General features: G+C 38.8%; 2 protein-coding genes and 1 long non-coding RNA gene across 3 annotated transcripts; 2 read left to right on the top strand and 1 right to left on the bottom strand.

Annotated features, from left to right (window-relative positions):
* Positions 1 to 15,181: 15,181 nt before the first annotated feature.
* tmem81 (transmembrane protein 81) lies at positions 15,182 to 28,851 on the bottom strand. Its single transcript, XM_086067800.1, has 6 exons — positions 28,830 to 28,851; positions 24,313 to 24,388; positions 23,141 to 23,542; positions 21,773 to 21,888; positions 21,502 to 21,692; positions 15,182 to 15,553 (listed from the first exon to the last, which is right to left on the bottom strand). The coding sequence occupies exons 2-6, from the start codon at positions 24,330 to 24,332 to the stop codon at positions 15,428 to 15,430; spliced, it is 855 nt and encodes a 284-aa protein (XP_085923926.1). The 5' UTR covers positions 24,333 to 24,388; positions 28,830 to 28,851; the 3' UTR covers positions 15,182 to 15,427.
* An 84-nt stretch (positions 28,852 to 28,935) lies between these two features.
* On the top strand, positions 28,936 to 58,118 carry LOC147178952 (cryptochrome-1-like). Its single transcript, XM_086067797.1, has 15 exons — positions 28,936 to 29,111; positions 30,737 to 30,900; positions 38,291 to 38,399; positions 38,647 to 38,789; positions 39,350 to 39,534; positions 41,841 to 41,929; positions 42,784 to 42,924; positions 43,690 to 44,001; positions 47,363 to 47,514; positions 48,441 to 48,643; positions 49,548 to 49,751; positions 52,093 to 52,209; positions 53,652 to 53,732; positions 53,959 to 54,080; positions 55,824 to 58,118. The coding sequence occupies exons 2-15, from the start codon at positions 30,743 to 30,745 to the stop codon at positions 55,830 to 55,832; spliced, it is 2,025 nt and encodes a 674-aa protein (XP_085923923.1). The 5' UTR covers positions 28,936 to 29,111; positions 30,737 to 30,742; the 3' UTR covers positions 55,833 to 58,118.
* Positions 58,119 to 61,542: 3,424 nt separating this feature from the next.
* On the top strand, positions 61,543 to 65,406 carry LOC147178951 (uncharacterized). The gene is made up of 3 exons (XR_015094179.1): positions 61,543 to 61,829; positions 63,855 to 64,003; positions 64,557 to 65,406. It is a non-coding gene; the product is annotated as an uncharacterized LOC147178951 (long non-coding RNA).
* Positions 65,407 to 70,408: the final 5,002 nt, after the last annotated feature.

Genomic DNA, 70,408 nt, shown 5'->3' with positions numbered 1-70,408 from the left:
CCATTGTTAGTCAACTATTAATCTTGCATTTTAGTCTTTATTTTGGTCCAAGAAAACGTAATTTTATTTGTCTAGTTTTACCCAACAAAAACTGTCAACATTGTTTTAGTTTTAGTCAGGACAATCAGTTCCCCCCTGTACGTATATATATATATATATATATATATATATTGTCCGCAGATAATGTACATTTTGGATCTAAAACTATGGCATAGATTTGACACACAATTACAGTATATCAACAAGTGGCTGCAATGGCTCCATGAGGTAGTAAGTTAGCCAGCATTAGTTAGCAATCGGATTAACATTATTGTTGGAACGATTAATGTTACGTGACAACGATAATTTACGTTTAGTTTTTTTAACCTTTCACCGTGAATCCACCTCCTGTCTGTCCCATGCGTTTGTGCATCTTGCACTCGCTAGCTGCAGATTTGGAAGGTGGTGTGTCACTGTGTGTCACATGACAGTGTTAGTGACAGATTAGCAGAGACAAGATTTTACAAAATTAAGTAATTGTCATCTCGTTTTTGTTCATGAACTAAAATTTCCATAAATTTTAGTCCAGTTTTATTAAGTGAAGTACATCTTCTTTAGTCGATGAAAATGCGTACTGATTTAGTCCCAGTTATTGTTTATTAATGAGGGTTTTAGTGTAGTTAAGTTTTAGTGCGGTGAAAAATGTGTGTTGACGAAATTATTTTTGTTTAGTTTTTGTTGACGAAATTGGCAATACATAGATATCCAGCTTTGGCATGGATGAAAGTTTTTGCTTTTCAAATTAGGACAGCCTTTGCAACATTTGAAATACTAAGCCTTCAAATGCAGTCTAAAGGTAGCAGCCTCTCCATAATTAATTATTTTGTATAGCATGTAAAAGTTAGCAGCTGAGCTAACTTTTTTCTATACTGACTTTGGAGTTTTCAAAGTGTCACAACTGTTTTAGCCTTATTGTAAAAATATTTTGAGGCGGCAGTAGCTTTGAAGTCGGATGTCTTCCAATACAAACATAGATTGGAGTGGGAATTTAAATTTCCCCTTGAGGGAGGTTTCCTCCATCCATCCATCCATTTTCTTAATTGCATAGTCCTCACAAGGGTCGCGGGGGTGGGGGGAGGGGGGCGCTGGCGCTTATCACCGCTGGCTTCGGGCAGTAGGCGGGGTACACCCTGAACTGGTTGCCAGCCAATCCAGGAGGTTTCAGTATAATTAATTTTAAAAATGCAGGCACTCTAACATAGATAAACACACACTTTAAAAAAAAAAAAAGTGAAACACATTTCAAAAGATGCAATAGCCTAACTGACATTTGCGACTTCGAGAACTGTTTTGTTAGTTGTAGATGAATTGAATGTGTGAGCCTGCATCACTTTGCCTTGAGATGACAGAACAAGACATGCTTCTTCATGTCAAACTGTCTGTAATTTTTCCTTCATTAATTTGGATGACTACAAAAGCACAAGTCATTTCCAGTCACTTCACCTGAGCTGAGTTCCAACAAGTTTTCAAAACAACGGGTTAATGAGTGCCCAGAGAAGATGTCATCATAAGAGTCATCTGATTTGATCAGAATATCTCTATTAATAAAATCCTAAAATAACATTTTATATATATGTCAATGCCAGAACTGGAAACTGTACAAATGTATTGGTTAGTCTGAGCCACACAAAAAAAATACACAAAGCATGGGCTACAGGGTTCATCGACTGCATATGCAATACAAATGGCAGGTCTGCAAGTTACACGAGGTATTGTCAGCTTGTTCATAATGCTGTTGGAATAAGAAAATAGCAGTGCTGCATAGAAGACACAATGTGTCACTCATCAAGGTTCAGCTTGTGACTGACAAGCCTACACTGCTCAAAAATTCAGTTTGAATTGCACACACGGCTAATAAGAATACAAGTTTTGATTAATTTTTGAAATGAACACATTTGTGTGACAGGCCAACAAACTCATGCATCTCTGCTAATGAAGCCAGTATTGATTCTCAGGTGATTTATGTCACGCTGCCATGAGTGTGGCTGAAGACTTGCCATGAAACTAACTAGACTGGGAATGAGAGCCGCTGGTTTCTCCATTGCTTTACAACCACACCCTATTTAACCAATGAATTTACACAAACTGGTGACTTTAGTATGAACCTTTAAGATTAAAGTGTCTTCAATTCGGACACAAGAAAATCAAACCATGTTGCCACCACCAAAGTCTGGAGAATTGTACCTCCGCATCCTCAGTGACTTACCCTGCTAAACACATGCTGATAATCAGGCCAATTTTCAGCATTTCAACTGCTTTGAAAGGATGGCTCTCAGGAGGGGTGCACACATACCAACCATTGGCCAAATGTGAGCATTTCTTTCACCCTTTCCGATCAAAGTCAGCAATGGTCCAATTCTCGGATGTCTCTGAAAGATTACCATGGCATCCTGTGGTGTGGGACATGCAGAGAGTGATTTTTTTCCCCTCCCCGCTGTGAAGTGGGTACTTCCACCTGATATTATGTATTATTGTGTGATCCCTTACCCCATAGCTGTGCCAAATTATAAATGAAATACGATGACATCCACAACAAATATCTGCAGAGTTCAGAGTCTTTCTGTTTTGCTCTTAAGGTTCATTTTGTGTTTCAGTTGAAATATTTTCTCTTTTTTTTTTTGTTTCCTTGGTGACCGGTGGTGGGCTACTTCCTCATTTGGCTAGTACCCATATTTGTGCCATCTAGTACATACTCCTTTCTGCATCGGCTCTGTCCACTTGCATGTCCTTAGTTTGTATTTGCTCTGGTATTTTACCTTTGTTTCCTGATTGCCATTTGTTTTGCTACTTTGTCGAATTAGGTCCGTGGATTGTTCAATGCAGTTTTTGTTTCATTAAAGACCTTTTTTTGTTTTGTTTTGCTTTTGTATGGAATTTATTGTCTCCTCAGGGATCATTTACTCACACTCACACCTGATACTTATTGCCTGCGCCTCGATCAAATTGACCAAAACTGTGTTACACTCCCTAAACCAAAAGTTACATGGTTCCAGCAGGCGTGAGGAAATTGCATACGTATTGGGACAGTGCGATCAGCTAATTGATTTAGCACAGTTCTCTAGGACAGTGATCCGGTGCCTGATCTTTTCTGCATCATGGATTGCTATCACGTTTTTTGAGAGACCGTCGAAGCTGCAGCACAGTGAGATGACTGTTTTGTTGGTGGCTTCCCCACATTCATCTGCCACCCTGCGAGCATAATCCTTTGCGGTGAGTCGGTCAAGTCAAGCTAGCCGACACAAGAGTTGTTCATAGGCTACTATGCAATGCGCCACGAGGGTCAACTTCAAAATAAAATTATAACAGTTAATACTGTACATGGATGTCAATAAATTATTATTATTATTCAGCTTTTATTTTAAAGATGGCTCTTGACTGGAGGCTGGCCTGAACGCAGTCACACTGACTGAGCTGCAATATGCTTAGCAGTGTTGGGAATAACGGCGTTTAAACTAACAGCATTAGGTAACTCCGTTTTTTTTCCATCTAATCTAACTCATTATTCTCCCCGTAGTTGAAACGCCGTTATCGTTATTGTATATGAAATGCGCTGCGTTACAATTCATTTATTAGTTTCAAGGCTTGAAGTAAGCTGCAAGACTTTGTGCAGTCGTGTGTTGCTCTGAAATGTCATTTGCGCACAGTTAGAGGCACTGTTGTTGTCGGACCTCGTCACAATAAAAGTGTCTTGACAGCTGAAATGTATAGACTTTTATTTTGAAAGGTGCCGTGGGAAGCTTGTCACGGCGTGACAGACGTGTCTTCCTTTTGGACTTCTGGAAGTCATTCGTGAGTGACATTAATCAAAATAACAGTAGAGATTTGCCGAAAAACGGCCGCCATGAGGAGCGATTTGTTGACAATTATGTTCCAAAAAGAACCATTAAGTTATGGCGACACGCTCGCCTAGTGTAATTAATAGCGCCAACAATTGTATTTATTTTATTTCATAAATTGTTAAACACATGAAAACGTTGCGCAGTTGTGAATGATGCAAGCCTAGAGTTGGGCAGTTTTCTGATGTAAATCAATCAATTAACATGTCTAAACTGAAGATAATCACCATAATCTCTTAATTTAATGTGTGAAAAAAAATTCTGAGAGATCGTGTGGAAGCTGATGATTTGAGGAAATTGAGATATGGCAATGATTTTGGCCATTATAGCATTAAGCACTGTATATTTCATAGCATTGGTGGTTTCTTTTATATATTATTGATTATTTTAGCTCGCAACAATCATAAAAAAATGCCCGTTAAATCCTGGCAGGAGTGGCTAGGACTATTTACAAATTACTTATAGATGACATATGTGCCACAAATCACCATATATCCAGTATTTATTTAACTTTTATTATTATTATAATTGCTTTAGTAATTGGCAGTGATAGAACATACATCACCTCTCCAAATGTAATGAATTATTATTATTATTATTATTATTATTATTATATGTCATTATGAGTGAGGCATTTGTGTGAAATAAATAAACACCCTATAGGCTGTACATAATTTAAATTCCTTGTATAATAATATAATAATAATAATAATAATAATGTAAAAATTAAAATTATTTGAGATAAAACGTTTTTTTTAAATAGTGAAAATAGTTACTTTGCCTGGTAACGAGTTACTTTTATTATGAAGTAATTCAATTACTAACTCAGTTACTTTTGAAGCAAGTAATGAGTAACTATAACTACTACTTTTTAAAAGTAACGTTCCCAACACTGATGGTTAGTACACAAACGTGCAGTGACCAACCAGTCTGATGCACATATGAATATTTTCAGTACTTATGCCTACCTGCGTACCGCTTATATGCACCCCTGGAAATAATGTTCATATCACAGAAATGAATAAAAATTAACTTCAGTAGTTTATCCAAGACCATTGCCAGAACTATTAAGGGTGGGGCTTATCATGCAGTAGTCCAGTTTTAACAATTCAGCTCCAGGAGTTAGGACCAGTTTAATCATGCACACCCAAGAGCAAGAGCACCTAACCACTGAGTCGCACAGAGAGTTTAAGCTTTTAAAAAATATATATATTTTGTTTCTTATTATTGCATTGGATTTCTTAAAAGATTGGAAAATAAGTCTCAAGTCTCAACTAGTGTTGTGTCATTTACCGGCTGAAATCTCTTCATGAACTGATTCAAACCGCATTGCAAAATGCAACCCACGAGGCACCGACGGTGGTTCAGTGTTTAGCGGAACAGACCAAAATTGTTATCTGTATCCTATACTGGATAAATGAACCCTTGATTTAAATCAAAAGAACAACTAATGTAGTTTACACTTACAGTTGTTAGATTTGTTCACGTTAAACGAGCAAATTCAGCTACTGATTGTTTGAATGAAATTGATGATTTTATTTTTATTTTTTTATTTCTGGTCGTCTAAGTGGGGGAAAAAAACGTTTTTTCTAAGCATATTCCAAACAGAATTTAATTATTTTAAAAATGAGCTCTTCAAATTGTTCAGTCCTTTTATATAGGGGGCAACATAAACGTAGGTATTTTCCGTTGTTTTAATCCCAAATCTTGTTACACTGGTCAAAAACAATTCATAGCGAAAAGAAGAAAAAAAAGAACATAGTGTTATGCTCGAAAGAGGACAGTGTTTATTGGCTTTCCCGCCACATCAATTGCAGAGGTCCCCTTGATGGTTTCCCTTTCCTGCCACCCGCTATTTCACAACAAAGGAGAGACAGATTACAGCAGCAATAAGGGAAGGTGTGTGTGCCACCATTACTGACAACACTCTCCGGTTGGTTTTCATGTCGTGTTTGCAGTGAATTCACAGGCAAACTCTTAATATCTCGGAATGCATACCTTAGCAGCTATCAGCTATTGGGGTAGCCCTCCACATTCAAGAAAACAGACTTTAAACATTTTTGGGGGAATTGTTTATAAATTATGGGAAGCATTTCAATCTTGTTATTTGGATCCCTGTTAGCGTCCACCATTGCAATGTCTATGTTTGTGGGGTCCAAAATATCCCATTTTACAGTTTTATAAAAGCAAATTGTATAAAAACCTCAGTAACTTCTGTAATATTCTGTAGCATGTTACTTAAATTCAATAGTGTTCTGGCCTTTATATAGAACAATGAAAGTTCATTAATTCCAAGTCTCAAGAACCGAAGTTGGAAAGAAAAAAGCAGATAGCCCAGGTTCCAATGGTCGTCTATGTGTATGCCCCCATGCGTAGTGCATCCACAGAAGGGTGAACCCCAAGTTCAACAGAAGGGAAATTAATGGCATAGTGTCCTAGTCATTGGCACATCTACTTCAAATAAGTCCTGGATTTGAATCTCAGTGCCAACGGCGAACAGATTTAAAATGTTTAAGTATCAAGGCTTATTATCTATGCGTTACTAAAGAAAACATCATATAAAAGAGGAACTCAGTAGTTTTATCGTAACATCCGTCTATGAGCTCAAGGGTAGATGGCCGGACAATCTTTCCAAAGCAAATTAGCCTCTAAAGATTTTATGTCAATCAAAAGTGACAACCATCTGTCCAGGGTGGAAGATCATCTACCCTCACGAAAGAATGATTAACACCTAAAGCGGACACATCCTTTGATCAATATAGACGTTTCCTCCCATGGGTGATCTGGCTCAGCACCACCGAAACGTGATAGCATGAATATTAAAAAGAACGTTCTCCATGCATCTCCACCCCTTCTCAGCTTTCAGTGCTGCTGTCTATCGCGTTGTAGGCGAACGAACGCAGTCTCCAATGTAACACATGGGCCAAATAATTCAGCGCTGAGCAAAGGATTAATTATAGCTGTCATCGGTGATTCAGTTTCATTGGAAGTTAGAGATGCCCCAACAGGATGATATGACTCACAGGAGGAGCTGCGCCGTTTTCATTCATTTGAACCTGTACTTCACTTGAACACAATAATGAGCGTAAAAAATGCAACCGACATTAATCTGGGTTCGTTTTTGATAGATGAAATACTTAGGTATGTGATTGTTGTTATATAATGAAATTTTAATGGATGGATGGTCAACAAATCAAACTTTGAAAGTAAACAAACACTTTAATCTCACGATTAGGGGTGTGCCAAAAAATCTATTCTCATAAGAATCGCGATTCTCATTTTGTACCATTCAGAATCCATTTTAAATGTCCCCAAATCGATTTTATTTAAATTATTTTATACTGTCTTACCTTTGTTTGTGTGTGCCTTTATTAAGAGCGCTGTTTATGTTATACCTGATTTGGCCACTTAGGGGCAGTGTGGTTCCACGCGGTCTGGTACACTGTTAAGTTGTAGCCAAATTAGAGAGTCGAAGGAAAAAATCACGATCAAGTTATTCCGATAAAAGTTAGGGGTTTTTTTCAGCGTGGAGCCGTTCCTTTGAGTGATAAAAGTGCCGCGAGTAGAGCACTAATTAGTATTAGCGAATCAGACTGGAGTAGATCAGTACGATTCCTTGAATATTTATAAATTGAAGCAAAAATTGGAAGATCTTTGACTGTCCAAGTCAATCACCAGACTTTAACCCAATAGAGCATGCATTTTACCTCCTGAAGGGAGAAACCCCCAGAAACAATTTAAAAAATAAAAATAAAAAAATAACTGAAAGAGGCTTCAGTACTGACCAACTCAGTGACCTAGTAATAGTACCTGCCCTGAGACTGGCAGGCCGCATAATGCCACTCGTAATCAAAAGCTTGCTCTTTTGCGGTCATTGTGCGTCACAGCCACTGAGAGAAGCACTGAAGAGTGAGAAGCTCTACAGTGCAAACAGTCTCAGCGATCAGGAGAGCCTCTTGAGAGACCCCTACAGGCGTTTCAAATACGCACACTTGATCTCCAAGCGACACACAACAGCAGAGAGGGGCAACTCTGGTCCTTAAGGGCCACTATCCTGCATGTTTTAGAAGTTTCCTCCTCCAACACACCTGCTTCCGTAGAAGCCTGATAACGATCCTGATCAATTAGCATTTGTTGGTGGTTAGCGTGTCTGGCTTACAATTAGTGGACCTAAATTGGAATTTTGCCTCAACATCAAAATTAGCTTTGATGTTTTTAAAAACCCATACATTTAATTGTTACTGAACTGTCATTTTGTATTTTGGGAAGGCTTTGGCTCAAAAAACAAGAAGTTGTAATGGGTTTCAGGGTGGCAAATGGTAGAAAATATCAAATGTGCCATATAATTGAACAACTGAACATTATATGTTTACTAATAGGTACTTAAATTTACTGCCGCACCAGCAAACTGACTAACGTGGTTTCTTGTGAGGGTCATACAAGTCAGGATCACATCGTTGTGTTACAAGTCACGTCTCAATTTTGCCCGCTGTTTTCGATAATGGCCATTATTATGCAGATGTGCCTCATTCCGGGTAAACAAGACCCTCTACCGATGAACCACTCCACTCTGTCATCTCACATTGTGTAGTGGAGGTTAAAATCATACTCTTCCAAGAAAATCTCCACGCTGTTAAAGCAACAATGTAGATTTGCCTCAAAATATCATCTTGAGAATCATTAGGATGCTGCTTTTGGCTTGTTTTCAAGAGGATCCTTTCAATATCGCCATGGTGATGAATCAACTAATGGAGCAGTCTGTAATATAGCTGGCTTATAGCAAAACAAATGAGATGGACCAAGCTGAGAAGCAAAATTTGCAGCAATCATTTAAATAATTCTGACTTGGAAGACAAAGTATTTTGGTCGGAGTTTGAGAGGAAAGAAATTTGCTGACTTTTTAACAACAGTCCACGGAACCAGGGCTGTAGATCTCATCACTGTCGTGTTCTGTGGCAGCGGCCTTGTAGTCGCTAATGTAGCCAAAGTTAGCGGGGCGAACGTTAGCTTCTTTCCAGCCAGGGCCGACAACACACTTGAGCGTTTTTAGGCACGAACGGCCTTTTTAAAGTAAGAGCACAGCATTTCAATTTGGGGGGGGGGGGGGGGGGGTAATACATTGACATGCTTGGTGAAGTGCACTTTAGCTTGAGGTCACCAACTGATGGTCAATAATTCTTCCTCTGGACTTTTGGATTAAAGAGCTGAGAGCAGAATTAATGGTTCTATCAAACACAGCAGGTCTTGTATTAGCAAAGCAGCCACCATGACTGTTAGTGTGATGCTCTTTTCCTGAAATGTTGTGTTACATATGTTTTTGTTTGTTTGTTTGTTTTTGCAAATGTAATATGAGCTTTTAAGTTGTTTCTGGTCAGCAGCAGTTTTCACCTTGGAACTTCCTTTCCTTATTGTTGAGTCATGAACACTGACCTTAACTAAGGCAAGGGAGGCCTGCATTTCTTTAGATGTTCCTTATTGACCTCTTGTATGAGTTGTCACTGTGCTCTTGAGGGTCATTTTTGTAGGCCGCCTGTTCACCACTGTTCCATGTTTGTGAATTATGGTTGTTTTGTTGGAGTCCTTTAGGAATGGTGTTCTATTCCTTTCTCAACAGATAGATGTCAATTACTTTACTTGTCATCTGTTGAAATTTGTTGGATCGTGATATTTTGTTGCAGCTTTACTAGATCTTTTGTTCAATTTCATCCCCCCCAGACAATTCAAGTGGTTTCTTGTTTGAACAGGACTAGAAAGCCAGGGTGTGGTCAGTGAAAATGAACTTGGGTTTTCAAATGTGTGTGTGTTTTTTTATTTATCTTTCTGCATATTTGATAAAGTTCTTTAAAAAAAAAAGTATGAAAACGTTTGACCTAGCTTGGATCTCAACACTCTTTGATGGCTGTGTACGTGATGTGGCCCAAATTGGAGCAATGGACAATGGTAATGTATTTTGGTCATGTGGCAAGTACATGCATCTGAAGCGCTCATCCGGATATGATTAAAAGAACAAAGGACACAGGCTTTTAAAATAAATTATGCTAATATACCAAAGGGGCTCTTTGCCCTTGCCTACACACAGGTCATAATTAAAATACGACAGATGAAAAAACAGGGTAGAAACAATTTTGTCCTGTTAATAAAAGAAGTGTGATGAAAGGACACCCTGATGTCTAAAAGCTGAATGTGAGGTTGTTGTTGTTGTTTTTTAACCAATATGCTATTTGGCGACTAAATAAGATTGCCGGTAGGATTGCGCAAAAACTGCATCGTCAATTTTGCTAAAAAAAAACACTACAAGGGGGCCAAAGAGGTACGTAATTCAAATTTTACTGAGATCAAATCATTTATAGTCATGTTTGGTTGTTATCTGCTTTAATTAAGGCCAAGTGGGTCAAGTGACCTCGAAGAACCAGCAGATGAAATAAAAGCTTGTTGTTGTTATAGAGGGCATTATTGATTGCTGTTGTAAAATTTGATTTGAAATTTCAAGGCAGAAATATTGTGCATTTTAGTCAGTAGCATCACAGCACCTATTTTGCTTGAATATATGATTTTCTTCTTGGGGGGTGCTATGCTAGTTTTCTCTCTCTATTCAGTTGAAAGAGAGATGCCATATGAAATGAACCGATTTGGAGACTCACCGCCGACCGTCAGCTACATTTAAACAGATAACTTAAAAATATATTTTGAAAATGATTATACAGTATATTAAGGAGCTGCCATTTTGCAGATAACTCATTCACTGCCATTGACGGCTTTAGACGTCAAACATTCATTTGAACTATTTCTGTTAGTTTAAAAAAAATTCCACTTTAAACAAGAGTATGAAAACCTAGAAAAAAATTGTTATTGTACATTTAAAACAGATATAAAATTTGTGATTAATCGTGAGTTAACTATTGAAGTCATGTGATTAATTACAATTAAAATTGTAATTGCCTGACAACCTAATTTATAATAATCTTTTCTTTTCTTTTTTTAAATAATATTTTTTTCAAAAACCTAATTTTTAATAATCTTTTCTTTTTTTTAATAATCTTTATTAAAAAAAGAAAGAAAAGATTATTAAAATTAGGGCGTCAGGCGATTATTTTTTATTTTTTTTAATTAATCGCATGACTTCAATAGTTAACTCATGATTCATCGCAAATTTTATATCTGGTCTAAATGTACAACACATTTTTCATACTCTTGTTAACAAAAGTGGGGGGGGGGGAGTTAAACTAATAGAAATAGTTTAAATGAATTTTTGACGTCTATAGCCGTCAATGGCAGTGAATGAGTTAGATATTCCTAGTGTTCTATAATAAAGAATAAACGATGAGGAGGGTGGCACAATAGAACAGAGACATGGTGTGGCATGTGGAGAAAGAAGATGTTGATAAACAAACCTAAGAGAAAAAAAAAACTTGTTGTATCACAGTGAAGGCCACGCTGTGAAACAATAGTTACCTGTCGGTAGCTTTCACGTCACACAACGCGTACCCGGCCATGCATGCACTCTCACCTGTCACTGACACACCAAAATGTCACACTTCAAATATAACTCATTTAATGTGTTCTGTCACCACTGCCGGACCCTTGCACGCATGTATACAGACTCCCCCCTGTGAACGTGTCCAATTATGGAGCAGCACTTTCGGGAAAAGGTCATTCATCTTGCAGTGTGTTTGTGCATACAGTGCAACACCAGCATGTTGTCCTCTGGCTTCTATCGTGGTTTTTATTTTATTTTATTTTTTTAACATAATTGCTGCACAATCAACAGTTTGTAGAGCATCTTTGGGTGTCATGAAAAGCTCTACACAAGTATTTATTATGTGTGTGAAAGTAATGGGACTCTGTTTATACACAGTATTGCTACTACATACTGTACATACACAAATCTGTTAAATTATTAATGAAGTGTAATAGGAATATGATTTCAAGCTTCATTTTGAGCCAACGATATTCACAAGGCTTTAACTCATAAATACAAGTTGGATCCATGCATCCATCATCTACCGCTTATCCGGGGTCGGGTCGCGGGGGCAGCAGCTTTAGCAGGGAAGCCCAGTCTCTCCAGCGTTTCCTGGGTCGTCCCCGGGGCCTTCTGCCGGTGGGACATGCCCGGAACACCTCTCCAGGGAGGCGTCCAGGAGGCAGATGCCCGAGCCACCTCAACTGGTTCCTCTCAACGCGGAGGAGTAGCGGCTCGACACGGAGTCACTCCCGAACGACCGAGCTTCTCACCCAATCTCTAAAGGATACCCTGCGGAGGAAACACATTTTGGCCGCTTGTATCCGTGATCTTGTTCTTTCAGCTCGTGACCATAGGTGAGGTCGACCGGTAAATCGAGAGCTTTGCCTTTCGGCTCAGCTCCAGCATCACTGCAGACTCAGCACCGATCCGCCTGTCGATCTCCCGCTCCATCCTACCCTCACTCGTGAACAAGACCCCAAGATACTTGAACTCCTCCACTTGGGGCAGGATCTCATCCCAAGCAAAGATCCTCATCAAGCTAAGATCAAGCACTTAATTCAGATGTTAGGCTCCAGATTGTAGTCAGGATCACAGAGGAACAGTGTCTGCTAGTGTTGTAGTTCTCAAGCTTGGTCTTGGTCACGAGACCGGTCTCAAGACCACTTTTTAATCTCCTTTTTAAGGGCCTCGGTCTCGTCTTGGAATTGAAGGCATTTTTACTTGGTCTTGTCTCGGTCTCAGTTAAGGCGGACTCGTGATTTATTTTCTGCGGAGACGGAGTAAAAATCCAACATCCAGCCGAAGAAAAACAGTAGTAAATGACTTATGTTTGTTGTTGCAGGAAATACTAGAAGAGTGAAGAGTGACGTTGCTCACGTCGACGACGTCACGCAAATAGATGAATTTGATTGGCCGGCCTGGAGCCGAATCGCTGTCTATGGAAAAGAAAGTGGGTGCGGCTTGTTAGGCTAGCCATTCTGTCCAAGACTTTTATTTATTTTTTTGCACTCACTCACTCACACATACACACACACATACAAACATGGTCTTCCAGGTGGGGAAGCAAACCCATGCCAACCTGCATCGTAGGCAAGTGACGGTACCACTCCGCCACCTGAAGCCCCTTCTGACCAAGATAATTCCGGTTAAAATAAAAATAAAAAGTGAAACAAGGTAAGGCAAGGTTAAAACAGTTTTGGATTTTAAGTTATAGTTTTTACAGTGCCTATATAAAATGATCATACCCTGTGAAAACTTTACCTTTTGTCACCTTGCACCCTGAAAATTACATTAAGTTAAAGTTGAATAATACATTTGTTTAAATAAGTTTGATGTATTATTATACTGTATTGTTGTACTACTGTATTGTACTGTTTGTTTTTTTTCAAAGTTTTTTTTTTTCAAAAATGCTTTGTTTTAATTTACTATTTGTGTATTAGTTTAGGCATATTTGTGAAGTAGTATTGCATAATAAAGTAGACCATCTTTCTCCTATACGGTCGTCCCCATTTAGGTGGGTGTGACAATCAGTGGTACTTTACTTTAAGTAATACTGAAAGACATTTACAATAAACACATTTTGTCTGTTATAGTTTTAGTCATATAAGCATAAAATGTAGGTTGTTATTTAAAAAATAAAATCATAAGCAAAAAATGTGTTTTCAATATATTATTATTTTTTATTTTCAATTATGTTAATTCTCGTTAACTATAATAACCTGTGTGGAGAAGTCTTGTGGGTATTGTGTGGATAGTAACAGTGTGTGCATGAAACAGATGCGGCGACTTGATGTGATTGCTCTTCCATTGTACTCATGCAGTATGGTTCTGGCCTCAAGTGTTGATTTGGGTAAGACAAAGAGAAGGACTTTGGCCAGTGATTTGTGTCATCTCACCAGAGAATCAAGAGCCAGAAGCGCCATACCGAAGCAGCTGCTACCCACACTGATGTGAGGACTTTTTCGTCCTGCCATTTGTCGTGGACATTTTGCCGTTTTGTTGTAAAGCAGATGAATTAAACTACCTGCATATGGTACGTCTGCCATTACATATTGACACGTGACATTACAACAAACAAAAAAATTATTTGTAAAAAGAGTATTTATTGGTGCTTTTGAACAAACAAAAAACATATTTCTCTAAAAATCAACTTCGTGACTTGATTTGTGTCACATTTGATACATCCGGTCACAGTGCTTTAAATTCATACATTTTATCGCTGTCAAAATAATAAATAGATATATCAAACATACTAGTATTTACAAAAATCAGAAAGAACATTTCCCACTATTAATAAGTCTAGGTATCTCTCCTTTCTCAATTGGGGCGATTTTGCAAGGTCGCTGGAAAAGCCATCAGCCGGGTGATACTGTCCTCTAATGGATTATCCGTGCAATGCGTGTGTCAGATCATTTATGCTTTCAATGGGGAATGAATATTATATTCATGAAATAGAGGGCTCAAAATGTCTTGTATTTAATATACGTTTGGCGTTTGGTGATTAACTCATTAACAATGGGCCAAGAAAAACGCTGATATGACAGGCATGTCATATCCTCGCCAAAACTAGAAAATATGCAGGTATTTTGATTTTGATCTGTCTGTGTTTGTGCATCTAAAGGTGACAACCCAAACATTTAAGTGATGCCCCATCGCAGAGTCAGTACTGTCAACATGAATGTGGACCGACACCCTTTTAAAATTCTGTCCCCTATCATTTGGTCCCGCTATGCTCGTACTTACGTTTGCTGTTTATCTTTTATTTTGGCAGACTATCACTGTATTGAGATGATCAATGACCGTTGCTTTCATAGGTGACAACGTCACGGGTCTGGCCTGTATGAAATCCCACGTGTGCCGCCATACAATTACATCATTACATGTGACAGGGTAAACATGGCTGTTTCTTGTCAAACTCACAAATAGAATTGACAGTCTTGTTCCACGTTACGACAGGAAATGAGTGAATTAGAGACATGTCGTAATAATTGCACTGATCTTGTTTACCTGGAGTCTTGGCATGCTCTATTACATCTGGCCCTTAATATTCATCACATGTGCAGAAATACGGTTGTAATTTGTATCCTTGTGAATATTTTTTTTTCAGATATACAGTCCATGGTACCACTGGCCTGTAATATGCGCTAGGAAGTGTGATATAGGCCTACTGTAGGAGTAACTGCTCCCCAAAAGCCACCCTTGACTCACAAAGCAACCAAATTTGACTCATTTCTACTTTTTGTGTTTGCTTCGAAGAAAAGAGAAGATTAATAACTGCCAACCCCAAAAAGTTTAGAGTAGTGAGTGTGAGGAGCCTGACTTAATGTGAGAGCACTGCCATCTATTGGCTTCAACAGACAACGGTCAGATGTTTATTAACAGACATGAAAAGGACAGGAGACATAATTGGTAACGATAACTGCTATGAAATATAATGGAATTTATTTGACCTTTGACCTGACCAAATTGCCATCCAAATAAATATTGGCTGTTTGACTTCAAACTTGCCCTGTACCATTTCAAAATTGGGAAAGTGGTACAGTAATGTTTTTCCTCCTGACGTACTAATGATGATGCAATGCATATGGTGTCAAAGCTGTGTCATGGTTTCAGGGCTGTTTGCATCCTCAGGGACCTTATATGTGCCTCTGTTCTTCAACATCCTCAGCAACACGAAGAGCACCACCCCGTTGAGAAGGCTTAGAAAGATCAGCATCTGTGTAGTCACACACACACACACACACACACACACACACACACACACACCCCACACACACACACACCAGTGGCATGAGCGAATCTAAAAAAAGCACTGAAAAACTCACTAAAATATATGTAGTCTATTTAACTCATTCACTCCAAGCCATTTTCATCTTCACTCCCGGCTGTTTTACTAGATTTTGACTGATTTTGCAAGGCCCACAGATTAATGTGTTCTATTGCTATAAAAAGAAGGATTAGTGTCTGTTCTTCCATCAGGAAAAAAAAAGGTCTATTTTTATCCATTTTGCAGCAATTGGCATTAGCATATAGCTAAGTTTAGTCAATATTCACATTCCTGGTGTAAACACTGACACAAAGAGCTTGTTGCAACATGGCTCTGGCTGATCTCTTATACACTGCTGCCACCTGCCGGCCTTTTTTTTTTTTAAATAACTACCATTGCTTTAAGTCACCTATCATGTCAGAAACTACATCAAAGCCTTCTGTATGCTCTTGTATAAGAAAACATAAAAACGTGTAAACACGTTTTTGGGAGAGAAGGACAAAGTAAGTTTTGTGGATGTAATGAGTTAAACTGTCCACTCTATTTACTTACCTATTATATTAATTTATTTTGAATTAACTAATTCACTCCCATTGACAGCTATAGACTTTTTTTTTTTAAATAATTTTAACTATTTCTATTAGTTTAACATTTTTTTTCCATTTTTGTTGACAATAGTATGAAAACCTAGAATTTTCTTTGTACATTTAGAACAGATTTCAGGTAAACAACAAACAAACAGATAATAATAAATAATTATTAACTCATTCACTGCCAGCCATTGACGGCTATAGACGTCAAAAATGTATTTGAACTATTTCTATTAGTTTAACATTTTTCCCACTTTTGTTAACAAGAGTATGAAAACCTAGATTTTTTTGTATTGTATTAGAACAGATATAAAATGTGTTATTAATCGTGAGTTAACCAGTGAAGTCATGCGATTAATTACGATTACAAGTTTTAATTGCCCCTAATTTTAATTATTTTTACTTTTAAACAAAAAAAAACATGTAAAAAAATGTTTTAATAATCTTTTTTTAAGATTATTACAAATTAGGGGCGCCAGGCGATTACAATTTTTTATCGTAATTAATCGCATGACTTCACTAGTTAACTCACCATTAATAACACATTTTATATCTGTTCTAATACAATACAAAAAAATCTAGGTTTTCATACTCTTGTTAACAAAAGTGGGAAAAATGTTAAACTAATAGAAATAGTTCAAATTAATTTTGATGTCTATAGCCGTCAATGGCTGGCAGTGAATGAGTTAATAATTATTTATTATTATTTGTTTGTTTGTTTGTTGTTTACCTGTCTTCACTGCATGGCTCATTTGTATCCCATGTACAGCACTTTGTATGCAGTGATGGCTGTTTTTAAGTACTTTATGAAGTTGAGTTGAGTTGAGCAGAAACTTGTTCATACATTAATTTTCCATATTGCTTAGCTTCACGAGGGTAGCTGGGACCAATCCTAGCTGGGTTTTGGCAAGAAGCGGGGAACAACCTGAATTGGTCGCCAGTTAGTCAAGGGCACGTAAAGATAAACAGCCAATCACACACTCATATTCACGCCTATTGACAATTTTGTCTTCATTTAACCTAATATGCATATTTCTGGAATGTGGAAAGAAGCCAGAGTATCCAGAGAAAGGTTTAACAAGCAAACATGGACACAGAAGGCCGGAATCAAGATTCAAATCAAAACCTCAGAACTGGGATGTAAACATGCGTTTATGTTACGTATTTTTCTACATGTGCCTTGTGAACTCTGTCTTCTTGCAGTGCCATCACATTTTTTTTAGCAATTATTAGATTATATTAGGAGTGTCAGGCAATTAATTTTTTATCGTAATTAATCGCAAGACTTCAATAGTTAACTCACGATTAATCGCAAATGTAATATGTTCAAAATGTACAATAAAATGTACAATAAAATCGTTTTCATATTATTGTTAGCATAAAAGTGGGAAAAAAATAAGCTAATAATAAATATGTCTGCATCTTTTAGTCATTGATACAGTAATTTCATAATAATTCATAAAATTTAGTTAAAATTAAAAACGAATTATTGTACTGTAAAAAAACAAGTGTGATATTGATTTGCGTTTGGTCATTTTCTGCCACTAGATGGCATAATTGCATTTGTAAGATGTTTGTGACAGTGAGAACTATCTATTATTTAACATGAAGTAACTTGTGAAATTCTGCAAATTTTTTAAATTGTAAAATACAACTCTACCCCAGTGTCCACAAATATATACATTATTAATAAACTTATTACTGGTAAATTTTGAAGTGGACGTGTCAGCTGCGTTGTGACTGGAATTCCCCCAGTACAGGCTTTCCAAGTAAGGGACGGTCATTAATTGTGTGTTAATTATTATAATTATATATTTTTATTGGATAAATATTGGATGAATAAAAAAATAAAAAATAAAAAATAAAAATGTAAATTTTCAATTTTTAATAAAAATATATATATATTTAAATACAAGATTGTGCAGGTGGGATTCCCATTCATCCTTGTTGCTTATGGGAACCGGGACTACCTTAAACGCAGAGCAGAGGAAAAAGAGAATCCTCTTCATTACCATTATTAATATGTGTTCATGAAATGTGTCCATTTTGAATAGCAACCCTAACCTTTGCAAGCACTACCCGGAGCTCTCCAATGTTATCCAATGTCAATTAAAGCAATTGGACATGTTATTGATTTGAGGACAGCCTAGAGGAATGGAACATAAGATTCAATCCACTGCTCAGCAGAAGGGACATTGCAAAAGGTGTGTACCTGATAATGAGACAAGGTTAGGTTCAGTGTTGTGAGCGCTGCCCATATCCCAGCTGTCAACAGGCAAGTCGATTATTGCTTTTAATCCTTTTGTTATGCTGTAGGTCAAATTGGCCCATAAAAAAAAAATTGTAGTATGAAACCTCTTCTGCCTGGCGTAATAAGTAGACTCAACATGCTTGGAAATTGAATTAATCATATATAGACAATGTTTTTTGTGGGGCTGCTCCTGGGTTTCGGACACTTTTGGATAACTAGACAGACCTCGGGTCAAATTGACCCAGGTACATTATTGCTGTCTCTGAGAAATGGACAGCACAGGAGAATTTATAGCATTTAGTAACTAACAGATGGTAGACTCCATAAGGCCATAAGATGACCAACCGGGAAGTGCCAAGCTTTCGTTGTGAGAGGAGGCTGCAGCAAGAAGCCATGAAAGGAGAAAACAACTTATTGTTTACTCACGATAGAGTATTAGATTATTTACTATTCTTTAGATGCCCTTCATTTATCATTCTATTAATCGCAATGCTTTTCCCTTTGATATTGATGATATTCCAACCTTGAGGAAGGTTACAAAAACAAGAGTATGATTGTTATGGCACTTTTAGTTTTGACATAGATAACTTTGACTATGCAAGTGTGTGTGATTGTTATGCACATATGACTTTGTGAGAGACTGTTTTGACTACAAGATTGTGTGATTGTTATTAACACACACCTTGGTCACTGTTTTGATTACACAGGTGTGTGATTGTTTTGACTATAAGAGCATGTGACTGTTGTGGAACACAGCTTTGGGTGGAATTGATTTAATTACACGAGCATTTGATTGCTATGCACACATATATTTGCAAGCAATTATTAACGACACAAACGTGTGATTGTTATGGCACACAGCCTTGCAAGCAATTGCTTTGACTACACGAGTGTGTTATGCCATACGTGGCTTTAATATGACTCACGTAGGTCCATGTAAATGAAACGTGTAGCTGACAATGGGAGTGTCACAGTTCTGACTTCATTTGTGAGTTGATAAATGGTTGCCTGTGAGCCAAATCTGTATCTAATTTTGGACAAAGGCCTAGTGGGATCCAGGTTCCATTGCCTTTTACTAAAATGCCACCTCATTCAGCCTGTATGTAATGTTTGTTAAAAAAAAAGAAGAAGAAAAAAAGAAAAAGATGGCCAAAGCAATATGTAACATTTAACTTTAAACTAACAATTTCATCATCATTTTTGATGGCATATTGGCATGTAGTATGGAGAGAATGACATCACTGCTGTTGCCATGGTGACATGAGCATGAATACTTTTGTGCTCTATAATAATGATGGACCAGCTGACACTTGCTGTTCGGATTTTTTACACTTTTACTTATTTGTTATAAAATACACACAAAATGTAAAATATATTTTCTGGAGCAGAAATCTCCACGGTTTCATTTCTATAAATGTTTTTAGGACCAAAGACAAATTATTTGTACATACGGCATAGTGAAAATTGAATTGGGTGTTGCTGGAAATTATATACAAACAAAGTTAGTGAAGTGCAAAAATAATAATTAAAAAAAAACATTCTGTGGCATTAAAGGAACTTTAAATTAACCCAAAATTAACATTAATTTCAACACCCCTAGTTTCTATATTGTTTTTACAAAAAAAAATTGCTATGCACTATTCTGTCAATATGTTTAATGTATTTGTATTGTGTGTTTAAATACCTTTAAAAAAAATGTAAATGCTGTAAAAAATATATTAAAAAAATAAAATAAACATGCTTAGTAAGGTGTCCTATATCACAGAATGCACTTATTGTGGTGGAGTCTGGAATGTAACCTCAATGGAGTGGGGACTACTGTACTCAACATCTACATTTGGAAATTTTGATTAAACTTTGGGGTTTTCCACAATGATTTTTAAAGGAACAACTGAAGTGAGCAGACTCCAAATCAAAGCATGTATGTAAGTATGACCATACCAGACAACTGTGATCCAAGTCAAGTAGGGCTGTTTTGGTTTTATATTTTAATATAAGTACAGTAGTTAACTTCCTTATATGGCAATTCCTGCCATCCATTCTCTGAAACACTTATCCTCACTATGGTCACCAGGGTGCTGGACACTATCCCAGCTGACTTCGGACAAGAGTCTTCAGCTAACCTACTAAGCATGTTTTTGGAATGTAGGAGAAAACAAGAGTACCCGGAGTAAACCCTCACAGGTAGAAGTAGAACTGTTTTGTTTTATACTGTTTTTCATTTGATTGTTTTAATCTACATCTTGAAGTGTTTTCACCCAAATATTTTCTGTAATTCAGATTTTACTGCTGCGTTAGTCAGTGATAAAAGGTACATGTTCCATAGGGGTGGGAATCTTTGAATGTCTCACGATTTGATTCAGATTTTTGGGTGTGCGATTCAATTCAGAAACGATTTTCGATTAAGAACGATTTTTGATTCAAAATGATTTGATTGACAATGATTTTTGCTCCAATTTATAGGTGTTCAAGAAATCGTAATGATCTACTCCAGTCTGACTCGCTAATGCTAATTAGTGCTCTACTCGCGGCACTTTTATCGCTCAAAAGAACGGCTCCACGCTGCAAAAAAACGACTTTGATTGGAATAACTTGATCGTGACTTTTTTCCTTCTACTCTCTAAAGTGGCTACAACTTAACAGTGTATTACACCGCATGGAACCACACTGCCCCTCAGTGGCCAAACCGGGTACAACATGAACAGCGCTCCCAATAAAGGCACACACAAACAAAGGGAAGACAGTATAAAATAATTTAAATAAAATCGATTTTGGGACATTTAAAAATCTATTCTGAATCGTACTAAATGAGAATCCATTTTTTGGCACACCCCTAATGTTCGATCTCACTGGAATGGAACTCCTTCATAAACAGAGAACACCCTGTAACGATCTACGACTCTGCACACTTCCTTGACAGTTGAGAATGTTACTATGTTCAGTCAGCTCCTACTGGCCAACATGGTGTGAAATGACCAAAGCTTCACTGAGACGCTCATTGCACCTTGAGGGGGCCATAAGGCTGTGTAAACCATAGTTGCTGAATTGGACCTTACTGTGTAAATCCAGATGGTAAAGGACTCAACGCTTGACTCTATGTTCTTATTCCAGTCCCAAGGTGACTCCCACACACTCTGAGCGTGGTCGTAGTCCAAATTCAGGACCCCTCGTGGCAGCACTCGGACCCCCCAGTAAGCCCTTTTTAACCTTCTGTAGCTGCCATCAAGCACATCACAGCGGTACGTTCCTGGTGGATACAAAAGCAACTTGTAGGCATATATTCTGATGTAATCACAACAGCTTTGAGGGTATTGACACCGCGTTCACCTGCATGCTCCTCTTTGATCGGGTCCAGAATGAGCTGGACCAGCTGTGGACTCTCGTAGCGGGCGAAAAACGTATCATCGGAGATGATCACCCCTGGGGCACGGTGCCATTGCACCCTCAAATGAGAAGAATACAACAAGTGATGTGGCACACATCATCTCACAAATGATTTTATAACATGGATTTCGAACACCCTCAACACTATAGCACCTTTAACTCATTCACTCCAAGCCATTTTCACTGAAGCAATTCCCTTCACTCCCGGCTGTTTTACTGGATTTTAACAGATTTTGCAAGGCCCACAGAATATTGTGTTCTATTGCTATAAAAACATGGAACCTACCAAAAGAAAGATTACAGTAAAAAAAAGTATATGTCTATCTGTTTCTGTTAGGCTGCAATTAGCATTAGAATATAGCTAAGTTTCATCATTATTCACAAATCTATTTAGAATTGTGAGTAAATGAGCTTTGTTCCAACATGGCCCTGGTTGATCTCTTTTGCTCTGCTGCCACCTGTAGGCCGTTTGTGTAATAACTACAATATCTTCAACCGTTATTTGCAGTTAAGAGGGTGCATCAAAGCCTTCTGTATGCTCTAGCATGAAAAAAATATTTTTGGGACACTTCAAATATTTAAATATAGAACATATTTATACGTTTTTTTGGGAGCGAATGAGTTAAAAATATTAACGCATAAGAAATGTGCACCGAGCGCTTCAGCAATCCTGTACAAGCTTAAATGCAAATAAGTGTGCAATTAGACTTGGTGCGGCCCATCAAGCACATGGAGATAGTTTGTTGAAATAAAAACAAGCTCTTGTCAAAACGAATTCTTCCATACGAATAATTTGAATTAAAAAAAAGTAATATGTTATTGATTCAGAAGTGATGCTAACCCAACACCGCCTTAATTCCAACAGCTCCCCCCCAATTTGATAACTTCATCATTTTTCAACAACAAATAATACCTTTAAAAACAAAATTTTCCATTTGCTGTCGACTGAAGATGACATCACCTGTGCTGAGGAAATAACTAACGACCAATCATGGCTCACCTATTTCTGGGTTTGGTTAGCAAACTGAGCCATGATTGGTCGTTACCCATTTTCTCACCACAGGTGATGTCATCTTCAGTCGTTTTAAAAAGGTATTCATTGTTGATGAAAAATAATGAAGTTATCACATTCATTATAGACACAATATTATCCTATTGTTGAAAATGGCTCCATTAGTCGGGTATCCATTTAAGATAGTTTGCAGGAGATACAGTTTGAAACAATGAAGTGAAACTAGATCCTAGATCCCTGGCACATCTGCTGAGCTCTCACGACAAACTTACTGTACGTGGTTGGGAACCACTGCTCACCTCCATGAGAGCCTCTCCACCTGTTTCGTCATCTCCACCAGACAGTCCAGCTGCAGCCTCTCTCCTGTTGTCTTGGTTACGGTCTTGATTCCACAATTCCACAACTCCCGACACTTGACTTTCTCATCGTGACACTTTTCCAAATCCTTGTTCACCAGCGCCTCAGTGGAGGACAGTACCTCACTCTTGGCTTGTGTGGTATTCGTAATGGCCTTCTCGCCATCTTTAAACGCACACACCGTTTGCACTTTGAAGCCCATGCCGCACGTGACACTGCACGGCGTGCTGTTGACGGCCACAAGCAACTCCAACTTATTTCCAATGTCGTCAGCAGAGCTAAGCTGGAGATGGAGCATGAGAAAGAGGAGAGCCAGCATTCGATTCATTGTGTTGAGGTGTCTCCTGGAAGTGAATGAAAATACACGTTTCAGTTGGATTTTTTTTTTTTTAGTTTGAGAAAACCTTTATTTTATCAGTAATATAGTGATAAATGAGCGAGTGAATATTGCAAGTGGCTCCTTTTTTTTCTTTTTTACTTGTGCCACAAAAAAATCATGTTGGGTACCACTGTGCTTCTAGTACAGGGGTGCTCAAGTTTGGTCCTCGAGAGCCCCTACCCAGCCTGTTTCCCATGTTTCCCTCCTGCACAATAGCTGAATCTAATGATCAGCTAATCAGCAAGCTTGGCTGGAGCCTGATAACGATCCAGGTGTGTTAGTGGAGAGAAACATGGAAAACAGGCTGGATAGGGGCTCTCGAGGACCGAACTTGAGCACCCCTGTTCTAGTAAAACAGAAGTTGTGGTGTCACACACAGCTGGTTCATATTTAAGCTCATCAGCAAGCTCTGCAGGAGCCTGATAATGATCCTGATCCTGATAAATCAGGTGTGTTGGAGACTTAGAGTGGGGTAACCTCGAAAACATGCAGGAGTCAGGCCCTCGAGGACCGGACTCTGACACCTGTGAATTAGTGTGATAATGAGCAAATCAAAACAGGACAAATTAGCACAGGACAAATGAAAACGTACACCTTACAAGTCTGTCTGTCTGTCTGTCTGTCTGTCTGTCTCTCTCTCTCTCTCTCTGTCTCTGTCTCTGTCTCTCTCTCTCTCTCTCATTTGTGAATATAACAACAAATGAGATCAATCAACAGATATAAGACTTTGCTTACCTCTCTATTTTCGTCGTCATGACGTCGTGACGTTGCCCGTCACTCCTGACAATGGTGCATGCACGGAGGTAGAGGACTGTGACGCACAAAGGTGTTCACGACATCAACTGCGTTCTTATAAACGTGACGCTCACCTTTGCGGTTGCTTGAAAATAATTACGTCACTGGCTCTGCTGCGACAATCGGTAACTGTCGTAATTACCGTAATTATCCATCCATCCATTTCCCGAACAAAAGTGTTCCTAAACTTCCTTTTACACACAAATATAGTTCGTTTTCGTTTATTCACACATAAACAAAAAGACAATATAAAACAGTTGTAACATTGACGTGTGCAGGAGAGCTCAGGAAACCAATATCGGGTTTATAAAAAGATCTCACGTACCTCATACATAATCTTCATATTCAGTATACATATTCAATACAGAAACAAATATAAAAACAGTATATATATATAATACACTTAATACACTAAGAACATTTAAAAAAAGGACTTTATAAGAATTCCAATAAAAAATAAACTACCATGTATCTATTACCACAACTCTGTTATTAGGCCAATGTACATTATGGTTTAGTGACTTTCGCTTAGTAAACATTTTTAGTTTCATTTTGAAGTTTTTTAATGACGTTGAGCGGATATTTGGATATATTGATTCCTTATCTGGACGGTGGACCCCTTATATCTTAGTAACAACTGATTTGCGTGTCTATAGTTTAAACATCCGACATCTTGTTTATGCTTGCTCACGGAAATGTTTTATTTTATTTTATTAAATTATATTTTCACATCTAAGTTTTATGTTAACGCTCCATCTACCTTCATCTTGAAGTGGCTATTTTATTGACTTGCAGTTTCTCGTCTGTCCAGCTGGTGTCAGACAAACACACGAGAACCAAGCCATGCTCTATTATGTACACGGCACGGGTATAAATACACAAAGACAACGTTTTTTGTTATGCCTCTAGAAGAATTAAGAGATTTCTCATGTCTGTCTGTTTGTCCATCTATTTATCTGGGTTTTGTGGTAGTGATGTTAATAGGCGTGCATTTGCATGACTAGTAGTCACGTCACCATAACAATGTTTAAAGTAGAACTGTCAAACGATTTTTTAAAAATCAGATTGATCACATCTTATAATTTTGATTAATCGTGATTATTACTCACTTAATTAAAAAGGCTTATTATCAACATTTTTTGCCTACCCAAATTTGAAGAGCAGCTGTTATGTGTTAATTATTTTTACATTTAATATTATGAGGACAACATGTTTTGATCCACTGCACGCTCTCAACCTCCTCTTTTTCTAATCAGTTAATTACTTGCATAATTTAAAATGCAAAAAAAAAAATTGACCCCAATATTTGGACATGAACAGATCTGAATGTCACACTGAAACATTTATTAAATGCTTTATTTTAATGCATGTACTGCAGTTATGTTTCTGTTGTTTATGTTGCTCAAACACAACCTGTGCTACCTTCCGCTGTCAAGCTAAAGGATCATCTGCGGTCATAATTAATAGTGTGATTCATCTGCATTAACAAATTAGTGCAATACTTTTTTTTGTGATTAATCAACAAAGCCACGCACTGTTTTTTTTTTTTTAAATAAATATAAATGTCAAAACAAGTTTTTAGTGATTGGCATTGCAGACAATTAACAATTTAATTATGTGTGATTTATTGTTTAGCCATTATTTCAATTAAGAATTTTACAATGGATATTTTCACTCACACACGTATGCACGCACATATCTTCATACACGTACATACACACACCCTATTCATCTACTTTGAGCACCCCCCACCCCCCTCCACACATGGCGGCTCGGTGATGACATGGGTTTGAAGTGGGTGAGCAGTGCATGCACGTTATCATGTGTCCCTTTTTTTCTATCTTTGAGCACTTGCCCATCCAAAGGTCACTGCACGCCTCTGCTTCCTTGTTTTCACATGAGTTTGTACAACAATATGGAACCATGTTCCAGAAAGACATTGTACTCCACAGTGATTTTTTATTTGATTTGATTTTGATTTGCAGAATGTATTGTTTGGCTTCTTTGAATATATTCAAACAGCAAATCATTGAATTCACAAATCTTGTGTTATTTACATCCAAATATCAAAATCCTTGGAAGAAAGCCATGCGTATTCAGACAATATGCAATATGTGCTTTCAAAGTGGTAAACAAAGCCTTATATTGATTTCAAATGATGTTTATATAAATCCTCATACCCCATGTTATACATGCAGCATGCAAAAAAAAAAAAGATGGTCAAATTGACCTCGCCTAATTATCGTAATCCCTTATTGTACTTATAGCGTTGACAGTCATCTAAGTTCGAGGAGGCCCTGTGGCTGCATACGGAGTTTGCCTCCCTTCTAAAGCTGCTGACCCAGCGACCCGACCTCGGATAAGCGGCAGAAGATGGAATGATGGATGGATGAATGGATAGAGAAATACAATAATTGCTCATTAAAATTAATTAAAACAAGTACATCCACAAAATATTTTTACTCAGCATTTGCCATATTGAACGTAATGTTAAACTAATTAAACAGTAAATAATAACTAGAAAAATTCCCGCGGAAATTTTGAATGGGCCTGCTAACTCTTGCAACTCTTTTCAATGAGCAGTTTAAAATTTCAACCGTTGAAATCGCTCAAGAAATGTGGAAGTTATAATCAACTAAAAGTATTACTGCCCCTTTAAGAAACATGCACATTCACGCACATACATTTGATTTTAACTAACATTTCAATGAGCTGAACAGTTTAAACTTTCAACCATTGAAATCGGTCAAGAAATGTGCAAGTTAACCATAATCAAGATCAAATAAAGTATCTTACTGTCCCTTTAAGAAATATGCACATTCACGCACACACATTTGATTTTAACCAACATTTCAATGAGCTGAACAGTTTAAAATTTAAACCATTGAAATCGCTCAAGAAATGTAAAAGTTAACCATAATCAACAGTATGTTTAAGAAACATGCACATTCACGCACACACATTTGATTTTAAGTAACATTTCAATGAGCTGAACAGTTTAAAATTTAAACCATTGAAATCGGTCAAGAAATGTGGAATCTACCATAATCAACAGTATCTTCCTGCCCCTTTACAAAACATGCACATTCACGCACACACATTTGATTTTAAGTTGTGAGGAGACGTCACGCACCAACACTCCATTGATTTGTATAGGATTACGCTCACCTCAAACAAAAGCCTCTCGCGACTTAACGGTTGAAGATGCAGATTCCAGAAATGGCTCGTTAGAACGGCAAGGGTTTGGGGAACGCGAGCATGTTCTCAGTTTTTTAATCGGATGAAAAATGACCAAATGAGAGCAGGTTGAAAACTTATGATTGATCGAAAATGAAGAGGGAAAAACGGCGAAAATTACATTGAAAAGAGATCAAAATAGTGCGACTTCTCCTCGCTTAAAGTGAAAATAAAGGTACTAAATGACACCTTAGCCAAATAAAACTTAGTTTGTCAGAAAGCAGAGGCTTGTGGCTACAAAATGTGCGAATTTGATGTCTAGTGAGCAAAGATTGTGGCCATGGTGACGAGTTGAAGTGAAACTTTTGGAAATATATTTTTTGGTTCCCAGCACTCAGACCTTAATTAGTCACGCTCTAACTGATGCAAGAAAGGCGACTTTCACCCCTTTGCTCACTGTCTTTGAACCCGCACAGGGGGGAGAGCTTTCATTCCTTAATTTTTTTTTTGACACTGAGCTAAAGATGACAAAAATTCCAACAAAATGAGCTAATTTTCATATCGGTCGGTCAACGTATGCGCGCGCAGCGTGTCTTTGAAAAAGGTGCTTGATTGGAGTTGATCTCTTTCGGATTCCCATTCATTCCTATGGGACTTTATTTGGGAGTTTTTTGGGAATAGCGTCGCCATGGTAACTGGGAATTCTTAGAAAAATAATGCCGCACCGAGTCAGATCGAGCCGCATCGTTTGATACCTCATTTGTCCCGGTGCGATCTACGGCACGGGCTGCATTTTTGGTGAAAAATCTGTGGAATAATAAAAAATAAAAAAAATAAACCACTTTTTCTAGGATAGTAATATGTGCCTGCTTGCTGCTGCTTGCTCCGCTTAGCAGGCCCATAATAATCATGTTGACTTCCGGATTGCCATGCCGCACAAACGTGACCCTGTAGGTGACGAGTTCCGGCATGTCGACCAATAGAACGGCAGAATTCGAAGCGTCACTGCGGTCACGTTGGACATGCGTTCAATTGCTGTCGAAAATTAAAAAATCTGTTTGAAAGCTATTAACAACAATAAATTGAGAAATTTTAATTACAATATAACACGTTTATAGAGTGCATATTGTGTTTAAATACATAAGTACTCCGCATTTTAATTATATGGACACATTCCAGATTTTAATCCTGAACTTTTAAGGGATATAACGTTTTCGGTACGGTCCATGGTCATTGTTTAAAAAGAGTTTGCCAATTTGGCTGTTGTTATCTTGTCGTACATTTGCCTACCGAGCATGATCTGTCAGCGCGTCAGAGAGGTCACGAGAACATTGAACGTCGCACGAAAGGAGGCTGTATGGATTCGGCGCATGCGTATTGAGGCAAACTGTTATGAAACCAAGCAATCCGCAAGTAGTTTTGGACACTCCAGAAAGAGGCCAGCGATTCTGCCGTATGCCTTCACGCACCTTAGCGGCGGACGGTACTTTCACACACAGGAGGGAAGAATGCTCCTTTTGTTGGGCTTGACTTACATATAATCTCCGGGGCGCTACGGCGAGGTAAGATATGCGTTTTGGGAGCGAAAGTAGTTTAGTTTCAAACCTTCTACTTTTATAAACAGCGCCACTGGTTGTGTAAAGCGTGCTCCCCTGACCCGGTTTCTTGTGTTGGTGTCCAGCCGGGCACGTCAACTTCAGTGTGAAATTCTCCTTTTTATGTAGATGTGTTATTATTATTATTTTTATAATTTGACGATCGGACACACTGACGCTCGCGTTGGCTGTAGTTGAAGATTTAAATTGTGAATGAAGTTTGCGCACGGTTCCAATGTACAACAGACGCATGACCTAGTTTCCATCTTCGGGACGTTCACTGCATTTCCATCTACAATATGCACAGTACATAATCGTGGTCGGAAAGTGTATGTTCCACTGGATGGACAAACTGGAAGTGTACATTCAATAAAAATAATACGAGAATTAGGTCATTGTTTTAATCATAATATTTTCCAAATTGTCTTTATAACTTCTGCCATTATTGTTAGGGCATTATTACTTAAAACTTCTTAAAACGTTAATCAAGGTTTTATGATGGTGAAACAGTTAATGAATCTGAACTGTTCAGAGGTTGACCAGTGTCCTGTAGGAGATTGTGTTAAACCTAATATTTCATTTATCAAACTGCTGTACGTTAGCATACACGTGAAACAGACTATATTCAGATCCCTCATGTTATTGGCGTCAGAAGGCAGCCTCTTTCCGCCCAAACAGACGTGTTGCTGTTTTAGGTTTCATGCCATTGCATGATAGGTGACAACATGACAAACACTCCCCTGAAAAATCTGTCGAGTGTTGTCAGGCTGTAAAAATCAACAACACCACACAGGAAGTGTTGACCTGTTTTCATTTTTAATTTACCTCAGGAGAAGAACAAAAGATCATGAATAAGTAAAGAATCTATGTATCCACCCATCTACCCATCTAAGCATACACCAATCTATCTACTGTATAGTTTTGTATTTCTGATAGATGATTCTTTGTTATTGTTGCTAAATTATAAGGACATGCATTTAATGCAGGGCTGAAAGACCTCTGTTGCCACGACAGAATTCCGTTATTTGAAGAAAAAAAACAAGTAGAAAAAAACAGGCTTGCGTACTGTGACAGTGAAGTTGTTCCATTCATTTTTATCAAAAATGTCATATGCCCACAGTCATCACCATAAAGCTCTCTGACAGGTACTCTATTTAGGGACTTTTATTTTGCGGTACTTGTTATACGAATTTCCGTAACAGGTCTTCCAAACACAATGCAGTAGATTGGCAGGTGAGAGGCGACAGGGACTTCAGGTTATACAAGAAAAAAATACTTTTTAGCTTAGCTAACTTGGCTAGCGGCGCAAATGAAATTGACGTGGCAACCATGGTTACGCTTTGTGGGGAGAGAGTTGCCACATTGGGAAACATCAACACTGGAGTCAACAATTAAGATGGGCATGGCATGACGAGAAACCGATCGTGATCTAAAAAAAGAAGGAGAAAGAAACCGCTAGGTACATCATGTGTGTATGCATAGTTTTTCTTTGCCAACAAGGCTGTGAAAATGTATTATTTTTTTAAATGGTATTTATGGTATTAAATAGGTCATAGCACAATTCACTCATCATTTTCTCATCCCTTCCTCAGACAAAAATGGCCCCCAATTCCATCCACTGGTTCCGGAAGGGCCTTCGTCTTCATGACAACCCAGCACTCAGAGAGGCAGTTCACGGGGCGGGCACGGTGCGCTGTGTTTACTTCTTGGACCCTTGGTTTGCAGGCTCCTCCAATGTCGGTGTCAACAGGTGGAGGTAAGCCCCCCCCCCCCCCCCCCCCTGTGGCGATTATGTATCCTTACACATCATCCAGACTACCTTAAAGTATGGATTTTTGGGCGGGTGGGTGGGGGATATTTCATATAAAACAACAGCACAATTTCGATTGGCATCAAATAACGTGATTATATGATTGTTTTAGCGCAGTGGAATGGATTGGCTTTTATTTAGACTACGACTCATACTCCCACTTTTTGTCATCATATCATCATCACTGTCCAATACAAATCATTCTAAACGTAAACAAAAAGTTACTTTGTCATTCTGTACTTTTGAAAAACTATAACTGACAACATTTGGAACTACAGTACATGCTCTTGTTTGGGCAATTACAATATGTAAACAGGTGCATCATGGGATATCCCCTGGCAGCCTAGGCTAATGGTAACTTTAACTAGACTTCAGGGATGACTAAGGCCATTCTATAAACTTCAAGCTATGAGCTTCTTACTTATGCAGAATGTGCAATTGTGAGAATTATGATTGTTTTGCAAAAACCAAGACCATGAACAAAAGAGCTCGTTGCCCCCCAAAATCCCCGTGGGTGTGTTAGAAAATACGTTGCGAGTGCGCCGCTTCACTCAGACCATTTGGAAACTCAGAATGTGCTCAAATGTGCTGTTCCAGTTCCGAGCCTGTGCAGTTCAAGTTGACAGATAAGTTAAAAAAGTCAAACCCCACCCCCCCCCCAAAAAAAATCTTGACAATAATATGTTCTATGCAGCCCCATTTGTCTAAATACGATATTCTGGTTAATACTGCGTTAGTGGAATATGATTTAAGCATCAAAATCCAAAATCAGAGACAGAAGGCGGCCATTTTGCCACTTGCTGTGAAGTTAAAATGACATCACAGTTGCTCAGGTCTCAGGTAACAACCAATCACAGTTATAGCTCATATTCCACAAATGTAATATTCATCAGAATTCATGTTTAGACTAGTGAGGTCACCTATAACATATTATTGTCAATAAATGTTTAAGGTTGACTTTTCCTTTAAGATATGATCGAAGCACCTTCTTTACCGTGGCAGCAGACGAGGACGGCTATTAGCTACATAAATATAAATAACGTATATAAAAATTCACAGTTTATTGCATCTAATTGGGAGTAGCAAACAAGCCATTGTGTTTCACGTGTTTATTGAAGACGTTATACAGCGGAATAATTTTGATGTAACGGTGTCAAGCATTGACAAGACAGGAAGAACAAGAATACTGGATAAACATTGCCCCAACGGCCACGACTCGAATCGGGAGCCAGCTAATTTGGTAGCCATTTGAACAGTATCAATGCCGTTCACTGGCTGTCAGACATGTAAAAAACATAATTCCAGAAACACTGTAAGTATATTTTTTCCTGCGGGTTGTTTAATGTCTGCAAGAGTGTGAGAGTTTGCAGTCACTTGTCTGTATTTGTGCTTGGACACCGGCATGCTGGATGCCAGCCCCCCCCACACTTTGACACAGAGTTGGTGTGCTCTCGGCTCTCGCTGCACTTTTTTTTTCTCTCCAAATAACCGCACTTAAAAATGACCGTACAGAATCCATTTTGCTTGCTAAAAATCACATCACGGTTTGATATTGGTATGGGTACTTGGTGCAACATTATTAACGACCACAAGATGCTGAGAATTGTGTTTGAAAACTCAATGCCCATCCATGCCCCTAACGTCGGCCCGTGATGTAAGCATGATGAAAGTGCCATCTTTGACCCTAGATATATGTTGTTACTCCGACTAGCACACATTTTGAGTCGGTGACCCCGTGATGTTGCACTGATTGTACCATGTAAGTGAATGTACAAGGAAGAAATTGACCTCCAAGCAGGAAATGCACATGACGGTGCACATGAATGTTGTGGATGGCGTAATGCACTTGTGGGTCACAGAAAAAAACAAAACGCATCATAAAAACTGCACTTAAGTGGAAAGATTCAAGTTGTTCTCGGGATCCCGCTCACCTTCACTATGACATGCAATTAACAACATTCCATACATCATTTTGCATAAATCTTCCTGTTCCTGATCGCTTTTTGGGGGGATTGTTTTTCAAAATAAAACTTGTTTGTAAAATTGATGGATGGATGGTAGTCAACCGTAGTCACCAAACGGATTGTACTAGACTTTAAAGGTTCGACTGTACGTAGTCCATGGCCGTTGTTTGTGTTTATCTATGCAGTTAGCTCCACAATTATTCACACCTTGTCCAAATTTGGAGTCATTTTTTTGTTGTTGTAAATGATGCAGGAAAATGGCAGAATTCTGTGTTAATATGCTTCATCAATAGTTGTTTCCTCACTGTAGGACAAGCAAGGAAACAGATGTAGGTTAGTGTGCCAGGCAGCAACGTTCAACTTGTGAGTGGTTATGTGATCGTGACCTACTTGTGGGGAGGCACTCTCCATACTGAGACGCGCTCGCTGGAACAGGCTGCAGGCAAACATGATGGCCGAGGGAAGTGCGCTTGCTCAACACACCGCCGTCACTCTGTCATCTGCCAAAATACGAAAAGCGTAGATTAAACGTCACATGATCAGTGAGGCCCATGAGTCTGCACAGGATCTCATTTGCATTCAAAATAATGTTTAAGAGTGAAAGCGGATGACACTTTATTTTTGTAGAAGTAGTAGTCTAGTGTAGTGTGATGTACTGGAAACACAACAGCTCCTGCAGGTCTTAGGGACAGTAGTTATTTATTTTAAGAGGTAAAATTTTTCATTAAAATCAATGAATTGAACCTTAGAATTGATTATTACGCAATGAAAATTATGTTGCATCTGAATTTCTGTTGGCAAGGAAAGGGGGTAACATTTTATTTACAGGGCTTCAAACACTTAAAAATAATTCTCAAGTACTGTGATGGTTAAAAAAATAAAGGATGTTTTGTTTTTAACTTACACATTATTGTGGAATTCGATTTACAAGATAGTTGTAAGTAGGCTAAATTTCATTTTCACTATATGCACTACACACCGTAAATCAAGGGTGTCCAAACTTCTTCATTTGAGGGCCACATACAAAAAATCTGAAATTGTGTTTAGTCCTAAATAATTGTACAAATCATTTATTTGTGCTTTTACATATTTACACAAATGCTACAGTATATAAACCAATTTATTTCTTATTGTGGCACCTATTTTTTTTCCCCCGACACAGTCCCTGCTTACTTTTTTTTTTTCAAATTATTTTTGAACCGTGTCAATATGTCAAATGTCATTTTTATTATATATCCCGGGCCACAGAAAAAATGGATGGTGAGCCGCAAATGGCCCCCGGGCCGTATTTTGGACACCACTGCCGTGAATACACTAGTACCTTGACTTAGAGTCCACCAATTCAGGACTTTTCAGAATTACAAGCCATCGCTCTGTAGATTATTTATTTTTGCATCACATACGCCGATGCTCACTGTTGACAGTCACAGAACTAATTAAACTCTTAAGTCAAGATACCACTGTAACACAGTTATGCAAACATATATAGATATATTAAGGAAATATCATATTTAAGAGCGTTAAATTAAATGTAATAAAATTCAGCCATTCAACTAGAACTGTCATATAAACATGATAGGTACTTGAAGACCCCCATGAGGAATTTGTTAGCAAACTCATCAGCATATGATTTTAATACAAAGAGTTACAGAGTGGAGAGAGTGTGTGTGCACTAGGAATGAGGTTACTAGGCTAAAGGATCGTGTTGTAGTCTGATGGAAATAGTGTATTTGCACCAGCAGATGTAGGACAGAACAGTTATACAAGGTCTGACTGAGGTTTGATGATGCAGTTAAAACACACACACGCACACACACACGCACAGTGAAACATTAGCAGGAAGTGGCTCTTGAAGCACACCACACAAGTGAAACTTGCGGAGAATCACACACGAAAGACATCATGATGTAGACAATCGCATATAGTCTTGTGGTCGTGCCCTCAGGCAGTCTGCATGTGTACCATATGTCAACCCAGGATATTTAATATGTTTGCTTTGTTAATTTGTGCTTTACTACTGATATAAAAAATATTTGGTTACTTGGATGGAATCATCGCTGCACTACTTACAGTCACATCAAATATGATTGAGATGATTTGGATTTGCTCAAAATCAAGTGACATGGAATCGGTTACAAAAAAAATATGTGATTGTGACATCCCTAGTTCTAGTAATTAGATGGATGGATTGGTAAACTGACTTTGCACCAGTAGCTAAGCAACAGAATTCTGTAATAGCTTAAAGAGTCCGTAGACGCTTTACTTTCTTAAGTTAGAGAAAATCAGACTGTCCTTAATCGGTTGCTCTATTGAGTTTATTGGGTCCATTTCTGGCATTTGTCAAGAAGTCTGACTGAGATGCTTTGGATATTTAGAAATGTGATTTTATTCTTTGCTGTGGTGGAGGATGGTGGTGTCATTGCTACTACTTTAACTTGAGATTCCTATTGCTTTCTGTATTGATTATTTTGACTTGACTGATCTGCCTGTTGGTGTTTTCTTCATATGTGGTTGCTCCTTCTAGGTTTCTTGATTTGTTATATTAATCTGATGACCCCTTTTTTTTTTATATAGTTGTATTTGTTGTTAGGGTTTTTTCATGAGAAAATGTGAACTTTGTACACCGTGTAAATGTTTCTGACACTATTGTATTCACTCAAACATGTAATAAACAAAATTGGAAGAAAGTCTGGATTCTGAAGAGGGTGAACTTGTCCTCTTTGCAGCAGACACATGAACAACCCCCTTCCTAAACTTTGCAACCTCACTGCCCCTTCCTTAGTTGATAACGAAAAACGGATTATCTTTGTCTTTACGGCATGTACCTAAAGAAACAACATTTTTATTATCAAATGAAAGAATAAAAAAAAAAATTCATGTGGCAAAATAAGCAAGCTCTATGTATTCTATATATTCTTAGTTAATTTATTGTATTAATTACCCTAGATAATGTTCAACTATTGGATGGTGATGCACATTTAAGTTTGTGTCTAACTGATCAAATTCAGGTAAAAGCATAAAATTCCATATGTAACTTATTGCATGTCTTTGCGATATGCATAATGCATGGACCAGTATTGTCTGTTACATTACTTTTGCTCACTTGAAAAGTGGGCGGGTTCAAACAAAAGTTCCATCTTTCCTCCGTTTTTTTAACACATAATACCGTGAAATTAAAGATGGGATTATGAGTTGTTGTCTCATATTCAAATTACGTATTCATCTTTTCATCTAAACCCCAAGTTTCTTCAGTACTTTATACAACAAAAACAAAGGAATTGACCTTGGCGTTCCAATGCTTTTTGGAGGGGGCTGTATGTGCAGAAGAAAAAAAATATTGCATCCATTTATTTAAACTCTGTTAAATCATTGTTCGGCCACAGAAATCCTGCTCACGTAAACCTAATTTGTACCAATATTAATAATAATGCTCAGTTTGGATTTGCATATTGACCTTATTAGCTTGAGCTAATTGACAAGACCCAATTGTATGATGTGCAAGGAAATTATGCTTAATCAACACCGTAAAGAACATGTCAACACAGATACTGACATCAGAGATTCCTCGTTGTGCAAAACACTCCAGTTGACAGACCTTCAGGCATGCTTACAAGTTTTGAGTTTGTGTCTTGGGCCCCATGTCCTTGGAAAGACAGTCATGGGGAAGTATGTGTATTAACAAGACACTTCATCATTGTCAAAATTGTCATTATTTCTGATAGGCCGATTATCGATGCCGATATTTGGCATTTTGGCAAATATTGGCATCAGCCTTTTTATCTGAAGGCCGTTAAAGCTGGTATCTCACTGAGCGGTTAATGCTCACAAACAAAGTGAATTTGGGGTTTTCATCCGGATTCATAAAATGTTCACAGACAGTCTTTACTTGTCGTTAAGAAATTTTGAACATGTTCAAACAAATTTTCACTGTCTGCGAAGATCTTTTGAAATTTTTACAAACCCTGACGAAAACCGAAAATGAGCTACATTCGCATGTCACTCAGTGAGATAGTACAGGTAACTTTTCATTTATATATTTATTAAAAATTCTGCTTTATAAAAGATGACGCTGACACTAGAATCTCCTTACACTTTTTATTTCAAAAACCAAATAAAATAAAATTAAGAAATTATGTTGACATTTTGGAAAAAATTATTTACAGTACACTTTAGGGACCTATTTACTTTTTATTTAGCTTAACACATGCTGATGACCCTGGAACCTTTGTACATTCTTTGTTGACATTTTTAAACAAAGCTATCTATTCTTTATATGTTTATTATGGGCAAAGGGATGCAACGTGGTGTAAAAAGACAGCTGGCAAAAGTCAGCTGCTGCTGGCCTTTTAATTAAAAGAAAATAGTTTTTTTGTTTGTTTGTTGTTTTTGAATTTTTGACACTACAGTAATTTCTGGGCTATAAGCCGCTACTTTTTTCACTTGCATTCAACCCTGCGGCTAATACAAAGGCTTTTTAAGGTCAGCTTCTTATCCATTAGATCCCAATGGGGCGCCCTGTAAAGGAAGCGCAAGAACGTCAGGCAGAGCAAACCAAACCAAGTGCGCCCAAATACAGCAGGAGAGACAGAACAAGAGTGAGACAATTTGCGCCCTCATTATGGAAAAGAAAGTAGTAGGAACCCGGTGCGGTAATAATAAAACACCTGCGGCTTACAGTCGGGTGCGGCTTATATGTGTAACACACTCCAGTATTCCCCAAATTTAGCTAGCGTGGCTTATAGTCAAGTGCGCCTTATAGTCCATAAATTACTGTAATATTTTCTCTTTTACTGCAAATCAATATCGGCTTGAAATATCGGTTGTCGGCCTCCTTGACTACTAATAATTGGTATTGGTCTCGGCCCTGATAAAACCATACCGGTCTATCACTAATCGCTGAAGACCAAATGATAATTATGTGAGCATTAATCATAGTAGTCCTCTACCAAGGTGGTCAAATCTTATGCCGTGTTTGCAGCTACCATGTGTATAGCTACAGTAATTGTTCATTCACAATTCCCAAAACTGGGTTCAGAGGTTGAACCTGCAGCTTATAATATGCCCTTTTTTTTCTTTCCATCTTTTTTTTTTTTTACACAAAAGAAACATACTTTAACAAAATCAAATCATCAAAACGCCAGCACAAATTTCACCATCTTACAGAAAGTGAAGTTAAGTCATGAAAGAAAGCTATAACCACCAAACTCAACTCAAGCCAAGTGGTGGAGTTAGATGTCTGGCGCAGAGTGGCCTAAAGCTGATTTTGGTTCTGTCAAAGATTTTTCCTGTTGCAAGGGACTTTGTTCTAGGCAAGTGTTTGATTGTATGTTGGGATTAAGTTCAACCCATTTAATTTTCTCCTTGTCCACCAGGTTTCTTCTCCAGTGTTTAGAGGATCTGGATGCCAACCTTCGAAAACTCAACTCCCGCCTTTTCGTCGTAAGGGGCCAACCAGCCAATGTGTTCCCGCGGCTTTTTAAGGTCAGCTTCTGCTATAAATGTCTCTCTTGGAGTCTTTGATTTCATTTGAAGCCCTGTAAGCATTGATGTGTGTGTGTGTGTGTGTGTGTGTGTGTGTGTGTGTGTGTGTGTGTGTGTGTGTGTGTGTGTGTGTGTGTGTGTGTGTGTGTGTGTGTGTGTGTGTGTGTGTGTGTGTGTGTGTGTGTGTGTGTGTGTGTGTGTGTGTGTGTGTGTGTGTGTGTGTGTGTGTGTGTTGTGTCTGCAACAGGAGTGGAAGATCTCTCGGTTGACCTTTGAGTACGACTCTGAGCCTTTTGGAAAGGAGAGAGATGCTGCCATCAAAAAGCTGGCTATGGAGGCAGGAGTGGAGGTCATCGTCAAGACCTCACACACTCTGTATGACCTGGACAAGTATGTTGTAAACCTGACACTTCTTGACTGTCATTCCAAACCTCATTATTATTATTATTAACTTGACATTTGTCAACCTTTGCCATTGGAAACAGTGTGTGCCCTCTTTTGTTGTGAGGGGTACAGCTTAACACTTAAGGGCTCTATTTTTTATGACGAGCCCAAGTCAGGCGTGGCAAGCTGACTAAATTTGCGCGCAGGTGGCTTAGACCAAGTGTTAATTGGAGTGTTGGTAACAGGCACAGTTAAAAAAGGCCAGTTCATGATTTGATGAGTTCTTTGATTCATCGCCAACCAAAGTGGCTCATCACATTCCCTTTAAAAGTGGGCGTACTGATAGTCTGGAAGAGCTGATTTTAAACTTCTTCTTGTGCATCTTACCATTCTTGATTATAATATACCTGTTCATGTGAAACTAGTTGGAAACGATACAAAAAACATGTCAGTGACTACATTTATGGTGACGTCTGCTTTTTGCCCCACCGCGGTCAGCATGCATGTTGTCAAGCCATGTTGAACTGCGCTGAATGATGGTCTCTAACTCTTCCCTTACCCACCAGGATCATAGAACTGAACAGTGGCCAACCACCTCTTACCTACAAGCGTTTCCAGACGCTGATCAGTCGCCTGGATCCTCCTGAGATGCCTGTTGAGACACTGTCAGACAGCCTGATGGCCAACTGCATCACCCCCATCATGGAGAACCATGGAGACAAGTATGGGGTTCCGTCCCTGGAGGAACTTGGTGAGAACAACAGCACAAAGAAACACCTGTTGTCACTTGTTCAGTTGTATAGTTTTCTTTTTTTTATTGGAAAAAATAATTGCAGTTCGCTATAAGTAAAAAAAAGAAGAAAAAAAAAAAGAAAAGAATGTGATAGGGATGGGCAACTAATTGAAATGAATGAATCATGATTTTGATTTTGGTTTATCGTGATCTTAAAAACATAATTGAAGAAAATAATTCAATCATTTTGTAGTGATTTAGCAAAAACGTATTTTAATGCACACCTAGGTATGTTTTTTGTTGTTTTGTTTTTAGCATTAACTGTTTTATTTAAGTCCTTAAACACGCCTTTAAAACAGTGCAAACACATTTAAACCCGAAATGTATTGAGCGAGCAAAAGCAGGGAATAACAACAATATTGTACAAACAGTATTAGAAGAAAATCTACAATAACTGCTTAAATAACACTAACAAAATCCGCATTACAGCAGGACCATGAAATGTGACGCGCGATATAGCGGGGGATTACTGTACTCTTTATAAGCCACAACCTGCAGTGCCATTTATGATGTTGGACATTGAGATGAAATACAGTGGAGCTTCAGAAACTGTACACAATACATAAGATATATATATATTTTTTCAGATTTTGAATCCATTTTCCAAATTACAAAGGATTGAAATGGAATGGCTCTTTTACCATTATCAAAACTTTCAATTGAATGTGTACCTAATGTTTTAAGTGACATTTTTACGGAAGAGGATTAGTGCTAGTGAAGAGAGAGAAAATAAGATCAGAATTCTGACTTTAAAGTGAGAATTCTGACTTTATTCTCACAATTCTGACTTTAAAGTGAGAATGCTGAGAATTAAGTCACTTTAAAGTGAGAATTGCGTCAGTTCTCACTTTAAGAAGAGATAGAGAAATCACAAAACATTGAAAGTCAGCTGGGTTGGGCTCCATCTCACCTGTGACCCTGAGCAGGATTAGCAGTAGAAAATGGCTGGATGTTCTTTTGTGGTAGCTAAACACCGTTGTGGAATTAAGTCCATCTGTCAGGCCACATTTTGGTATTTAAAGACGCTGCTGGTCTAAATCTGACTATTGGATTAATTGTGTAGCAGCTCATCTTCCTCTGAGCTTCCATCCAGATGTCTGCTTTCCATTCACACATGGTTTGGCTCAATTGAGAGCACAGACTTGCTGCAGCCGTCTGTTGCTTCCACCTGGGCCAGTCTTTCACTCTTGATGTCAGGTGTCAGTAAAGCATATTTAGAGGTCAGGCTGTTGTCTCTTAAAATAGCCTTGAACATAGTCATGCTGTTAGCCTCTGTAAAACCACATTCACTCTTGGCAGCCATCTGCTGCTTCCACCTGGACAAGGTGCAAACTGTGCACCCACGTGCCGATACGAGTATCATCATGTGGGATTGTGTATATTTATATGCACACCACCTGTTAATAGTTTGGACAAACATTTTAATGATATTGAATAAGAAACCGTGTCCAAACCTTTGAGTGCAATTACTTGCATTGACGAGGTGTATATCCATTTTGTACGTTTATGCTGCAGTCCAGTTGGCAGATGTCCAATCTGATTTTTATCCACAATTTGAAGAGGTTTCATTCTGAAGTGAGGTTGTCCCCATTCCATGTATTTTCTTTTCTTTCACTTTAGAAGTGTACGTCTTGAGAGAACAAATTTGGAATTGTCACTTAATATAAATCGTGCCAATGGCTGAATTTATTCTGTGTTGCTTTTGCAACATTACTAATTTGTCTGAGAAACATAACACACAGAGAATTACATGTGTATTTAAATCGGCCAAATGTTGCCTTAAGAACGGCCCCTGCTAGCTTAATGCTAACATGATGTAAAATGACTTTAACATGCTAACAGTTAGCATGGATAGGCACAGTTCTACAAACCTCAAAGCAAAAATCAAACAAATGTTGGAAAAACTCACAAAGGAAGATAATATAACAGTACTCACAGGCAGATGTGCATTATCCTCTATGAAGAATTACTAATATTACAGCAACTGAGTCACTTACATTAGAGTAGTAGTTTGTCAATTGTCGTTTGTGTTTGCATGACGATATGTATACAGTTGTGCTTGGACGTTTACATAGCCTAGGGTTATGTAAACATATGAGCATGATCGCATTGTGAGAAAAGTACTTTATTGATAACCTATCATGGATGTTATATCTCAAATTGTGCTGTGTTACAACTTAAAAGTTCCACTGTTTTAAATTGTATACAATGTGCCTTTTTACTAGGTATTACATTGCTGGATTAATTGTTATTCGTGTATTCAGGCTTTGACACCGAGGGCCTGCCAACAGCTGTGTGGCCAGGAGGAGAGACGGAGGCTCTGACCAGAATAGAGCGCCATTTAGAAAGAAAGGTGAGGGTTGTCTTTATTTATTATTATTATTATTATTATTATTATTATTGTTATTGTTGTTGTATTTGTGAAGAGACAAACTTCCCTGAGTATCCACAAAGACTTTCAGCAGTGCATTCCAGAAAACTGGGAAGTAGGACTTCTGTGTTCAAGGCAAATGTACAAAAACTTGTCTGAGAAAAATAAAACATGTATAATCTAATATTGTGTTTGAAAAAAATCCCAATGTGTGTCAACTATACATGGATTTTCCCCATTCACAGTCCGACCCGGTCCATATCCGCCACTAATAGCGCAAGTTCACTGTACATCGTTTTGTCCCGATTTGGACTTCTCCAATTCAGAAGTTTTTAATTTGGTACAATCCTTTTTCTGGAATGACGTGTCATGCCATGTCCACAAACACACACGGGTATTTATTTAAAATAAATAAATTTTAAAAATAGGAAGAAAAAAAAATGTGCTCTTATTTTTTGGGCAACAGTAAAATAATTGATACTTTGTATGGATTTTGCATTGAGTGCAACATTTCGGACCTGAACCAATTTTTTTGATTTTCTTTCTTTTTGTAGCTGTTGTGGTTTTAACTCAAACACAACTCAACTCATTCCATTGCTGTTAATGTGCCTTTTCCTAAAATACCTTCCTAAAGTGGCATTGAGCTATTGTGTTACAATGCCATCTGGCTTTGATATGCTTTTTGACGTGGAGATTTGTTTTCAAACCCTAAGGTGGGGAAACAAAGTTTGTTTTTAAGAAAAAAATACCCATGCATATGTGGACATAGCCTTACCGTTGGTTGCTGTGGGATGCTGTGCACCTCACCTCCCCTGGTTTCCTTGTGCACCTTCCAGGCATGGGTGGCAAACTTTGAGCGTCCGAGGATGAACGCCAACTCGCTGCTGGCCAGCCCAACAGGCCTCAGCCCCTACCTGCGCTTCGGCTGCCTCTCCTGTCGCCTTTTCTACTTCAAGCTCACGGACCTGTACCGCAAGGTGGGCAGTCATCACAGAGATCAGGATTGTTGTTTTCGATTACTGAGCATGAACCATCTAGATTGTAAATAGTAAAGGGGACATGGATGGTTGGCGGTGGAATTCAGTGATCTGGGGATTTCTATGAGTGATAAGTGGAATAATTAAACAATCAATATTGCCCGGTCTAATGCCTATAATGAGTGTAACATTTTGTGTTGTCCTCAATGAAGCAGGAAGTTGCCTGCACACTGGCTAACAACCAAATGGACGACTTAATTGTTTTTACGTTTTAAAACAAGCAGTGGTAAACTTATTTGACACCTGGATGACAGTTAGTAATCTTATGCTGACATTTAGTGTATAATTTTGTTGTGGGAGTTCTCTTGATCTCATCCTTTTGTCTGTTATTAACTCATTCATTGCCATTGACGGCTATAGACATCAAAAATTCATTTGAACTATTTCTACTAATTTTCCACTTTTTCCACTTTTTTTAAGAGTATGAAAACCCCCCAAAAATTGTATTGTACATTTAGAACAGATATAAAATTTGTGATTAATCGTGAGTTAAGTTAGTTAGGTAACTCACGATTAATCAAAAATTTGATATCTGTTCTAAATGTACAATAAAACAAATTGAGGTTTTCACACTCTTGTTAACAAAAGTGAAAAAAATGTTTAACTAATAGAAATAGTCTATAGCCGTCAATGGCAGTGAATGTGTTAATGTCCTACTTATTAAATTCTACTTATTAAACTTTGCTTCCAATATTTTCTTCTCAGGTGAAAAAGAACAGTTCCCCTCCTCTCTCGCTTTACGGACAGTTACTGTGGCGAGAGTTCTTCTACACAGCGGCGACCAACAACCCGCGCTTTGACAAGATGGAGGGGAACCCCATCTGTGTCCGCATCCCCTGGGACAAAAATCCTGAGGCGCTCGCCAAGTGGGCTGAGGCCAAGACAGGATTCCCCTGGATAGATGCCATCATGACTCAACTGAGGCAGGAGGGCTGGATCCATCACCTGGCTCGCCATGCTGTGGCATGCTTCCTCACCAGAGGGGACTTGTGGATAAGCTGGGAGGAAGGGATGAAGGTAAGATATAATTGGATGTTAGCCACTACTACTAACAATTGGACCTGTAGGCTTTTTATGAGGTGGTAACAATTTTTACAATGAAAGCAGAATTTGACCCGTCTTAGGGCTCTATATTCGTAGACGACACACATTTGACGCAACTAGATTTTTATGCAAGCCTCGTCGTCTTATTTACCAAAGGCGTTTCCTGGAGCACCTGATAATTTGGTGGCTGAAAGTCAACCGGGCCTTGTGCATCGAATCCTCTGAATCATTGTATAAATCAATTCATTGAATGCATTGCAGTATTATTATCATCTTCATTATATTGTTAAAATCACCCCCCCTGGCCATTGCACATGAGTTTAGGGCAGTGGTTCTCAACCTTTTTTCAGTGATGTACCCCATGTGAAATATTTTTTCAGCCAAGTACCCCCTAACCAGCGCAAAGCATTTTTTATTGAAGAAGAAAAAAAAACTAAAACCGAATGATGGTGCCATCATTGTCTGATTTATTATTAAACGTTGGAGCTCTATTTGTATTCATGTGGTCTCTTCAACTATTTGGGGGAAAAAAAGAAGAAAAAAAAGAATAAATAAATGATTTAATTATAAATTAAGATTTGTTCACATACAGATTATTATCAACATTAAGTGACATATTTTAGGATCATAGTAAAGTTCTGTTCTCAAAAAGGAATAATTCACTTAATTTTAAATAAAGTTTTCAAGTGATTGACAAGTGATTCTAGGTGGCACATGACAAGTTGGGTCAAACCATTCTGGTATGGGGGAAATGCTGGAATTCACACTGAAATTCAATTGCCTACTGAATATAAAATTCATGTTATGAACTTATTTTATTTTTTTACAAACATTTACATATACTTTTTAAATATATCCTATCACAGTTTTTTAAGATCTTAGAAAAGATTTATATTAAAAGGTTGAATGATTTTCTAACTAAACACAAAATACTTTTATATTTTAAATTAAAAAAACGGACTACTTCATTTGCCCTGATCGATTTGGTTGAACAGATTGCAAATGCTACTGAAAGGAATGAATATTCAGTCGGAATTTTCTTGGATCTGCAAAAAGCTTTTGACACTATTGATTATAAATTGCTCTTGTTAAAATTGCATAGGTATGGTATTAGAGGACTGGCCTATGAAGTAGTTATTTAGAAGAACGGTAACTGTTTGTTTATATTAACAACACAAATTCAAAGATGCTTAATGTCACTTGTGTTCCACAAGGATCAGTTCTTGGAACTTAACTCTTTTTTTTTTTTTTGTATATTAATAATTTACATTTGGTTACCACTTCGTTGAAGGGTGTTTAATTTGCTGATGACACAACGTTGTTGTTTTTTAAGTCGGGATCACCTGAGACAACTCCTGGATATAGTTGAAAATGAATTACAAATTGTTAAGAAATGGATGCAAACAAATTATCACTTCATACATACTGGGAAAACAAAATGCATCATTTTTGGAAATCGGGCATCAAATGAACACAGAAAGATTAAAATGAATGAGGTTGAAATTGATACTGTGACCGAAATTAAATTTCTAGGGGTAATAATCAATAGTAAATTATCTTGGAAATCTCATATAAACTATGTCAAAATGAAAATTTCAAACTCTATTGCTCTTTCTTTTATACAAGGCACAACATTTTATTAACCAAAACTCCCTGAAAATATGATATTATTCACTCGTAGTTCCATATCTGACTTACTGTATTGAGGTTTGGAGAAACACTTACAAAACAAATACAAATGCTATTTTCTTGTTGCAAAAGCAAGCAATACGAATTATTAGTCAAAAAACGTTTAGAGAACCAACCAGTCTACTTTTTATTCAGTTAAATATACAAACATTTTATGACAGTAAGTCGTAACACACTCCAAATTATGTTTAAATTGACAGTTACCACAAAGTATCCAGACGTTGTTTAAAGTCAGAGACAAAGAATATAATCTCAGAGGATCCATACTATTTAAAAAAAAATAAAAAATACGTACAAATGTTAAAAGTGTGTCAGTAAAAGGTGTCAATCTGTGGAACAACTGTTGTGAAAGTATCAAAACCTGTAGGTCATTAAGTATGATGAAAAAATTTTGTAAGTATGGTATGATAATGAACTATACTATGGAAAGATAGATCATAGATGTATTTAGCAGCGTAATGAAGTTGATGTGTGTTGAATGTTTGGTATTCTTTTCCATTGTTCATGATTTCATTTTTCTATTGGATGATCTGTGTTCTAAACCGCATCATTGTACTCTGTATTGTTTTACTGCTGTTAGAATGACCAGGGCAGATGGTCATCCTCTGAGCCCGGTCTGCCTGCGGTTTCTTCCTACAATTGAAAATGAAGTAGGGAGTTTTTCCTTAACACTGTTGCCATTGTGCTTGCTCACAGGGTACGTGCAAGGTTAGACCTTGCCGCGGAGCGCCTTGTGGCGACTTGTTTTGATTTGGTGCGATATAAAATGTACAATTATTTAATTATTGATTATTTCTTATTTTGAAAAGCTTTTGCTTCTGCCTAAACCCTTTTGGTTATATATTTATGTATGGAAGTTTGGAGGTTTGTTTTGCTTTTGACCATGTTGAATTTTTCATTTGTCAATGAACCGAATAAATATATTTTAAAATCTCATGTACCCCCTGGAGTGCCCCCATTTGAAAACCACTGGTTTAGGGGGTGCACACGGACACGAACGATGAGGGTGGAAGGTGGTCTTACATGATCTGCCTGCGGTGAATTACTTGCAGTTCTTGATAAACAGCGTGCTTCGACCTCCTGCCCTATGTCCTCCCCTATGTCATGGACTGTGCACCTCTTGCGCGCCAATTTTAACGGGAGGAGCCGCTTTGATTGCCGATGTATCAAGTCTGCAGCGTTCACCAAAACCAAAACCCAGTCCAGCCCGCCCCTGCGCGCATCTAAACTGCACCTTATGCTTGACTTGCACTGGGCATGGCAAATAGAGTCCTTTAAGTTCATGCTCACTATATTATTTTGCTTTGTTTCTAAATCTGTAACAAACAATGCTTAACCAGTGGGTGAAGTCAATTTAGTCCCAACCAGTTTGCTGCATGTGTCAAAAACTGTACAAAAACCAGAGTTAAATTGAAGATGACATAATTAACATAAATTGCATTGTCAGGAGTGTATATCAGGAGCGTATATAAATTCAACACAGAGTAATATTTAGTGAATGAAGCGAAGTGTTCTTAATTTACAGACATGGAAAGCTAATTTCTTTATTTTCTCTTGAGCAAGGCACTTCAGGTGTTTCCAGCTAACTTGTCATTATTGTATGCAGTTGAGTCAGTCCTGCTCACTTAGGTTTGTGGTGCTACAGGTCTTCGAGGAGCTGCTTCTTGACGCCGACTGGAGTGTGAACGCGGGCAGTTGGATGTGGCTATCCTGTAGTTCCTTCTTCCAGCAATTTTTCCACTGCTACTGTCCTGTGGGCTTTGGCCGGCGCACAGACCCCAATGGTGACTTCATCAGGTGGGTCCCTCTCCTGGCACAGGCCGTTGATATCAGCAATTATTCAAGAATAGAGTTCCACATCTTAATTTATCCTCAAGACAGATTCTTTCATGTTAGCTTGCTAAACAGCTTCATGTGTATTTCTGGGTTGCAAGTGATTTTTTTTTTCAAGCAGGTTCTTTGTCAGCACTCTCCATAAGTTATTTGTGACTACAAACTGAAATTAACAGATGCATAACTACATTGGATTGATAAATTAACTACAGTAACGAGAATGATTATTAGAATCACTAGATTAAAAAAAAAATCCTTATCAGGCGTCTTCAAAGCTTGCTGATTAGCTGATCATTTGAATCACCCGTGTTAGAGGATGGAGACATCTAAAACACGCAGGACAGCGGCTCTCGAGGACCAGGGTTGCCTATCCCTGTTTAAGACAATCACACTGTCATTGATGTTTAAAATCCGTTTCATTTACAAATGGATTAAAAAACAAAAATTACAGTATCACAACATTGAAAATTTAGGGAGAGTCTTGGTTGGGGGTTCCTGAAAAGGTCAAAGAGGAAGGGCTTTTGACCTGGGCCTGTAACAGATTACTGTATATATGCTGCTTAACATCGGTGGTTTCCAACCATCGGTCAGAGGCCCGAGACAGAGGGAGGGAGGAAGGAAGGAAGGCAGGTGTTTTTGTTTTGTATTGTTTTTTGCTTGTACGTCAGCCACCTAGCGCATTTATTATTTTCCAAAGGGAAATGGCAATATATGATTGTGAATGACGATATCGTGGTGACCAGTTGTGACCATATTATTTACTCGATCGGACGCCGCGGAAATGTATTTCCTGGTATCATTCCCACATACTGTATACACACGTGCATGTGTGTAAGCATCTACATCCTGTTGACACACTGTTGAAATCTAATGTCTCCCTGTGCTTTCAGACGTTACTTACCTGTCCTCCGAGCTTTCCCTGCTAAGTTCATATATGACCCGTGGAATGCACCCGAGTCAGTGCAAGTGGCCGCCAAGTGTGTCATCGGCGTCCACTACCCGAAACCAATGGTGCACCACGCCGAGGCAAGTCGGCTCAACATTGAGAGGATGAAGCAGATCTACCAGCAGCTGAGCCGATACAGAGGACTGGGTGAGAATATTTATGATTTTGAATATTGTGAGTCCATGAACTCTTTCACATTTTTTTTGCATGATCCTGCTAATTTACAGTCAATATGAGTATATGATTGTAAATATGAGAGTCTGAGACCTTTGCCAAGGGTAAACGATTCATACATTTTCTGTCGAGTATGTCTGCTTCAATTATTCACTGAGAAATCGAGACAATTTGGGAAATCCATGCAGATCCAAACCCAAATTTAATTTAGTCCCAATAGACCTTGTTGCAAACAATGGGCACTATGGTACTTCCAGGTGGTCGAGAGCAAGTGATTACCACTAATCGGAACGGAAAATTCCTAAATCTGAATTATGGTGGTACGTGTGGGTGAGGAGGATGTGATAAATAATTGTACAGAGAAGATCGCAAGACTGCCTGCTGCCAGCGAAGTAGCGACTTCTTAAAGGATGAACGGTAAAACCAAAACTTTCATCAGGGCATTGCACTGGTTGTCTTTGAATCATTTTAGCAAAAACATGATGGCTAACCTGCTAGCTAATGCCACCTCTATAGTGCACTACCCATTTCATTGTCAAGACCAACAGAAAAGTCAATTAGCAACTGACGCTGAATGATAATGTTAACTCATTCAATGCCAGTCATTTACACTACTGACAACCCTAGAGCACCACTGATCTTTGAGAATTTGTAATTTTTCAACCCACAGAATATTGTGTTCTCTGATAATTTTTATATTGAATCAGCCAAAAGTTACCATGATCCGTTCTTTATTGATTTGTAAGTTTTAAGAAATTCAACCGCCCAAAATCTGGAGTCAAAGATTATATCGGTCTGCACTTTTGCCTCAGCACTGTGCTAATCATTGATAACCACTCTGATCATTCAATTCTAAATATTTGTATGTGTCTTTCAGGCCTGCTAGCATCCGTTCCATCCACCAACGGCAACGGAAATGGAGGAATGATGGCCTACTCTCCTGGAGAACAACAGCCGGGGACCAACAACAACAACAGCAGCAACAACAACAACAACAGCAGCAACAACAACAGCAACAGCAACAACAACAACAGCAGCAGCAACAACAACAACAACGGCAGCAACAACAACGCTCACCACAGTAAGTGCACAGACACTGTGTTGACACCGCCCATATGAAAAAAGCCTATATGATTTATATATGCCAAGCATCATATATTCCTTAAATAAATTGAGTACAATTATCCTTATAAGGACTGTATATGTCATATAAAAATTCTGTGCAATTATGGCCCCTTTCATACCAAAAATAACCCATACATCAAATATGGGATTTTCAAACTCTTATGTGAATATTATAAGTTCTGCATATGTTTTATATATGAAATCTAAAATGTTTTATATATAATACAAGTAACTATTTAACAAAATGTATATATGAATTTTATCGGAATGTATAAAACTTTATATAGTAAATCACATGGCAACCAGTTTAGGGTGGACCCCGCCTACTGCCCGAAGCCAGCTGGGATAGGCTCCAGCACCACCGCGACCCTTGTGAGGACAAGCGCTTAAGAAAACGGATGGATAGTAAATCACTTACATTTAATATCTACAAACCCAATTCCCAAAAAGTTGGGCCACTATACAAACTGAATGCAATAATGTGGAAGTGCCAATTTGTTTTTATTTTATTCAGAATAGAACAAAGAGAACAGGTCAAAATTTAAAGTGAGAAAATGTATCATTTTAAGGGAAAACTATGTTGGTTTTAAATTCCATGGTGTCAACAAATCTCCCAAAAGTTGGGACAAGGCCATTTTCACCACTGTGAGGCATTCCCTCTTCTTACAACAGCCTGCAAACGTCTGGGGATCGAGGAGACACGTTTCTCAAGTTTAGAAATAGAAATGCTGTCCCATTCTTGTCAAACACGCGTCTCTTTGGGCTTTCTTTGTTGCACCTTCCCCTTTATGATGCGCCAAATGTGCTTTAGAAGTGAAAGAAGTGGACTGCAGGCTGGTTATTTCAATACCCGCATCCTTTCCTAGATTTTGGCACCATGAAATTTACAATCAACATATTTTTCCCTTGAAATTATACATTTTCTCAGTTTAAACTTTTGACCTGTCATCTATGTTCTATTCTAAAAAAAATATTGAAATTTGGCACTTGCATTTAGTTTTTATTCACAATTTGTATAGTGTCCCAACTTTTGGGGGAATTGGGTTTGTAATTCTAGTCAATTATTTCTAAGTAATTTAGGCCATTTATATATGTTTTTAATATGTCAGTAACACTCTTAAAAGATTGCCATGACAGGGATTCGATCGAGAGTAACTTGATCCAAAGTGTGAGAACCTAACCACTGAGCTATCCTGCCACATTGTATGTTGGCTGTTGTAAAGGCATAAGTCTGTCATTAAGTTTTTCTAATACACGGACTGGGAAGGACCATCTGCTTGACTTCACACTACTAATAATTACTGAAATGTTTACCCAAACTTTAACAGTCCAGTTTTTGCAGGGAAGTCTCTTCTGAGAGTGTAAATGACTTCATGTGGCCAAATTACTTTTGTTCAAATATCAATGTTTCCTGTGACAAGCAAGGAGAAAGAAAAGAGAAGTGCCCGTGCGAAGGCGGAGCTTAATTACAATCTCTGCAGTTTTAATATGTAACTGCTACCATTTAACACTGAAAATAATAAAATTACACTTTGTTAAAATCAACTCCCAAAAATGTAACCCTGAAATTGTAACTCTTTCTGTGTAACTGCTTCAAATTCTTTACAAGGATTTAATACTATTACTCATATGTACTGTATATTATATTATTACTGTTTCATCGCTTAAACATTAAAAATAATTACTTAAGTGTTTTTCACAGGACAGCGACGATATGTGCTTTTAATGGAATACACAGTTATGTAAAAACAATTATTTAAGACATTTAATAGTCCACAACAATATTTTGACATAATATTGTTTCAAATAAATATCTATGTTGTTGCATTGTAATAAGTGTGAGAATAAGAAAGTGTGTTTTTAAGGTTAGTAAAACCAAAATACATGTAATTCATAAAGGCATTTCGTGAATATTTAACTTTTGATTGTATTTATCTTGATTTATCAAAGAGCAAATATAGTTACCAAAATACAAAATATCAAAACTCTTACGTAAATATACTTAAAAACAAATGTGCTCATAGGATGTCACCATTCACCACTAGTTGGCATTTATGATGGCATGCCATATTGAATTTGCACAAGAAAACATGTATGAACATTAGTAGCATAATTATATGGCAAACATGATATATAAATTGTATGCATTTTGTATATGGGTGTTTTGCGGCATATAGGATCCACATGTAATTCTGTTAGAACAGATAAAATTCATATGCAATTTGTAGAAAACTTTTTCATATGGGCGTTTCCTGGACGTCAACCCGCTTCAATCTTCCTCTTCACTGCTATTCTAGTTCCTGGAGTGTCAGGCGGCTCTGTCGCTAAGGGCAATGGCAGCGGGAGCATCCTCCTCAACTTTCACAGCAAGGAACAGTCGGGGCAGCGACTACAGCCAATGGTGCCGCAGCACGGTGGGTCGACACTACAGAGTTGGACGACTTTGTTTCCCAGCCCGACACTTCCCAGTAATTGTCGAGTCATAAACATTATTGGTAGTATAAAAATTTGATTGGAAGCATTTCTGAATGGGTTATGTAGTTCCTTAGTGTACCGAAATTAATAATAATAAACAAAAAGTCCTAAACAAAAAACAGGTTTCAAAACTCAAAATTTGACCTCAGCACTAGTGTACAATAGTGCAAACAAACACAAAAAACGTTACTGATATTATACATTTTTAACTCTGTACATTTCTCCTGGCTGACGTAAGTGTGTGCTTTCTGTGCAGCTGTTATATTATTTTCCATGGAGTTCTGGTGTTTTGCTGTTCTACATTTCGGGTTAGCTTAGCAGTTAGCAGTGATTCGCCATCTTTTCCTGTTCTGTTTTCTTGCTTGGTGAGTTGGCTAATTAGCTACTTCTTGTCCTCCTTTCACGATAACGATTCTTGTCAGAAGCGTAGCTTATTTGCCACCATAGAGGTGAGGATTAGTGATTTAGAGGAGCAGTTTCCAACAATATAAGGACAGTGGTTAGCTGTGCTAGCTAGCCAGCCAGCCGCAGCTCCTGCCTAGTGCAGCGCAAGTTAGTTTAGGATGAGAGACGATTCCACATAGACGCACATATGGCTGGCAGCTCCTGTGGCTCTGTAAGCAGATGCGCTTAAATTCGTTTTCACATCTACACCCAGGCAGATACAAAGTCAACAAGCGTTACCGTGATTGTTAAGTAGAGTCCAAATGTATACTGCAAACACTCAGATATATCAGCGATGCATTTATCAACTTTACCTATTTGTCAATGAAGGTGGGGAAATTTTATTTATAAGACAAGTTAATTGTCAAATAAATTAGGTTCTGCTTAGCGCCAAGTAAAATATTGAGCAACGGGAGAGAGACTTTCCACAAAGCATGCGTTTTGAAGTGTAAGTAGTCTTTATATAAGAAATAAAGAAAAAAAAGAAGAAAAAAATAAAAATTTGAAGTGTAAGTAGTAGGGATAGACCGATTATCGACATATATCGGTATTGGCCTCTTTTTTTTTTTTATCTGATGGCCGATAATTCGGGATGTAATGATAACGGCAATATTGTGATATCGCGATATTAAAACCGCCACAGTATATCATCGTCGTCATGTCATAATATTAAAAGCAGCACATCTGTTAAAAAAAGACGGGTTGATTTCCATTTTTGCAGTTCTAGCACACTCTGGTGGCTAATTTTCTAGTGCAATTTAATTTTCACAAAGCATGTTTTGGCCCTTCTATGTTTAAAATCCACGCTAATGGTCAGATGTGGAGGAACTCAATGTGTGCTTGCATTAGCAAGTAAGTCTCCTTGGCTAGTAATAATTGGTATCGGTATCGTCCCTGAAAAAACTAGTAAGTAGTAAGCTTTGATGTTGTCTTGCAGGTTACCATGCTGTGCCAGAAAACAACACAGTGGTCACCAATAGCCGACCGTATCATGAGTTTGCTGTGCCTCAGCACCCAGGTAGGATGTTGGTACATACTGAAGGAAATCAACATTGACTATAATGGTGACTGATAAAAGTATTTTTACTGGTAAAAGTATTATCACTTGTACTCTTCTGTGGTGGTAAAATTCCAAAACATTTGGTCACATTATGATTTGATATTCCAAAAGAATTTAAGATCACTTTTACTTTCTCCTTTTCATCTTCTCTGTTCCCTTTCCCTCCCCAATTTTTTATCTTCAGCACTTTCTCACATCAGAGGTGGCATCACAGGAAAACGCGGACGGGAGATGGAACGTGAGGGTTCGTGGGAGGAAGACCCGTCGTCCTGCTCAGGACACAAGATGCAGAGGCAGAGTGCACAGGTCAGTTGGGAGAGTGCAGGCCATTTGTCACGTGTGACATCTATGATTCAAATCAGAATACCTAAATGGAAGTTTCATCCTTAACTTTCCAGCTGCTCCACAAATTCTTATTGTGGAACCAATTCAACAAAGTGTCCTAAGATTTTACACAAACAACAAGTGGCAACCTGATAAGATGGCAGTTGAGATACAGCATATGTGTACGAACAATGTTCAGTGGGTTTTAACTCATTCACTGCCATTGGCGGCTATAGACGTCAAAAATCAATTTGAACTATTTCTATTAGTTTAACATTTTTACTCCACTTTTGTTAACAAGAAACCTAGACTTTTTTTAATTGTACATTTAGAACAGATATAAAATTTGTGATTAATCGTGAGTTAACTAGTGAAGTCATGCAACTAATTACGATTAAAAATTATAATCGCCTGACGCTCCTAGTTTTTAATCATCTTTTCTTTCTTTTTTGGAATCGCGTCAGGCGATGACATTTTTTAATTGTAATTAATTGCATGACTTCAATAGTTTTTAAATTAAAATTTTTACATCTGTTCTAAATGTACACTATTTATTTTCTAGGTTTTGATACTCTTAACAAAAGTGTGTGTGGGGGGGGGTGGATGTTAAACTAGTAGAAATAGTTTAAATGAATTTTTGACGTCTATATCCGTCAATGGCAGTGAATGAGTTAACATGTTGCATGTTGTACAGTTAAATTAGAGCTGGGTGATTAATCTTTTTTGTATTGATTTGTGAGTTTATTTTTCCTTTTAACAGCTTCCATAGTTCAAAGCATTAACAACACTGCAAACAAAGAGGATCTACTTTACAAAAGCAGTCAGTATTTACAACATGGCGCTATCTTTAACACTCTTAACAAAACAGCAAGATGACGATTTAAACAACCCATTACAAAAAAACAACAACACCTTGATAGGTGTTTCTATTGTAGCATTTAAGTTTAAGTATTTGTAAGGGGCGGAGGTTGTTGCTGTGCCAACAATTATTTATAGCCAGGCCGCCACGCGTGGCGGTGGGGGACTTCTATGCAAAAGTGCTGTTGCTGTGCTCACATTGACAGATCCAAAACACTATCTATGGAAAACAGTGGTGGTGTTCACTCGTGTTTTCCATGAGAAGAAGAAAAGGGGACTCGCCGGAGTCGCCAATTTTTAGTTCTAAAATTTTTACATTTCACATACAATGCTTATATGTACGGGTTGTTAGTGAAGATGTTTCTGCGAGGTAAATCGAATGCCTAAAACATTGGAAGGAACCACATTAGTGCAAATCTGGATAAATGTGCACATTTGTATAACACTTTGTATTATATCTGATTATTATCACACCTAACAAGGTATAATTTCAACAGATAGCTACAATTTTTGATTACATGAATCCTCACCCGCATTTTTCTTCAGGATACATTTGTACACATTATATTCTGTAAAACTGGAACGAAACATGAAATGGAACAATATGCCACTTGTATAAGATGTATTACGTATACATTGGCGTTACTTGGCTGACACTGCACTGTGGTAAGCTAGTATAAATTGAGAAATAGAATAGGGTGGAAGAAATAAATAGAAAAAGAAAAACTTTGGAATATTTATCAAGTTAACAAAATTCAAATTCAAATGTGGAAATGAGCTATTTTTGCCTGTTGCATTGCAGTTGAAGATTTTCTAAGGCTATGTTTAATCTTATCATTTTTGCTTGTCCTGCTTTGTGTTCTGCAGACCACCTAAAAGGATGCATCGCACGAGGTCCTCCGTACCGCACACATTCTCAGTCGGAAACTCCCAGGGTGAACACGGAGGTGAAAATGTGATTCAAGGCTCAGATTTACCAAGGGAGTCCGGTGACCTCTGACCTTAGTAGCTTACAGACCTGCCAAAAAGCCTCAACAAACAAGTTGCACCTATTTATTTGTAATAGAACTAAAGCCAAAAAAAAAAACTAGAATATGTGCCCATGAAAATCTTCATTTGTGGGAGCACCGAGTAATCGTTTTTGCGTCCGCTTGTCAATATTTATTTATAGAAAAGAGCTTTTCATGCATATTTCACACTCAGAACATAATTCCTCCTGGTTGCATCGAGCACATGTGTCAAACTTAAGGCCAAATTGTCTCCACTTTTAATAACATGAAGGTTTTGCAAACATTTTTCTTTTTATAACCAATCCCTCTTTTAAAATAATTTGGAAAAAAAAGAGTCAAACATTGTTTTAGTGGCTTCTGATTCCAAAAGTAGTTATCTGTTATGTATATATATATGACTGTATGAGGCGATCATACATTTATATGGGTTCAGTCACAAAAGCCCTCCGAGGGAAACCATAACTACGATGTGGCCCATGACTAAAATGAGTTTGACACCCCTGCGGGTTTTAAGGTGATGAAATGCTTATAGAGACAATTACATTTGGAATCATCGCAGTTTAATTATGTTTTCATAATAATGTATTGTGTTGGCAGCTAAAAGCAACATTGGGTTACGAATGGCAACACACAGTTTCCATTGGTGACCTTGAAAAGCTGCTTACAATGTGTTTGTGTAGTTTAGCTAGTCGGATCAGATATAAAAAAAAAAAAAAAAAAAAAAAGAGAGAGACATGCCGGCTATTGATAGACAACACTGTATATCAGACCTGGGCAAAATACAGCTCAGGGGGCCGACCCGGCCTTTGTATCTGATTGGCCCTTACAGAGACCATGAAGTCTAAATACAATGTAAAATATGTGATGCTTTTATTTTGAAAATTGTGCTATTATTTTATGTATCTATGTGGATGTTACAAATGAGGTAGCGAGCCGAGCAAGAGCTACGACTCGGTTGCAATGTTGCCAACTTAGCGACATTTTCACTATATTTAGTGACTTTAAACCATTTTTCCCAAAAATAATATTGAAATGACAATACAAATCGACAGTTTCAGATACTCAATTGGGTATATTAGAAGTCATCACTGTATCATTATTCATCACTGTCCATAAGATTATACTTCCCATGGGAGTCCTGACTAGAAGATGTCTAAATACATTAAAAATAATACAGACAAAGTACCTCAAACCAAATTTTTGGAACCCTTAAAAAAAAAAAAAAAAAACGTCATGAACTTTTGCCAACTCCCGGTGATGTCATTTTCAAGTGAGCATGTGCATTTTGTTGATCTTTGCCGTGTCACATTTCCACCTCAGTGGTTCCCCTGCCGTTGCTAAAACGTTCTGAAGACCAGCGACACTTGAGCCTGTGCAACATTTTCGACGACACGAAATGCTTCGCAGTCCACCACTCGCTAAGATCTTTTCAAGGACACGAGGGTCATCTCCAAGGCCCCATTTTTTTCCTACTGTTTCATATAAAACAACCACAAAAAAAAGAAAGAAAAAGAAAGACAATTTGTGTTTGAAGCTAACATTCCAGTCCAACCAACAAGTCCAACCACCCCCGATGAAAGGATGTCAACAAGGCGACTTTGTGACAATTGGCGTCCTGAGTGTGTTGCAAACTGTTGGAATGGTGTCTGAATTCAACTAATAACCATCACAAACATGGCTGACATTGGGTACCTGGACGGTCTGCGAATACATCGGAAAGTCCGCTGCTGTGCTTCGGAATCAAACCCGAGAATGTACGCGTTTGTCCTTGTAGGATGCAAACGAATGTTTATACTGCACAAAACGTACTTCATGGTCATTTAGCGGGATGTTTCAACAGGTCTGCTTAGAGCCCCAATCTGCAGTCAGGTAGGGGGAGGGGGGGGGGGGCTGTACATTGGATTCATATGCCAGTGCCTACAATAATATTTATGTGCACTACCAGTTTTGTTTGTTTCACAGTTCAGATTGAGTGTGTCTGTAACAATACTCCAGAAGCTGGAACGTGGTGACGTGCAATTCTTCCGCCGATGCCATCGATCGACTGTGTCTGTAAACTGGCGCTTGTTGTCTGTCCTGCCTCGTGATGTACAAGGCCTTGTTTGTGATTGATTGCCATCATGATAGCAAATAAAAAATGGTTTCAACTTGACATTTGAATTATTCAGGAACGTTTGCGCCATATCATGACAAACTGCTCCATTGTTTTGTTTTTTTTACTGAGGTGCATTCTTCGGGTTATGAATTCAGCAATTAGCCAATTTTTTCCCCCCAACATCCCGGGACATTTGGTGCACACCCTCTACACACGCTCGCCATATTGTTTGTTTATTGGTTTGAAAGAATAGGGTTTTTGTTACACAGGAATATTAGTAACATATATAAATAAAATACATAAACACAACGTTGAAGGACTTGTCATTTCACAAATGTGTCGATAAACTACCTGTCTTTGCCCTCAGTTGTTTTAAGTTGGACGTAGACACTGCAGGAACGTATTTTTAAAACACACATCGGTTATTAGTATCCAAGACACGATGGGTAGTTTTCACTCGCATGATGAGCAATTTGAACGTAAGCTGGACTTGAAATAGAAAGACTTGTCGACCATCTTGCATTTATTTTCATGTATATCCTAATCAGTTAAAAACAGCTTCGGTATGCATTTTCCAATCTCATCTTAAATGTGCTAAAATGAGGGCTGAAAAGTATGGAGAAGCTTTGAATACGGTGGCCAAGGCACAAGATGATAACGTGTCCGTTTTGGACTACGATCAGACCCGACCCCTGCACAATTCAAAATGCTCTCACCGCCTAACTGTGTACAACTGTGAAGACAAGCGGAACTACAGTCAAATGGAGACCTCTTAACCTAATGACCTAGAATAGTTGACAGCTTTGCTTACTTTATCTAACATTAGCATTAAGGCTAGATAGCGGTTAGCATGGTGGAAGCAGCTGCCATTCTGGTAAGTTAGTCAAAAAATTCTAGATTTCTGTTGTGCATTTAATATATATCAAGGCAGGCAACAATGGACCGATATCCAACATTAAGAATATATATTTTATCAGTCGCTCTCACTCAGTAGCCGACTGAACTCAAATGTAAACATTGAAAATAGTGCAGGTGGCAGCACATTTTGGATCTGGGCCTTCAGTGGGGACTTGAGTGACCTAAGCCGCCACCCCTTAATACCACCACCATTATTGATGTAATTTTATACTATAATAGACTACGTGCAATTTATGTAGAAATTGCATGGGAATGCTGATAGCTGAATGCTAATAGCTTAATGCTAAGCTGAATGCTTATAAAGTAAATTGAAAGATAAATTACGTGAAAATTACAAAGTATTAATTGTCGTTGAAAGGAAAATGAATAAAAAGAACACTTGAAACCGGGAGGCGGGAATTTTTTAAGTTGAAATTTATATGGAAAAGAGTCTGAAAGAAGCCTCCATTCATTTAGATGGTAAAGTTGAAATTTGAACGGTGTAAATCTGAAGTATTATGTGGGAGTTGTTTCACGGCAAAAAGTTGTGGCGATAAAAAAATCACAATAACATATATGTGGGAATGCTTTAGCATTACGGAGAGAGGCATTTGGCATATGTGGGATGAATACAATTATTACTAAAGCAAGAAACAGTTCACCATTCATAATATCATTTGGAAAGAAAAAGAATCACAATTGATATTCAGCTAATAACATGACAAAAACATGAAAACTAAATAAAATATATAGCACTAAGCACAAATCCTTGAAACTAGCCAGCTAGCAATGGTGTTGGCTGACCTATGCTCCATTTTTTCTGCCTTGAAAATGAATTTTTAGTTCTATCCGACATTTGTACTGCTCTGTCACCCTTTAGATCAGGGGTCAACAACTCCAGTCCTCAAGGGCCCCAATCCAGCAGATTGTTCCCTCCTCAAATCCACCTGATTCATATGATCTGTCTTCGGGCATGCTCTGCAAAGCCTGATAATGATCCTGATTGTTTGAATCAGGTGTCATGGAGGAGGAAAATACCTGAAACATGCTGGATAGGGGCCCTCAATGACCAGAGTTGGTGACCCCTGATTTAAATCAACCAATACGAGGACACAAATTTGCCAACGTCACAATAAGCTTTCGCTAAGACCAAGAGAGGTGACTCTGTAGCCAATTAGTATTTAAAAAAAAAACAGCCATAGCTAGTTATGTGTATGTGTCATGGGTCACCACTTATGGCATTGAAGGCCCCGGGCAGATTACATTGTCATGGTAACACATAGAAACTGAATTTTGATTGGACAAGAACAAATCAAACACACACTGCTGGAAGCTGGGCAGCCAAGACATTTCAATACACAAAATATATCGGGAATAATAATGACGAATGTTGAGATTAAAGACAAACATTGTTGCCCCTGTAAAACATTTTTCTTTCAAGTCTGGCGGCGGCAACATTTTTAAAGTCAAGTCTGCTTGTTCTAATTTTGGAGAAAGAACCCCAATGTTTTTGAACATCATCTACTTTTTAAGTTGCTCAAAGGTGGTTATGTCACGTCTTTGCTCATTGCACCTCAGCGGGTCACAGCTTGGACTTCCCGTTTTTCACATGTTGTAAATTCCTGAGGGAAGACCGGTGACTCCCTCATTATTACCTGGAATCTCTGACACACTCTGTCACACACACACACACACACACACACACCAGCACATACACATGGAAATCAGGCCTCTACGAGTCTGCGCTGTTTGCCTCCAAACAAGAGTGTTGCTAGGTCTGACTCACAGCAAACGCCTGAATCCTGAAAGAGATAAAGCACATTAACTTAAAAGACGCATTCTACTATATAAATGTTGCATGGCTAATGAGCTGTGTCATTAACTCATTCACTGCCATTGACGGCTATAGACAGTCAAAAAATCCTTTGAACTATTTCTATTAGTTTAACATTTTTTTCTACTTTTGTTAACAAGAGTATGAAAACCTAGTTGTTGTTGTTTTTTTTAAATACAGATATAAAATGTGTGATTAATCGTGAATTAACTATTGAAGTCATGCGATTAATTACGATTAAAAAATGTAATCGCCTGACGCGACTTAAAGATTATTAAAAATTCAGGGCGTCAGGCGAATTTTTAATCGTAATTAATCGCATGACTTGACTAGTTAACTCACAATTAATCACAAATTTTATATCTGTTCTAAATGTACAATAAAAAAGTATAGGTTTTCATACTCTTGTTAACAAGAGTAGAAAAAAATTTAAACTAATAGAAATAGTTCTAATGAATTTTTAACATCTATAGCGGTCAATGGCAGTGAATGAGTTAAAATGTAGCAAATTCAATAACACCAAAACAGAACATTTGGTTCATATATTTCATATTTTGGTTCTTCTGGAGGTACAGCAATACTTAATTATCGTTAGTATTATAAACGTAAGATGCAGTTTCAGTTAATTTTCATTTTTTTCTGAAGCATATTACTTTTTATTTGATTTCCTTTACAAAAATGTTTTTTCAATTTTAGTTTTAGTCTTCATTAAAGGTACAGCGTGTGTATTATAATAGAATGCAACAATTTTGAGGCGCACGCACTACGTGTCTCAGAGAGACCACACTTGGCAAGCCTACCACCAATTAGCAATTATTATTTGGATTGAGCGAGCGAGCGACCACCCCAGCGAGAGATATTGAGTTGGCTGGGTGAGTGATTAGCCCGGCAAGCAGAAGTTAGCCAGAGCGGCTAACATGAACGGTTAGCGGGAGAAGCTAGTAAACGCTAGCGAGAACAAAGCAGAGGGATACAGGCGGCGGAAGCCTGAATCATGGGACGCAACGACAACCACATGTAGGCCCCAGCTGTGGAAGGTAAATGGCGCTCGACCCGTTGGGTCCATTGCTAGTTGCAAGCACCACCAGGGCTAAATGAGTTAGCAAAGTTCTTCTCCTTCGGGTATCCGTACCAGAAAGATGGCAGAGAAACACGTCAGCCTCCTGTAATTAGTGATAATGACCTGTGATTATATTAAAAAATGTACGTTGATGTGATCAAATCAATAGTGGGTTTTTCAAAAGAGTGATCTAACCTAAGACCAGCATGAACTATTTGAAAATAAAATCAGAACAAAGCCTAGTATCATAAAATGTAACATTGTTTCTCATTCATCCACCCATTCTCTACAGTGGTTGCCCTCATTAGCGTCATGCGTAAGTGCACACTGCTTGCCTGTCAATCAACCATTATCCTACCATTAGCCAATACACCCTCATAAGTATAGACAATTTCTTGGATGAACCTAACACGCTTGGTGAGAGAAAACCGTTGCAAACATAGGGAACAAGCTTACGTCACACAGCAGGGCCTGGACCCAGAGCCCCAGAACTGTGAGGTAGACATACGATCCTCTGTTCTACCAATGTGTTCCTGTATGTGAATTAAACATAATTTGTAAAGATTTATTGATCCAGAGGTATCTACAAATTACCTAGCGCAAGCTAGGCATGCATGATTAAGTATGTTGAGAATCCAACATACCTAGCAGTAGCCGAAGTGTAATATCTAATAGGACCCCAACTCGCTCGAGCATCTTGATTACGTGTACCTACATAATCAGTAATCATTTTTATCTTCTTATTAAGTTGCTGTTTTCAATCATGCTTTGGATTGTGGAACCATAACCCACCCGCCTGTGGTCAGTTCTCCATGCAAATGCAATGTCGGCGTCACGGGGATGGAAGGGTATATATAAAGAAAAGCATCTGCCTGGTCATACAGCCATTCAATGTTTGTAGGTCTAATCGGTTCTAATCTTTTAAGAATCAACTATTCTGACATCAACATGACTGCCAGCACAACTATGGTGAGTACAGAGCCTTTTTTGTTTTGTTTGTACGAGCTTTTCCTTTGGCTTCGAGAAACAATGCTAAACATCTAGCTAGGGTTTCAGTTATCCTTATGTTCTTATGTTGTTTGAGTCATTGACGTTTTGGGTGAAATTTCGAGGTGAAAGGTACTATTGCAAGGCTTCAAGCGGCCACTGCGCTTAGAAGTTTACAGAGTGTTATCAGTAGGTTGCAACAGAGAGACTACAAGAGTCACATAATGGCCTAGTAATTGAAATGGGTCAAACGACTGTTGTGGATTTTGCCTTTCACATCCTTGTTCGAGAACAATAAGTTTTGCAAAAAAACAACAACAACTGTAACATTAAACAGTTGCATATGTGCAAAGTTTAAAAAGTTAAAAGTTTACAGACTGTTAAGTTAAATTCACTTGTAAAGGTTATTTGCTTTTTAGGTTTGCCCTGACCTGAACATTCCTAACTTTTTGTGGCTAGTGTATTTTGGGTTCAAAACCCTTAACAAATTTGCAAGGGGTACTTACATATTTAGAAAATATGCTTCACAAATTGTTCTTAGTGGTACACCGACAAGAAATAATGCGGAAGGACATCTTGCATACTCGGGCCGTTGCATGGAGATATAGGCAAATATTGTTAGCTAGCAAACATTATCTGCTAGCCGACACAGTGCGGAGTAAGGTGACTGATTTGGTTTTAGTCAAAGCTGCCATTGCAAACGCTTTATTAACCCTAACCCTGAAATTATAGAAAACAACCTTGACCATCACCTCAGCTGTGTACTGTCTGTAGTGCTATTTGAATGTGTTGTGCCTCAAATGGATCCCGCAACGCACAGAGAAAACAAATAGCACAGGTCCAGTTTTTGTTTGTTCAAAAAACTAAAAATAACATGTCAGCTCCACCCCAGTGTTGTGGTTTTGCAAAAATTTGAATGCTAATACTCAGTTAGCTTTTATGCTACATATTAACTCTCAAGGGATTCTACTGATGATGCGACTCTTGTGCTTTTTATTTATGTTTTCTTTACTAGGGTTTCCAGCTGTTACTGGTCGTACTGGGGACGGTGTGCAGCACACCTGTGTGTCCAAACAAGTGCACGTCGACACAAAAACTTCAGCACACGCACTTCCGACATGTGTCAGATTTGGGAGGCTCTTCAGTTGCTCCCTGGGAACTGACGTGAGTTGGAGTTCTTGTTACTGACACCAGACAAAAAGTTCACTCAAGGAGCTAATCCTAGAACTCAAATCAAGGGCCTAGAAGATTCTCTGGGCCTTTTATGCCATTCAGTTCAGTTATCTTATTGTATATTATAACATAAATACAATCCTTCAACAAAGTTTCCAGGAAATTGGTCATGTACTTTCATTCTGGATGTACTGTATATGAAAAGGGCCCAAAACCAGTTTGATCATTTATCACTAATGTGATGGGCATCTCTTTGAATCGAACGAGTGAGCCATTTTGGGCATTCGCCAAGGCACTCACTAAGGAATTTGACCGAATGAGCCCCAATCATAAGCAGGTGTTCTCGACAGACACAGATGATGCTAAATTGTCAAGCTTTTGTTGACTTCCACTTAAAGGTTTTATCTTGAAAAAGGGGCCTGTTAAAAATAATATTCCTTAACCACCTTATTCCTGTTAGTGTTTTAGGTGGTTTAATTATAAATTCGGGGATCTAAAAACCCCAGTGTCGTTGGTGTCTTCATAAAGTTCCATTTCATTGCAGGTGGGATTCTACTGAAGGTAGGGAGCCTGAGAACATCGAGCATGCTGTCTGCAAGAACTGCACTGTGGCGCATATGGTCGCCAAGCCCATCTACATCCAGATTTTGGTCTACAAAAGAATCCGCAACAAGCCGAAAGACATCTGGTGCAAGTGTCCTTACGAGCTGGCTGTGGGATGCACTTGTGTTACCACGCAAAAGGAATGACCTTCACATGGGGGACAAGAGCTGCTGTTCTCCTTACTGCACTCTAGTAGGACTTTTCCACATCCCGTTTTCCACCAAGCATTGTGGTCCGACTCACTTTGGTACGGTTTGCATTTCTCTGTGTTGTGATTGTAGAGGGTTCCAAAATATCCCACTGTTAATCATTCTTACGCAGTAGTATGGTACGATTCGCTTGTCTCCATCGAATCGTCAATGGGGAATTGTTCGCGTAGAATGGGAAGAAAAAGTGCACACTTAACTAAATATACAGGTAGTGCATTACAGCGGAGAGGGGAATGTTTCTGTCAGGTGTTTACAGACATCAGATGTTTACGGAGTTAGCGAGTTGCTATAAAGCCACGCTATGTTTGCAGCTGCTGCATCTTCATTCTCCAAGATTGCAAAATGTACAACTTGGTCGAAATGTGACTTACATAACATAGCAGTTATGGTTTTCAACGGTTCTCCATATAGGGAGGAAGATTATAGTTACTATTTTTTATTTATTTATTTATTAATATTTAAGTCAGTTGATTCATTTCAAGACTTATAAAGGTGAAATGAATTTATTGGTTTTGGAGAATACTCCAAGTTAGAATCCCCCATGCTGGCTTCTAAAAATTTAAAGGGGTTTCTGTTGGTGGATAAAGGCCAGCCTGAAGACAAAATGTGTCTTGTGACTGAGTTGGGGGGGATGGGGAGGGGGGTTCTCTTAGAGTTAGGGCTGTGGGACTTCAGGTCTACAAGCAGTCCAACAAAACTTATAGTGGGGGGTGACACCCAGTGGGATCACAATGGTGGTGGAGCGGATGAAAATGGACATTCTTTGAGAAATAAATCAGTGCTGATGAAACCTGTTGCAGTAGTTGTGATGGTGTGCTCCCTGCAATACTCTTAAAACAACTTCCATTTTGAGGAAGAAGAAATAAATCCAGTACCAGAATTTGATTGAGATCTGGCTCAAAGCAGGCCTTTTCCTGCTAAACATTGCCACCACACCCAAGACATATATTGAAGAAAAATAATAATAATTCCAATATGAATAAAGCACACTTTTGTACATCTTTATTTTTATTGATTATTAAATTGCATCTTTATTTTGAAATAAATTAACTAGTTATTCATGTATCTAGTTGGTGGTTTGGTGTAACAGGAGACTCTCAGTAAGCACTTGTACTCCAGGCTGAGTAGAAAGTTCAAGATTAGCAGAAAGACACCAGAAAAACTCCCAAGTTTGGGAATCTACCATTTAACTACTAGGTTGAACGAGAGAGCAGTATCTGATTTAACGAATAGAAAGCAATTTGAGAAACAAGTATAAGTTCCTATCTGAATAACTCTTTGAGGATGTAGCGTTGCCATTTAGCAATACGGAGTGATAGACAAAAAATGAATCTATGGAATTCCTACACAATGCATTGATCCTAAAATGGGCAGAGAATAAACCAACTTATCCTGTGAATAAATTATATATATACTTGGTCTAGCTGACACAAGAACACAATAGACCATTTCTATTGGCAAACTCAAGTCTACAAAGCCAAACCCAGCACCTCCAGTCTACTCTGTGCGTCCATGGTAGAAAGATGTAGTTTTACAATCTGTAGATTCTGCAATGTCATATAATTGAACTCAAGTGTACAGTCGGAAGCTGTAGTTGTATGTTTAGAACACAATGGTGTTGCTAATGCTACAAATGGTCAAAGCTGGCATCCGCCGGTGCCCATGACACACATGTTGCACAACAACCATGAATTGGTCACACTGACCACACGGACTCCCATTGGGAGGGTGAGCATGTGCAGTACCTACAAGTACTGATAATTCTTACAGAAAAGGTTCAAACATGAACTGGATTTAGTTTAAAAAGTGACTTCCATGGTCCCTTGTTTTCTATCCATCCTTACTTCAGATGTTATAGTTGCACAGCTGGAACCAAGTCTCTTCATGGCTATTCTAATTATCATACATCTGCTCACATATCAGAAGGGGATTATTCATTTTCTTAAACAACCCTGATATATGTAATCCAGGCGTCAAGGTGCGGAAGGGTTGAATAATTCTGAAAATAATCTTTTAATTTTGCTCCTGCCACGGCCATCTTTATAAGCTTTGAGGTTGTTTGAGAGATGTTTCAACACAGAATCTCGAAACAAATCAGAATTGGACTTGAAAGTTTCCAAGAGCTTCTTCTTAGAACGGTACTGATGGAAGAGGTCCTTGATCACTGCCTTGATGAATTTACCGTAGGTGACCATGTCCATAGTAGCAAGGAATTCCAGATTGACTTCTTTGAAAACTTCACGATAAACCTTACTGATGATCCCCTGCACTTCACATTGTCCCATCGACTTCCTGACTTTCTTCGGGAACTGCTTCACCAGCGTCATGATCAGCATGCTTACGAGACTCCGAGCCAGCTTCTCCAGCATTGCTGTCGGGACGGGAACTGATACTGTATGAGAGTGCATTTCTTGTTGGTGTTCTGCACACACTGACAATCTTGGCTGCAAACTCGATTTCCTTCGGTTTGGAGTCTCAATTAAAGACATGAGCATGTCAATATCATTTAAGGCACCGCACACTGCATTCGTACTGGCCTTCTTTGTGGTCTCCATTTCCATCCAAAGGAGCATATGCTGCAAGAACGTCCCTACGGAATCTTCTACAATGTTAAACAGAAGATCCAGGCGTCGTTTTTTGTGCTTTCTCTGTCCGTGTGTTTGCTTGCCTACAAACTCAGAGGCAGAGGTCGCCTGGTTTGCCTTGATATGGTTATAGATTTTATCCCTCATCTTTTTTGAAAACATTGTAATCTCATCATTGAGGCGTTCTAGGGTTTTGGTGACTTTTGTTCCTGCCGTTGCAAAATTGTTGTACAAGACTTCAACATCGTCCTGGATTCTCTCAAAACTGAAAGGCGGAGAGATGGTGCTTGGCAGGGACACCTCAGGATCAAACTCTCCAACACCAGCAGAGGGTCGTTGGAAAGTCACCAGGTACTCTGAGTCTTTCCACATACCCTGATTGACCACGTCAGACATCATTTTATCAAACCTTGTTTTTGAGAACTCAACAAATCTCTTTTTGCGTGTGGACGTTCGTACATGGGAAGAAAAAAAGTTGCTCAATGTCTTCTCAATCAACCTCAGGTCAAAGTGAGGGCTTACTGGGCTGCAGCTGTTACTGTCCATATCGGAGGCATAGTGAAGATCACCAACAATTGTTGTGACGATGTCAGTCGCCGTGCCTTGAACATCTGGAGGAGTTTCACTTGGCGAATATGGAGTTTCAGTATCCTTGCATCCCGACCATTTGCGCAGGATTTTAGTCACCTCTTCAGTTGTCTCATCAACGCTGATATTTGATTTTGGGCTGTAGTATGACTTCAGACTCTCATGTCTCTCAATCTCTGTCATCCGGGCGTGACCATGATGCTTGCGACATGACACTTGACGCCAGCACGCTCCCAAACACCGAGTTGTTGACTCAACATGACCCAGGTAAGTCCACAATGCACTGCAAGCAAGACGTACCATCTGGTAAAGCACATTGAGATTGGTGAACGTGCCAGGGATGTAGATGAGTGGCAGAAGCGCTTGAGTGGACTTGTCTGTAGTTGATGCCAAAGTACGATTTACCCGTTCAGTAATCTCGTCTGTTAACAGCGAGTCCAGTTTGCTGGCGAAGTCGCACTCTTGCAACGGGATGCTAAGTGCTGAAGCAAAAGCACTGTTCGTTGCGCCCTCCAAGACCGGAGTGAAACCATCAACCTTTGTCTCGCCAACCCGCTCTAGGAACATTGGTACGATGAGTTTCAAGGCATCAAAAGAAAGTTTCTGGGTCATCTCTGTGCACATGTCCGCCAGTGTGGCTCCCGTTTTGGAGTCAAAATTCCCTTCAGATAGCATGCACCACTGGGCTGATGAAATGTTTTCAAAATGTTTCGACACAATTGGCAGGAGAATCCCCGGTTCTACTGAAATGTCTGATTGCATTTTTCTTTTCCAGCGAGTCCCACATTGAATTCCAGATTGTATATTTCAAACAATGTGACTCGATCGTTAATCACCGAGTCGTGACATCCTACTTAGCAATTTTCAGTCTAGCTCTATGACAAAGGATTACCTTATGTGACTCAGCCCCCTTGCTTGAGAGTGATGACATCAGTAGATCTTGAAAGGCAAATCATGTAGATATCGTGTTTTGCTTTCTGTAGTACCAAAAAGACATCAATAAATTATGAAAGTTTCCAATGTCCTTCCCTCTACTAATTCCTATTTGTTGCTCTTTTACCAGAAACAGGATTTTGCACTCCAAATGAATGAAGGTTTTAATTCAAGTGATCATAACCGATTATTCTTTCTCAGTGTCAGCAATATGTATCCGGTATGACCACATTCCTCGTTGGTTACCGTAGTTACTTAGTAGGGGGGGCGGTTGGGGCGGTCCTTTTTTTTTTCTTTCTAAAGAGCTCAGTATTGTTCATTCGGAAATGTTTATTTTATTTTATTTTTATATGTATATATATATATATATATATATTTGGTTTTTTTTGTTTTTTTTTGGTATGTGGGTGAGTATGTGTATGTGCGTGCGTGCGTGCGTGTATTTGTTAGCTCACCAAAAATCCCATACCGTTCACCTAAACCGAACACCGCCGTCAGGAGACCCGAGGGGACCAAAGAAAACCAAGGAAGGTGAAATCCAGCACCGACCAGACACCACCCACCGGGCCACCCAACAGAATTCTTCCCCAACCCAAGAAACATCTAAATTCCAACAAATCCCCCCAAAAAATAAAAAATCAGGGAGACCTCAAGAGACCGAAGGAGAGACTGAGGGAAGGAAGGAAGGACAGACGAAGCCGAGTGAGATCCACAGACACCAGCCTCCACCGATTCAATGACCTGAGGAGGAAGCAGATTGTGTCTGAGTTTCGGTAGATGCTGGTGTGGTGGATCTGGCATGCATGAAAATCTCCACCAAAGAGGGGAGCCGTCGACCCCTGCCAGGACAGAGCAAGCGCAACACCTCAGGGCCCCCCAGGCCGCGGCAGCGCCAAAGGACGACCCCCGGGCCCCGCCAGGGCCACCGGCCGGAGAGCAAACCCAGGAGCAGGAGCGCCCCCCACCCCAACACGGCCCGCGCCCCCGACCCAACGCAGCAGGACGGGGCACTGCAGGCCCGCCAGGCACCCCACCGGCCCCCAACCCCCACGACCCCCATCCACCCAACCCAGCCCCAGCCGCCCCCAAGTCCCCAATCCCCCAGACACCCCCCCACCCCCAGCACCCCGCAACCCCCAGCACCCCCCCAACAAAGCCACCCCCCGCCCCCACCCCGACCAACCGGCAGCCCCCCGACCCCCAGCCCCCGGGGACCACCCGCACCCAGGCACCGGCGCCGACGAGGGGCCAGACAGTGGAGCGGAGAGGGCAGCCGCGCCCACCCCAGCCCCCGCCGCGTGGAGGGACGGAACACCGGGGGCAGAAGGGGAGATGGGGGCACCGGAGGATGGCCGACACCCCCGAACCCCAGGCCCAGCGGGGGAAGGCCCCGGTCGTCACCCCAGCGTTCTTTGTGAAAGTTAACCCCTGTTACTGAGTCCGCCAGCTCGCCGACTGGCGAACTCTACCCCTGGCTC

Source organism: Leptonotus elevatus, chromosome 2, assembly GCF_054856555.1.
Source record: "Leptonotus elevatus isolate MCC_2025b chromosome 2, RoL_Lele_1.0, whole genome shotgun sequence".
In the NCBI taxonomy this organism is placed as follows: Eukaryota; Metazoa; Chordata; class Actinopteri; order Syngnathiformes; family Syngnathidae; genus Leptonotus; species Leptonotus elevatus.
Note: the sequence above shows the minus strand (reverse complement) of the source record. Positions and strands in the feature narration are given on the sequence as shown.

Bases quoted from the DNA above. Each gene is read 5' to 3' on its own strand.
- tmem81 (XM_086067800.1), bottom strand. From the start codon at position 24,332: ATGACGACGAAAATAGAGAG. The intron at 23,543-24,312 runs GTAAGCAAAGTC...ATTCACTTCCAG, and splicing joins ATGACGACGAAAATAGAGAG to GAGACACCTCAACACAATGA. The intron at 15,554-21,501 runs GTAAGGTCCAAT...GTGACTACACAG, and splicing joins TTACCATCTGGATTTACACA to ATGCTGATCTTTCTAAGCCT.
- LOC147178952 (XM_086067797.1), top strand. From the start codon at position 30,743: ATGGCCCCCAATTCCATCCACTGGTTCCGGAAGGGCCTTCGTCTTCAT. The intron at 42,925-43,689 runs GTGGGCAGTCAT...TTTTCTTCTCAG, and splicing joins TCACGGACCTGTACCGCAAG to GTGAAAAAGAACAGTTCCCC. The intron at 48,644-49,547 runs GTGAGAATATTT...TGTGTCTTTCAG, and splicing joins GAGCCGATACAGAGGACTGG to GCCTGCTAGCATCCGTTCCA.